The 72,089-nt window shown below is 36.6% G+C and overlaps 2 protein-coding genes across 2 annotated transcripts in view; one reads left to right on the forward strand and one right to left on the reverse strand.

Moving 5' to 3' along the window:
- The first annotated feature begins 14,465 nt into the window (after positions 1 to 14,465).
- On the forward strand, positions 14,466 to 42,717 carry LOC149181870 (polyamine oxidase 1-like). Its single transcript, XM_089414354.1, has 7 exons — positions 14,466 to 14,550; positions 14,674 to 14,923; positions 15,107 to 15,247; positions 15,337 to 15,398; positions 15,493 to 15,650; positions 15,762 to 15,980; positions 42,697 to 42,717. The coding sequence occupies exons 1-7, from the start codon at positions 14,496 to 14,498 to the stop codon at positions 42,715 to 42,717; spliced, it is 906 nt and encodes a 301-aa protein (XP_089270480.1). The 5' UTR covers positions 14,466 to 14,495.
- Positions 42,718 to 70,281: 27,564 nt separating this feature from the next.
- LOC149181871 (uncharacterized) overlaps positions 70,282 to 72,089 on the reverse strand; it is a 5,477-nt gene continuing 3,669 nt past the window's right edge. Inside the window, exon 2 of the mRNA XM_089414355.1 lies at positions 70,282 to 72,089. This exon is cut by the window's right edge and continues 2,329 nt beyond it. Coding sequence (XP_089270481.1) covers positions 70,282 to 72,089 — 1,808 coding nt within the window.

Here is a 72,089-nt window from a genome sequence, read left to right on the forward strand (position 1 = left end):
TCTCTTATTTTTGAACAACCAACAATCAACAATCAAACAATAACACATGATTTCTGGAAGGATAATGTCAAGTGCTTCCAATTGCATATGACGATGCGACAAACAAATAAGAGATTCATATCAGTGTTAAATAGAATGCGAACAAATTGTCAAACCTCTGACGATATAACATACATGAATACAAGTTGCATGCGCCCTGTACCAAATGATCCAACATTTCCCTATTTATTTTACAAAAACAAAGATGTTGCAATGCATAACAAGAAAATGTTGATGTTGATGCCTGGCAAAGAAATTTTAATTAATGCAATTGACGGAAATGAGAAGAATAACGACAATTTCCCAACTCATCAACATACGGCTGTTTTTCTATCGCAGCTTTTGATAAAGTTGAACATGTTAGTTGAAATGTATGCTTGCAATTATGATGCACCAGATGGGCTAGTGAATGGTGCAGATGGAATAGTTAAAGCATATATCCATACAGATAACGTCGATGTTCTATGGATTAAGTTCCATGACCCTAATATTGGTCATCGACAATCTAGAAAACTAGCTCATTTGTATACTTCAGAGATAGCATATGATTGGACACCAATATTGCGAATATCAAAAGCAATGCCTATGACATCAAAGATGGTGCCATTGAAAATACGAAAACAATTTCCAATTCAACTTGCATGTGCACGCACAATACATAGATCACAAGGCTTAACCTTGGATAGGGTTGCATTCGACCCTACTGGAGTACAAGTGCATGGCCTAGTATACACAGCACTATCACGTGTCAAAAACATAGAATCATTGTATTTTCTTAATCCTCTTAAACATAATAATTTCAAGGTCAAGCAAAAAGTAAATTGTGAGATGCAACGTTTGGAAACCACTGCAAAATGGAAATTAGAATATGACTCTTCATCAATACAATCATTACGATCCATCTTTATTCTTTCATTGAACACTCGCAATCTTCATGCGCATCTTGCTGATATATGCAATGACTATGAAACAATGCAATCTGATATCTTGTGCTTACAAGAAACACATATGTTGCTGTGTATGGAAAATGAATGCTTCAAAAATTTCAATTGCATCTCAAGTTGCATTAAGCATGGAGTAATGATATTGATAAAGAAAAATATCATTATCCTTGAACATACCCATTTTGAAGACTGCTTTGTAGAAGCATTGCTCGCAAAAATAAAAGTTCACACATTACAAATTGCAATACTCAATATATATGCATCGCCACGTGCAAACCTGAACAATATCCTCAATGTCATTGCAAAAGCTTTGTACCACTTAGATCTAAACAATATCATAGTTATATTAGGGGACTTCAATATTGATATGGTACATTGCAATCAAAAAACAAAGCAGCTAGAAACTTACATGCAAAACTACAATCTGCATTTCCTAGTTGACAAAACTAATAGCATGCACAAATCATTGATTGACCATGTTTGGGCAAATCTAGCTAATATAAAATATACAATTTTCGTATTGGATACATATTGGTCTGACCATGATAAAATATCTCTTGTCCTTCAGCTATGATAACCAATTTCGTCATTTGCACATTTTCTCATGGTACTCGTACAGGCTGTGTTGTGCATGAATATGGTCTACACGAGAAGGAATTTGAACCCTTGGCTTCATTGTAGGTACGACGTTATTCTACTAATTGCTTTTTGTCAGTTTTTCTATTCATTGCTTCTTGTCAATTTGTTAGGCTTTTAATTTTTGCATTGTCTACATTTATGGTCCAGTTACTCTAGGTTTATACTAGAGTTACTCCGTGATTGTTTTAAAAAATATAGATATTTAAGCTTTATTGGCTCATTTATATTTTTTCTCTCGTTCAATTATATTGCAATTCAAATGTGGAATCGTCATTGTTTATTTTGTGTTTACATTAATATTAATATTAATATTATTAATTATTCCCTGCAACATTTTCCAACATTTGCCAAGAATTCCTCTACTGTCCCTCTATTACATACTATGCATTCTATTGTACATTTACATATATGGCGTTCTGTGTCGATCAATGCAAGTTATGCCAAAGACAGCCTTGTCAATTAACCAACACAAGTATCCTATCATATATTTGCAGATATGACCTCATCTATTTATGGATGCAGATTCTGCTAGTAAAACCCTTTTCAATTGAACAGAACGACCAAGAAAAAATAACAACAACATGCAACATAAACAAATAGATTATATTCTTTTTGCCTTTCCCTTCCTATGGATCTTCTGTTCTTGTTCAAGTTTTACTTTTATATGTTCTTTTGACTTGCACTAAATATGTCTTACTATTCTATAACATAGCATAAATATTGAAAAAGGAAATGAAACAATTGAAGAAATAGAATGCATAAGCCAATTAGAAAGCGCAACCCAACCACTTGTTTTGCAAAGGTATGTCTATGAGAACTACAGAAATATGCTAATTTGTATTTAGAATATTAATGTTTACTATATATGCATTCTATTTTTATTTTTTACATATCTATCGTTCTATGATTTAATGTTCTTGTTCACTTTTTACTTCTAATTTGCACTAAATATACGTTACTATTCTATAACATAGCCTAAATCTTCAAAGACGAAAAGAAACAATTGAAGAAATAGAATGCATAAGCCAATTAGAAACGGCAAGCCAACCACTTGTTTTGCAAAGGTATGTCTATGACAAGTATACAAATATGCTAATTTGTATTTAGAATAATAATGTTCACTAGGGTATGTCCATGACAACTATACAAATATGCCAATTTGTATTTAGAATATTAATGTTTACTATATATGCATTCTATCTTTACATATGTATCGTTCTATGGTTTTAATGTTCCTTGTTAACTGTTTACTTCTATATGCTCTTTCAAATTGAACTAAATATATGTTGCTACTCTATAACATAGCATAAATCCTGAAAAAGGAAATCAAACAACTGAAGAAACAGAGCACATAACTCAATTAGAAAAGGCAAACCAACCACTTGCTTTGAAAAGGTATGTATGACAACTATACAAATATGCAATTTTCTAATTAAAATATTAATGTTTACTATATATATCTTCTCTTTTTACGTATCTATATTTAAATGTATATATAACAGATTAATCTTTACTATATATATCTTCTCTTTTTACATATCTATATTTAAATGTATATAAATTAGAAAATCTTGGACGAGTGAAGAAAGCACTAGTAGTAAGTCCCCCGAAACAATGCAGCAAGAAGACATGTACAGGTTACATATCACAATTTCTTTATTGATTGCTTATCACAAAATACACATGATAATATCCACATCATATTGAACCATGCGTTTGCCTGTGTTAGTCCAACTGAAACAATTGCAGCCAAACTTCATTCAACAAATGTACAAAATGATACATCAAAAAGGTATGCATATGAAACACAAAACTCTAATCTATTTCTACTTATTCGGTCTCTAGGAGAAACATACTATTCTACAAATGTTTATAGCAATTTCTAACTAAGCAATTTTAATAGGCAAAAACAGATACTGCCAATTAAAGTATCAATTGAAGATCTGAATAGTCGTAAAATTGGGCAGCTATTTGTTGGAGACATAATGGTTGTCTATACTGCATTCCTTGATAAAGCAAACAAATCACGTCAAGTATTGCGAGCTGATTTGACAGATGCTCAAGGAATGATGACTATAACGTTGAGTGTACCTGCACATTTGGTGGAGCGACATGAACACAAAATTTTGCAAGGCAACAGCATCTCAATTACAAATTTCAGAATATTGCCTAAAACTGTATATGATCGCGGTGACTGTGACAAAATAATATTGCTTAATGAATCAAGTATCATAGAAACTATACCTGAAGTTTGCAAAGAATATTGCTTCATTCCCAATACAACCATTAGGCAATTTGCAAACAAAAAAGAAATGTACCCAATTGGCACAATCGCTGCCGCCGTTACACTTGCCAAACGAGTTGGATTGCATTACATACTTCATATCAAAGATGGAGATTCTGAAAACGACAATGCAACTGTATGTATTCAGATGTTACTTATTCCTAATTTTCAGTAGATAACATGCATCACTTCAATACATAGTTGTTGTAATTTGTCTATAGTTTTTGTAATTTGTCTAGTGCAATTGCAATTTTTCAATGCATACGAACAATGTATTTGCATATTACTTTTTGTATTTTCAATACATAACAATTTCTGTTTTGCAGTTGCAACTCTTTGACACATATGAACAATTTTTCCTTTCAATGGAAAAACAATTGCAAAAAGGACAGTTTCCGCTCATCCTTTTCAAAAATTTAACAAAAAAGGTAAACACAAAAGAAACAATGTTCAGAGCATCGAAGTCAACATTCATGACTGAACTTAACACAGATGCACTCAAAAATCTAAGAAAACTAACTACATCTACCCATGCTGTAAGTATAGCAATAATAATGTTTTTGTTGCCTTTGCATTTGCCATGTAATAATGTAAATTAACACTTGAATGTTTTTTAAACAGGTCGAAGGTATTCTGATCGCAACAAATCCATATTCAACTCCTTTCGAACCTGTTTGTGCAATTTGTAACTCCCCAGTGAATTCATCCATAGCAATAGCCAATGCAACAATTTTCTGTTCACAATGCAATGATAATTGCCCTTTCCTCTACAAGCATTGTATAAATGCTGTAATAGAATCCATTACAAATAACTTTGTCCAGTGCATTATCAGGGAGTCGTTATTACATGACTTGCTTCCTGATTTAAAATCAATGTCATATGAAACATATTTGCAACAGAAAGCTACCACTGTTTACATCTTACGTGACTTCAAAATTCAGAGCAAGTTCACACTCAATGAAGATAGTGAACTATTACATGTCAACTAACAAATGGAAGGTACATGAACATATGCCTTAACATGTTTTCTCTCAAATATGTCCTCTCTTCAATTTACAATGTTATCATTTTGTTCTAACTAACCATTTGTTATACAGATTACAAAATGCAGGAACATGGCAGCCTTCACATCCACAACAAATGCAAAAGTAATATGAATATGTTTCTTCATATTATGTTGTTACTATAATACAAGTATTTGACTTGCAATTTTGACTCATTTACAAAGAATATGTAACGCAACGGTTGATGAAAAAAGGCTAGAAAGTCTTTATGCATCTGTATTTGTACTGTTTCTGTTTCTGTTCTGTATCTCGAATGGAACGCATTCTGCATCATGCTTTATATCATTGAATACAGCAAATGCAACATCAGATCAACAATAATTTTGTATCTGGCACTTATTATCTACTCAAGTTAAATGACAAATTGTATATTGAATCAGCTACTCATTTCTGTTCCTTCCTATGTTATAGTTGAATGCTATGTTAGTTTTTGTTTCTTGCATACTGTAGGTAACGACTCAGGAAACAAGGCTAGAAAGTCCTTATACATGTCTCTTCAAATGCATTCTGCAACATGCTTGAAGCTAGACTTTATAAATAGCACCAAACTATATGGACTTTAAAATGAATATATGTTGTTTGAAAATGGAATTATGGCATAATGCATTTGGTATTATTAGTCCTTTCCTGGGACTATATGCAATTGATCAATTGCTGACCGTTGGTTGACCGACATGATTTTTCATTATAATAGCATTATAAACTAAGTCAAATGAAAGTTCTGGGCTCGAAAGTTTTGTTTTATTTTACCTATGTTTCTCTTACCTGTACAAGCAATAAAAATCGCTCCAAAGAGCAAGGTCTGTTCACTATCTTTTGTATCAGTGGCAGCCCCAATATTTTCAGTTTTCTATCCTGGTTTTTGAGGGGAGGCATGGAATTGGATGTTCAGAATCCTCTTAAGATCATGGCTACTGCAGTTTTAAATTCTTTGGTCAATGACTTAAGACTTTGAACGTAACAAGTTCTCAGAAATGGACAATGGAATGAAGAACATGCCGCAATGCTTGTTCTTGGTGACATAATCAGCATCAAACTTAGAGATATTGTTCGTGTGGATGCACGTTTTCTTGAAGCAGATTCTTTAAAGATTGATCAGGTCTTAATCCAATCCTCTTCTTTACTTCTTATTTCTGATTACATTTCTTTAGAGATTTGATGATTTAGGGTTTCTTCTTCTGTAACGATAGAATTTACAAAGCTTTGCCATAATCCTTTTGAAACTCTGCGGTGTTTTGCAGGTATTTAGCTCACCTTATCTCAAAGGCATTCCCTTCCTCAAGCCAGAAGGTAATTCAAATCTTTTTCTCACTGAGGTTACAACGTTTTTCATGTTTAATAAATTCCGCTAATCAACAATGAAATGCTCTCTGCAAATTTTGAGAAAATGGACCTCTCGATATAATGAAAAATAACACACACGAGAGGTTGAATTTTATTTCAGTATGCATCCCCTCTTAAGTAGTGTCTGTAATCGCTATAGTGTTTTTCGCTCTTCTGTAACAAAATTTGAAGGGGACTTACAATCTTCTGTTGGAATCATTTTAAAAAAGGAGTCTGAAGAACAGAATCTTAAAGTCATTTTCTCCATGAAATTTTCCATTTAATTTACTTAAAGGATCTTATAATTTGTTCAGGACAGGTGAGGAGATTAGGCGAAATATGACGCTAGGAGAAGAGGATTATCCCTAGTTCCTGTCTCATGTACTCTCCATGTAGCCAACAACAATGGGGCAGTTTTCTGGACATCTGGTATCTGCTTTCTTCCTATTTTCTTGTCTTTATTTAATATCATCTTCGAACAATAATAATTTGCAGAAGAATGATGTAAGTCATCACCGTATTATCTGCTTTCTTACTATTTTTTTTGCATTTTTCATGTCTTTATTTATATCTGTTGATGCTTCCGCAGCTTGATGAAGGATTTATTGTGGCTCTGCTTGCAAACAGCGTGAACTTGAACATGTTGTCATTGCTACTTGGATACATACCTTTTTTGGTAAACCAGCACATATTGTCAACAGTACAAACCAAGTTGCCCACTTCCAAAAGGTTGGTATTTATTCTGGACCTCTGATTCTTCTTTTTGTCCTTTCTCTTATTTCATAAATACATAATTTTTGCCGATAGTGCAGTTGTACCAAATTGCCTAGTTAGGGTTCGTGGTAATATTCAATGATCCAATACTGTTAGCTTCCTTCCAACAACTATCAATTACTAATTGTTCTCATGAATAGGTTTTCACAAAAGGATATGACAAGGATGCTATTGTCTTGCTGGTTGCAAGAGCATCCAGAACAGAGAATCAAGATGCCATTGATGCAGCAATTGTTGGGATGCTTACAGATCCTAAGGAGGCAAGTATTTTTTTTATGTCATCATATTAAATTTTAGTCAATAAGTAGGGCTATGCTTATTTTACTGATTTGTATCTTTTGTTGTGCCTTTTAACATCCATGCATCTAAAAGACACACACAACCATTCCAAACCTCCATTTTCTTCCTTTCAATCCAACTGACAAGAGGACAGCTCTCACTTATATTGACAATGAAGGGAAAATGCATCGAGTTAGTAAACATGCTCCAGAGCAGGTATTGTTCTTTGGATCAATTATTTTTATCTTTCACACACAAGTAATGAATAATATAAATTTTCACAGCAATGCTGAATAATATTCTTCTTTTTATAAAAAAAATCAATGAATTAGGGAGATAGATTTAACCCGAAGGTCAGTGTTTGGCTCTGCAGTTGTCGCTGTCTCCCACTAGAAATTTGTAGATAACATTATACATAAAACTACTAAGATTCATAGTACGTAGCTCTCTATTTCAGGTGAACGGGCAATGTTTGCATTACTCAACCATTAGATATCAGTTCCATTCTTATTTTTATTTTTGGCCTAAACAACATAAATTCTCAACTGGGACGCATGGAAATCTATTGGAATGCATACTTGCTCACCAAGATATCCAAGTCCTATGCAATAAAAACAAGCACTGCTCTCTATTTGAGGTGAACGTGCAATGTTTGCATTACTCAACCATTAGATATCAGTTCCAGTCTTATTTGTATTTTTGGCATAAACAACATAAATTCTCAACTGGGACGCATGGAAATCTATTGGAATGCATACTTGCTCACCAGGATATCCAAGTCCTATGCAATAAAAACGGGCACTACACAACCCTTTCCTCTATGCTGTCCTTCGCACATCCTAATGAACCGGTTCCATATCCCCACTCGTGGAAGCTGCATTGTCTCTTACAGATCGCCTGATCAATCTCTCTTTCGACATTCCCTAACTGTTGGTTGGTATTTCTTTCCACACCAACAAGTTTTTTTTGTCTTTTCCACCAAATTCATTAAACAGACCTTGTCTTCCGCATTTAGGGTCCTATCAAGAAACTACCTTTGGAGTTCTTCGGCAAGGGGACTTAAAGGTTTTTCTGAAACCCGTGCCTACAATTTCTACTTGGCTGTTTGCATTTTCTTGCACCATTTTGCCCATTTGTTCTATACTAAGACAATGGCAATGACATGGTGCTCGAAACCGACATTTACGGAAATTTCCATAAAACCCATGCAGGTAAGAGAAACCCTCAGTATTTAACCAGAATGCCATTAACTTATAATGCTCAAATAACCATGGACTCTTGAGGGAAACGAACAGACAATACTGTGACAAACATCAACGCCACTGGAAAACGCCAATCGACAGAGGAACAAACATCTAAACAATACAATAGTCGAACTTAACAAATCAACACCAGACAGTCGAGGCATACAAGCCAGACCTGGAACAACAGAACCGCAACCAAACATTTGCTATACAGTTAACCCAGCAACAACAGAACCGCAACCAAACGTTTGCTATACAGTTAACCGCATTCTGTTTTCACTGCAGACAATACAACAAATACAAAGGAAAAATCGCAGAGACTACAGAGCTAAACTACCAAGTAACAATAATAACCCAAAGGGCGCAAACAGGGTAAAACCCAAGCCGAGTAACTTTCCAGCATTTCGAGGAGGGACAGTTGTCCGCCAATAAGACCACCACAGTACATGCCGTCCTCAGCACTCTGAAATATTTTGAGCCAATGTTCGTATTAGATCTCGTTAAAAAGCATTACCTATTTAGCGTGAATCTGAAGTTTGATGACACATACAGATTTGCAACCAGTAATAGGATTGCATGTGATAAAGTACCTTTGAACAGCTTGATCTTATTTTGAAATTTTGTTATCTAATTAGCAGCGCTGCTGCAATGACTTCTGAAATCATGCACACAACAGCTGCCAATATTACAATATTACCAGGAGAAGACATTTATCGGTCTGCTTTCGAAACTGATCAATTGGTTCAGGTATATACAATACTCAGTTTCTAATAAATTGTTTTTGCAAATTAAAAGAGATCTCGTCAAGATTGGAAAACTGCAACAAGTCATGTTACAGATCTGTTTTACTCTTATACAGCTTTAGTCAATCAAATATTGTTTTTAATGTTAAACAAGCTTTTGACACATTGTACATGATATAAGCATAACAAGAAGCTTTAGTTCACATAACTCCTTAAGATGTTTTGTCTCAAATATGTCCTCTCTTCAATTTACAATGTTATCATTTTATTCTAACTAACTGTTTGTTATGCAAATTACAAAATGCAGGAACATGTTGGCCTTCACGTCTACAACAAATGCAAAAGTAATATGAATATGTTTCTTCATATTATGCTCTTACTGCAATACAAGTATTATGACTTTGTAACCTCACAGTTTTGATGTCTCCTTTTGCATTGTCATGTTCAGCTAGTTAGCATGACTTTGAAGATTGACCACAGGTACAGTTTTGTAACCAGTAATATAATTGCATATGATAAACTACCTTTCAGCAGCTTGATCTTATTTTGAAATTCTGTTGTCTAATTGGCAGGGCTGCTGCACTGATTTCTGATATCAACCACACAAAAACTGCCAATATTAGAATATTACAAAGAGAAGACCTTCCTCGGTCTGCTTTTGAATCTGATCAGTTGATTTAGGTATATACAATAATCACTTCCTAATAACTTGTTTTTGCAAATCAAAAGAGATCTCGTCAACATTGCAAAGCAATGCAAAACCCGCAATAAGACCCCAAAACTTTGGTTCGACTTAGCTTATAATCACTTGCTTATAACAATCTGTTAAATGGCTAGTGATTGAAGCTCAATTGTTGATAGCTTGCTATGAAGATCCTTTATTGATCAATCCCATTCATCATCAAGCTATCCGACTATGCAGTCTTCACCAGCCCCATGGCCATCAAAGGTCAGCTTTGTTTAAACATTTTTATTTATTTCAAGTGCATCCATTTTCTATGCAGTTCTTGATTTCTCTCCAACATTTTCCAACATTTGCCAACAATTCCTCTACTTTTCCTCTGTTACTACTTTTTCATTTTGATTTCTTAGAATAAAACCCCTGTAGTACTAACTATATGCTTTGTTTCAAAATTCAGTCAAATCGTGATATAAACAGTATTAGCAATTTCTCTGAGTTTGAGGAGCCAATTCTTCGTCAAGGGAGTTCTGCCAGATTTGGAAGGTACACAAGATTTGCAAAACTTTGTCAATTGCTGCTATCATGGGGGGTTTTGCTGATCTCCATTTCTGTACTAATTTCCCTGGCATTGTATATCACCTTTGGCAGTGTCACAGCACCTCGTCAGCTTATCGCAAAAACTACAGTTCAAGTTGTAATATCTGAACGCACAGTCGCAGCCATTCTAGGAAAGTCTCGAAATGTTGTTGTTCCATGGGATCCCCTTCAACTGAAACTTTTGAAACATGGAGACTTGGAATGAAGTATTGTCATTGCTGACAAAATGACATTGTACTGACAGAATGACAAAATGTTACAGCACAACATTTGAGTGCCATTTCTTTGACTTGACATAAATGTATTTTGATAAACATGAATTGCATTATATTTTGAATTTGGATTCTACTGTCACTGCTTACGCTCCAAATCCAATGTTCTCTATGTAAAAAATATATATTTTTCTATATATTCAATATATCATTACACAATGTATTAGCTTATCATTTTAAATTTTAAATTATATCTTTTAATTCGATTACTATGATATTGCAAAAAGCAAGAGTATAGAACACCAAAAGATAATGGATTTTTTCTTGGAGATCATGATCAATTTACATTTCAACTCGTAAAGTTTAAATGTTTTTTTAATTTTAATTTGTTTATTTTAATTTTAATTTTATAAAATAAACTTATCAAAATTATTTTATTATAGTACTTAGATACTATATTTACCAACCCAAAACTATAAAAAAGGCCAAAAGTCATGTCCTTTTGCATCACAACAAATCATTAATTAAATGCAACAAATTACTAATTACAAATTACATCAATTTACATTTCAACTCGTAAAGTTTAAATGTTTTTTTAATTTTAATTTGTTTATTTTAATTTTTAATTTATAAAATAAACTTATCAAAATTATTTTATTATTGTACTTAGATGCTATATTTACTAACCCAAAACTATAAAAGAGGCCAAAAGTCATGTCCTTTTGCATCACAACAAATCATTAATTAAATGCAACAAATTACTAATTACAAATTAGATGCATTTCAAGTCGTAAAGTTTAAATGTTTTTTTAATTTTAATTTGTTTATTTTAATTTTTAATTTATAAAATAAACTTATCAAAATTATTTTATTATTGTACTTAGATGCTATATTTACTAACCCAAAACTATAAAAAAGGCCAAAAGTCATGTCCTTTTGCATCACAACAAATTATTAATTAAATGCAACAAATTACTAATTACAAATTAGATGCATTTCAACTCATAAAGTTTAAATGTTTGTTTAATTTTAATTTGTTTATTTTAATTTTTAATTTATAAAATAAACTTATCAAAATTATTTTATTATTGTACTTAGATCCTATATTTACTAACACAAAACTATAAAAATGCCAAAAATCATGTCCTTTTGCATCACAACAAATTATTAATTAATTGCCACAAATTACATCCTTTTCTTTGCTAATTGGTAATTGGAAAAATTTAAAGTTCACAATAAAGTTATGATAAACAATATTTTTAAATAAATAAATCTTTTGTTCTTTTGACCATGGAATAATTCCTCAATCATTGAGATTAACCTGAATCATATCATTTATGTCCAAATATGTTACTAGGTATGTAATCTTTCAATCATGGCTTCAAGACTCCATAAGTATAACTTTTAAATGCTTAAGTCCTTCTTTGACCTTCGAGAATAATCTATGTAAATATTCAACACTCTCCACCACGAATTTAATTAACAAATTTATATTCATAATAATGTTTATTTGGTCATTATCATTTTATCAATATTTCCATAATATTCAAATGTAAAAAAATAAGAAAATTCTATCTTTTCTGCACCATGGTTATTAAAATACATAACTTGCTTTAACACCTTCCTATTATTTTATTATATTTTAATTTTATTATATTTTAAAATCATGGTTATAAAATTTTTATTATTATTTAATTTTATTATATTTTAATTATTAATCTAAGCATTTTTTAAATCATGAGACATTGCAAAATTATATCTAAAACTAATCTTATTTTAAGAAATACAAACTCAACATTATAACAAGATATATGGCAATTGTCTTTTGAAAATTAATTTTAATCATAATAAGAAAATATAGGACCAATGTCTTTTAAAAATTACTTTATAATTGAAAATAATAAAACAAGTGATTATTTTAAATATAAATGTTAATGTATTAACATACAAATTAAATTATTATTTTAAATAGATGGATAGATTTGTAATATGAAACAAAAAATTTGACATATAATAAAATTGTAGCAAGCATTTATCAATTCAATGACATTTCTGACAATTCTTACTTAACAAAGCCAAAGTTCATTATATTTCACTCTTCGCATAAAGTCAAAAAGCTCATTCAACAATTGGCCATCCAATTCATTAAATCTTAATACAAGTAAGCATGTGTACAACACACTACTAATGGAAACCAGCTCTCATGATAACGCAAATTAAATTTCATAATAATAACTCACCAAACTATTTTGTTAACGGGCAGGGGCTAGCGCCGCAACAGTGGCTCCTTGTTAAATGTGGCGATACCACTTTGTGTCTCCTTATTTCAAAATATTTATCAACTAATCTCAAGTGTGTGAAAAAACAAAGTCACGCAACAGTGGCTCCTTGTTAAATGTGGCGATACCACTTTGTGTCTCCTTATTTCAAAATATTTATCAACTAATCTCAAGTGTGTGAAAAAACAAAGTCACGTGACAAGGAATATTTGACTTATATGATGGATCATCAAAGAAAACAATCATTATCCTTCTTAATAAAAAAATTAGTATATTTCTTAAAAAAAAACTAAAAAATTACAATACCATTTAACAAACTACAATGTAAAATAAATTGAAAAATAAAAAAAATACAATTGAAAAATAGGATACATCCCATTTGTTTTTTTCTAATATTTCCCTCCACCAACAAGAATGGAAATGAGATAAATATTAGAGAAAACATAAAAACATAAAAGTGAAGCCCACATGTAAAAAATGATTATAAAAATGAAAGTGAAGATGAATATTTGATTTAATTATAATCTGTTTTATCCCATATTTCTTTTTATTTTATAAATTAAATAATTACTATTACAATAAATATACAAATATAAAAAAATTCAATCAAATAATTACATCACAATAAATACATATTAATATATATAATTTAATTATAATAATGAATTAATATGCCCAAAGCGAATATTAACATAACGTACCATATGGCCCAATAAAGAAAATGGATGCTGCACTTGAAAATCACGTTGTGGGTCTAAACTCCATTATTAGTCCCTGTAATAGCGATCGATCGATTGTTGACCTACCATTACTTGATACTTTGACCGGTTGATACTTTGACCGGTTTTTTTTCTGTGTTTTCGCATTTTAACCTAAGTTTGATGCTCCCAATTTTATTCAACAAAAATTTACCCAAAGTTTTTGGTTTGGCAAACAATTGAGGTCTTATTGCAGCCTTCACGTTGCCCGATGCAAAAATATTGAGGCAATCTTATCTTATCCAAAGTACGCTGTGGTAGGCTGTGGAGGCAAAATTTGCAATATCATCTTATCCTAAGTTCTTTCTGGGGCCTGTTCCACGTTAAGCCAACACCTAATTTAGACATTCTTTCATAGAGATATTTGCATGTTGACCACCTGTCAGAGCCCTTGTTTACCACCCAAGCTTACACAGCTTATGGAACCCTGTCAAAGCTTATATCACAAGCAGAAAACCCTGCGAGGAGCCTTTCACCTCTGTGTACTCGTTCCTAACTCTGGTGAGTTCTTTTGATCTACACTGAAGCCATTCTTCAAATTTTCTCATCATTCAGTAATTGAAATATTCAGCTCCTTCTTCAAATTTTCTCATCATTCAGTGATTGAAATATTCAGCTCCTTAAGCGCATAGCATGGATTCCTCGATTTCATCTTGCAGTGTCATAATAGTCGGCGCAGGCATTTCAGGTAACCAAACTCAACTGTGTGAACTGGAGGGAAGGATAGTGTGCTTGCTTGGTCTGTGCCTGAAATTGGGTCATCGCTTAATTTATAGTTGCTTATCCGTGTCATCTGTAACTTGGGTTGTAGGAATCATGTCTGCAAAGGTTCTCGCAGACAATGGAACCAAAGACTTCCTCATTCTGGAGGCCTCGGACCGAATCGGTGGGCGGTTAATGAAGCATGAGTTCGCTGGCCTTACAGTAGAGAGTGGTGCAGGGTGGGTAGCAGGCGTTGGGGGTAATAACATGAATCCCATATGGGAACTTGCCAAAAAACACAGCCTCCGCACCTGCTATTCTGATTATAGCAATGCCATATTCAACATATATGATCCCTGGTATTAATCCTAATTAATTTCCTCTATGGCTCGCTCTGATGATGTACTAGTCGTTAAGCAGTCCTTTAATTTAATTTAATTTAATTTAAGGCATTAATTTCCTCTATGGCTCGCTCTGATGATGTACTAGTCGTTAAGCAGTCCTTTAATTTAATTTAATTTAAGGCTGTTCGTGTATGACAGCGGTGCTCGAGTCCCCGGATCTGTTACAGCAGCTTCCTATGACTTGGCAGTGGATTCTGCTAATCGTGCGTTGGCCATTGAAGCTGCTTCAACAGTGGTTAATTCCGTTTCGCCATTGGAAGAATTGAAATCCGAGGAATTGTAAGTATTCAGGGCTTGATTTCATTATTAATAACTTTTTAATAAATTCGCAGCCTCTAATAAGGTTTTATGTTTATGAAATGCTTCAGCGTTCCATCAACGCCATTGGAATTGGCAATAGATTATATTTTGCATGATTTTGAGATGGCAGGTATGCAAGTTTCCATAATCTTCATTTTGGTATAATTACATACACATTGCAATCGTGACTGGTTACTGATTATTAATTACTAATGTTGATACAGAAGTAGAGCCCATCCCGACTTTCACCGAATTTGGGGACAAGGAATTCATGGTTGCTGATGATCGAGGCTACGAACATATCGTCCGTAAATTGTCAGAAGAATTTCTTCAATATTCTGGCAGCGGGCATGTGGTGGATGACCGACTAAAATTGAACAAGGTACAAGCTCAGTGGATTAATGCATAAAGGATAGACAGATCATCGAATTTTCATATTACAGACTGTCGAGCAAAGCAATATTCTGACAGATTTGTACCTTTGATGTTGCAGGTGGTGACAGAAATACAATATACGAACCATGGTGCTACGGTTAAGACAGAAGATGGGTCAATTTACATGGCCAAATATGTTATTTCGTCTGTTAGCCTCGGAGTCCTTCAAAGTGATCTCATCAAGTTTAACCCTCCTCTCCCTGTAAACACACATCGCCTACCCAATTCTGGTTACATAGCTTCAACCCCAGAAGATGTGCCAGGGAAGCCACGCACCGTGGGATCCCACCTGATAGATGCAAGCCAACCAACAATGATATGTTCATATATTATTATTAATTATAAGGAGCATATCCATAGATTTAAGGGACTTATAATTAATTTTCATTTCGTTGAATTGAAAAGTTTATTTTCGAATCCACTATTGATATGTAATTTTGTCAATTTATCATGAAAGTCAAAATTTTATTCATGTCCGGGTTGAAATATATATTTTTTAAAATTAAAAAAATTAAAATAAAGTAACTATCCAAAACATTTAAAAATATGACAATTAAATCTCTCATAAATCTATTCTAGTTTTATAACAATTGAATTAAAAAATAAAACGTGTTCCTCTGCTAAAACTCGACCTGCAATTTGCAGGGTGGAATGTATTTGTTCAAAATAGACCAGAAAGCTGATAAAATAGAGTCAATGTTTTAAATCAACTCCGACCATGTTGCTTCATAAACATTTATATTTGGACGATCTTCAGCCCCTGGGAAAGACGAATACCCGTTACTATATTACGAATTATTATCTTGGTGACGGACCCTTTTACGCTCAAATTCCACCATAAGAAAGAGCGGCATAGTTTCTTCACCATAGTGAGAGGCACAAGGTGCGAAATCAATTTGCATTGAAAACTCCTCTTTTCAATCTTTGTTCAGACCACATAACCTATTTTGCGGTTATTAGCGTCTTTTAACTCAGTATCAAATTTGAAAGGCTCTTATTTTTACAGTTTAATTTTAAAAAAAACATCTATATAAACATATATAAAATTTAGAACATAAGATAAGGTTAACTATTAAAATTTATTTTCATTTGTTATGGATATTTTTAATTTAATTTATAAGTAGATTTTGTTACAATACTATGAGTCAATACATCGCTTATCAATACCATATTTTCAAAAAAATATAACTCACTTCATGTAATATTTATTCATATAAATTATTTCTTAATAACCTTTATAATAATAAATAAACAAATTTGGTTTGTTAGATATCATTGAAATATTTCTTGACAACTCATTTTTTGTTTAGAAAACAAGCACCATTATGATAGTATGATCGTCCTGCGCAGCACCCACATGAATTGATGTCAGCTAGCTTCTTTGCCGAAAACACGAGAAATGGTGCACAAATCAAAAAAGGGCTTCATTTGTGCTTGAGGGAGGCCATTCGCTTACGGCAGGGACTACCGGCTGCATGCAGCACTTGTTCTATAGAGTAATCCAGCTCACATAAAAGTGCACCTCTGCGTATGAAATGAAAATTAATTTATGCCATGACCTTCGTTATAATGCATTAAAAGTTTTGCTAAGGTATTTACTAATAGTTCTTTCCAACTTGCCACGTGATTCTTTTGTTTTTCTAAACAATGGAAGCATCGACATCGCACGGCATCCACATCAAACCTTCACTTCAGATGCAAAGTTGAAACTTATATGGGGCCTGCAATGCAATTCGTCGAAGAAAAGAATTAAAAGCACAGCAATTTAAGTATCAGAACAATTAACCAATAACATCACATCAAAGGAACACAAAATATATATGAAAAATATATTTATATTGCAAAGGAAGCTACAATATTCGGTTTCCTGCTACAACTAGAAATTGGAAGGGCTACAACCCCAAGATATTTACTAGCCATTATTGGAAAGAGACAAAAACCTCTTGAAAGAAGCTACAAATTCTTTTCCTAGCACCACCTTGCATTCCATTGTCATCTTAGTCAAGTCCTTGATTTCTTCTATGGTAGATAGTTTGGAATCATATCTCAAGGGAGGTGATCTCAAGACATTTCGTATGATTAAAGCATCTTCAAATATTTCTCCTAATCCTATGATGGAGTTGACAAGTTCATGTACTATGAGTAAGTAAGTTGCAATGAGAAAAGATACAAAAGATGGACCATCAACTAGAGAAATAACTTTTAAAGCCACGAGGAAGACACGAAACAAAGAACTCCAGGTTGAAGGAGATTCAGGCAATGATTCAGATGTATAAGAAGCAAATTTCATCGAGAAGCTAGAAAGGGGAACTGAGAAACACAAAAGTAAGTTACCTTTTAAATGTTTCAAATGTGGAAGAATAAGTCATTATGCTAAGAGATGTCCATTTAAAAAAAAAAAAAAAACCTCCCACAAGAAAAATCTTTATTCCAAAGAACACAATAGCTCTTTAGATGAAAGCAATACATAAGAACTAGATGCAAGAGAAGTTCTCTTCATAACCCAATAGAATGGAGATAATGATCATGATGACGAAGAGGTCAGTGATTCAAATGATGAATAACCAAATATGATAATACATTCTTTTTCAGGACAAGGAAAAGATTATGATTCTGAACAAGAAGATGGATACCTTAAGGAGGAATTGAAGAATAGTGAAATAGAAAATTCCAAGCTTGAAAATAAAAATAGAGAATTTGGAATCCTACTAGAAAAACGTGATGAGGAAAATATTATTTAAAGGTCCATCTTGAAGAAGCAAATAGAACTGAGGAAGTGATGAAGACCCAAATGAAGAAGAAAGAAGAATAATATAAGAAGATTGAAGACGAAGTTTTAACATTGAAGGCTGAAATTGATAAGATTAACAAGAGCTTAAACAAATCACCAATGTTGGATAACATTCTTAGTTGTCAAATACCATCAGGTGATAAAACCAGTCTTGGGTATACAGGTGCATCATCAAGCAAGGAAGACACAAGCTCCAAGCCTCCTATGGAAGAAAATCATAGGGAGTCTATAAATGATGTTGACTCTATTGATCAACATTGGATTAAAACTTCTCCAAGATAAAACAAATTTATAAGATCATCCCACTCTCTTAGGTTTGATAATATTTTTCTTGGTCATTGTTACTCTTGTGAAAAATTTAGAAAAGAGAAATCCATTGAAATTTCAATACAAGATATAAGTATGTAAGGATTTGTTGTCGCTGCTACAACACCCTCCAAATTTCACTACATTCAAATTTTGGAGCCTACTTCATTGTCCCATTTAGTGTCACTTTTTTCGTCAAGTGTTGTTTCTAGTCATGCAATATGTTTCAAGTGTTCTTAATCATCCTTATGTGTCTTCGAATTGATTAGAACACCTTTAGTGCATTTCATAGTCTTAACATATTCGCTTATTATATAACAACAGGTTTGGTCTAAGCCGCACACACTTTGTTTGTCGTAATTGGGAATGTATGTAAAGTGGTTTTTTGATGCCTATTTATCATTATTAAAGCTTGTCTAAGTTTTATTGATGAGTTGGTATGTGTTGCACATGACTTTGTGTTTAAACTGATTCTATTTGCCCCTTGTTCTATCTTCCAAACTTAGACAAATTTTGGTTGCAAAGTGAATCCATTAAGGCAAGGAGCGAATGAGCGCACCCTTAAGCCTTGATTGGGAATACTTCATTGTATGAAAATTTTCCATGCACCCTCCAATAATGCATAACGCACTCTTAAATCATCTTACCCTTCCTTGTTCCAAATTGCACCCTAAAGAACCAAGTCTTCCTTTGAGCGCACTTCTTCGAATCAAAGTATTGTGCCTCCATGAGCACATAAGCACACCTCAAAGACCTGAAGCTATCTCCTTCGGCCTTCAGTAATGTGCCTTGTTCCCTCCTTGGCCCTTTGAGTGCATGAGTACACTATTAAGCCTTGAAGCCTCGTCCTTCAACAATGCACCCTGCACCCTCATTTTCCTTCTTTAGCACATGAGTGCAACTTGAAACCTCGAAGCCTTTCACTTCATCCTTTAGCTCTGCACCCTGTGCTCTCCTTGTATCCCTTAAGCACACAACACACTTGGGAAGCCATCATCCTTCATCCTTCAGACATGCACCCTTTGCCCTCCCTTGATTTTCCTCTCTCCTCTTGAGCACATGAGCACATCCTAAAGCCTTAAATATTCTTATCTTCAACCCTTCAACCTTTTGAAGTGCGCCCTTACACCTAAAAGCTCTCTTTGCTCCTCCCAAGCACACTACTGAGATACAAACATAAAATCTGCATAAAACATGTTAGAATAGGATATTTTTCAATATCATGGTTGCTTTCCATGAGCAATTGTAGTTATAGGTGTTTTAGGAACAACATGGAAAGCACGCATGAAGAAGATCAAGAAAATAAGGCAAATAAAGGAAGCATTAAAGAATGAAGAAAAAATTCAAGCCTTGATGATCGAAGCATCCTAAAGTATCCATGATATCAAAGACCCTTTGGAGGGTGGATACATCAACGATCGAAAGTTGCATGCAATAGTAAGCACATAAGTGGTAGCCATGTCATCCATTGAAGAAAGTCCATGTCATCAATCACTATGAGTCCAAGTCATCAATGATAATGACTTATCACGACCACATCACATGATGATGTGGAAATTATTATGTAATGATGTAATCATTGTAAAGAAAAATAAGTGAAAGTCGAAGAGTCATGTATGGACAAAAGAACCATGTATAGAAGTCCAAAAGACATGTAATACCAAGATCCATATGTAATTCTAAAGGTCATTTGGAAGTTCAAAGGTTCTAGAAGTCCGAAGGTCATTAGAAATTGGAAGGTCAAGAGTCACGGGGATATGGAAAGTCATGCCTCAAGTTATAAAAGGATCCTCATGTCCCATGCAAAGGAATTTTAACCTTGGCTTCCCATAGGCATTAAAGAGATAGAGTTAGTACTTTTGGGGAGCAAGTAGTGACTCTAATGCTCCACTACTAGAGCTAGTGATGTTCATTGTACTTATGTATCTTGGAACTTTTTCTTAATACCTAAAGCCATTTTTGCCAGCACATTTTCGTGCATGGATTGTGGATAGTTTAAGACTATTCTTCTAATGTTTGTGATTCATGTTGGCTTTCACACGTGCTAGAGTAATTGAACTATTTTGGTGACTTTTGTGCTTAACTTATTGGAAATGAGTTGTAATGATTTAGCGATTGTGGCATCTATGTGAACTATTACGCTTGATTTCCAACAATTTCCTCTTATGTGTGTGTGTGCGTCTCCATTAGATTAGTACTATTACTTTTATTTAAGAGAACCACTTTCTCTCCCTCTCTGCAAAATAACCTTGATACATTGACAATTGAACATTCCACACAACACACTCTCTTACTCATTCAAAAGCACATGTGCACTTATCTCTCGTGCTAACTGCTTAAGGCAAGGCATATCTTTAAGTAAATGATAGTGGGGTTGTATTCCTGATAGAAATCCTACACCAAATGGTGTGAGTTCTAATTGGGACAGCATATCACGGAGATCCCCTATATGTTGGCAGTATGCAGCACTATCAACATTATGGCGCTAGGAGGGAAATCAATTTTTTATGGTTGACAACTCTACACATCCTAATCATTCATCCTCAGGAAAAGAAAGTAATATTCTAGGCACCATTCTAGCTCCTATTCCTGAAGTAGGAGGGTCTTCTAAGCCCCATCCGGAGTTGGCCTACGAGGTTATCTATGAACAAATCTACGAGATTTGACCTATAACCCATCAGACTGCAAAAGCTATCGGCTTACTCCCTGTTACTCATAATCTCCTACATCATCCTAAGAGGAAAGAAACAACTCGTAATGGTGTATTAGTGGCATTAGTGGAAGATTTGGCTATCGACACTCTTGAAGAATTAAAAGAGTCTTCAGAAGAGTTAGTTCAACAAGATACGCTTCCACTCATTAACGAAGAGTATGAGGAAGGTATTGTTCCTTTTTACGAAGAACAATCGAGAGTTGATTTTTAGTTTAATTGCGATTTAAGCAGTGAAGGAGAAGGTTCGTCAGACTATGAAAAGGAGGAGGAACCAAGAGAAGAAGACATGGCCAATTAGGACTTGGATTGGATGGACTAAGGGCCTCTTGCTCTTTTGGATAACCTTCATAAAATTCACAGGCATTCGGAGAAGCTATTATCAAATTTTGATCCAGACAAAAATACTAAGGCAAACGATCATATTGATGATTTCTACATCCACCTATGGATGTTAGAGGTACGACATGATGACATTGCTTGCATGATTTTTCCTTTCACATTAAAATATAGAGAAACAACATGGTACCATAGTCTGCCTGTTAATTTAGTCCATGGTTGGTGGGAGTTTAAGGAATTACTTTTGGAGAAATTCGATGATGAGAAGACTCCCGTCATGTTATTAAAAGAGCTCAGAAACATCAAAATGGGGGAAAATGAGAAAGTCAAAGATTTCAATCAAAAGTTCAACTACATATTGAACAATTTTCCCCCAAGCACACAACCTCACGATTCAATAACTATTAATTATTATAAAACTACCTTTCCCATGAACATCTCCTCCCTTTTTAAACAAGCTTCAAAAGAGACATTGGCTCTAAACTTTGTAGAAGCAATCATCATGGAGAAATACTTGTGTGCTATTGGACTTATTACTCATGATGATGAGTCTAAAGACTCCTAGGAGACTGGAAAGAAGTCTTAGCCTTCTTTGAGTAAGGCTAAATTTTGCTGATACTGAAAGCTTGGCCAGGACATTAAAATTAGTCACCAACGAAGTTTCAGAAATAAAGGGAATTTCAAGAAAAACTTCTACCAATAGCAAGCCCCCCAAGTATTTTCCATCCAAAAGGAATAATAACAACAACAACAATCATCCGACTAAATCTACTCATTGTTCGAATGTTGTGTTGAATATTGAAAGTATGGGAATGGATAACAATTGATCTTTCCATTAGGAATGATATTCAGAGAAATCATGCCCATAGTGGAACCACAACATGAATGCTCTAGCCGCACACATTGTCGACACGATACTAGCAGATGAGCAATTTGAGGAAATAGAAGTAATAGATGAACCTACAATGGCTAAAGAAAGTGCAAGTGTTGGTCATGTGATTAAAGATTTTTATTATATTCTCAATGCTGATAAGAAGAGTGTTGAAGAACCACCACAAAGTGAAGCGCCCCCACCCCAACCCCCCCCCCCCCCCCCCTTTAGAAACAAAATGGTTTATATAGTTTGAGGAGTAAAGGGCATGTTTATCAACAAGAGGTGACGAGGCAGACACTGAAGGAGAAACTATTAAGAAGGATCTCATAACCACTCAACCTTGCTCAAAATGCACAATGTAAGTATGAAAATGCTACTAATTTAAAGCACACTTCCCCTAGTAGAAAAAACAAGTATATTGTGCTAGAAGTGTTAAAAAAATCCACTCCTCTAGACACTTCAACACTTCGTGCTAAAAGTGAAATGATTGATTATAATATTTTTGAAGATTTGAAGATAGCTCATGATAATATTTCCATATTTGAGCTCGCGAAGATAGCAAACCAATGTGAGCTGCTTGTCCAAGACTTGTCATAGCCTTCATCAGGTGATAAAGCTTCATCTTCTCAAAAGGTGTATGGTAAGTCTTTTAGAGCCCTTGAATCTGTGGTTAATGTTGTCACGTTAGATGCTAACACTCTATGCCCTCCATTTTAGTTTATTTTGGTGCATCTATGAACGCGAAGCCATTATCCATTGCTAAGAAAATTAATGCTAAATGGGATAAAACCGATGCACAAATTATTCATCAGATAGATCCCTTATTTAGTTTATTGGTGAATTCAAGAATGTTCTTATTTGATTATCATCTGATCACTGAGTACACCAATGTAAAAATATTGTAATGGTGCACATCCCCAAAGCCTATGGCGTACTATTGAGTAGAGATTGGTCTAGTAAACTACAAAGGTATTTTGCTACAGATTGGTCACATTTATGGCTTCCATAAAAGGGCAGAAACAACCAAATTCTAGTGGTGAGTGAAGCATACATGAAATAAACTTTGACACCGCTTGAGGGTCATAATGAGCCTGTTTCTTTTGTAGATTTAAAGATCTTATTGGAAACTTATCACGAGCGTAATCAAGTACATCGATCACTCATCCCACTCGATACACAGTTGGAGCTCCTTCCTTTTACTCTGTATGGTGCTAATGTATCTTGTAATATAGATGTGCATATTAATAATAATAGTATAGGAAGTAATTTAGGAGCTAATAATATTTTTACTCTATACTTTGATGGTTTAAAGAGGTGGGATGGCTATAGAGCTAGTTGTGTACTCATAGACCCATGCAATAAGAAGCACGTCCTATCATGTCGTTTGGAGTTCAAGTGTACGAATAATACTGCTGAATATGAAGCACTTGTGCTTGGACTAAAGAAAGCCATCGATGTAAAGGTAGAGTTGCTCAAGGTAATTGGTGACTTAGAAGTGATCACTCATAAGGTAGGGGATACTATCCACTGTGTTTCACTAAATCTAAAAAACTACTAGCATGAGGCATTCCGTTTGATTAATTATTCCAAAGACTTTAATATTATTTTTATTCCTAGGCTTAGAAATGTTGCAGCAAATGCAACCACTAAAATTTCATCGTTAAGAAATGGTTTTTCTATTGATATTATATATAAACCATCGGTGCCTGATAATGTCACTAATTTTTGTGTTTTCAATGACAACCACTAGATATTGCATTTCATGTCTAATGCAAGTGTATTTAAAGATGATGCCATAGAAGAGGATGAGCATGACAAGACTTTGTAGGAGGCATCTAATGCAATAAAAGGTAACACTATGCCCAAATGTGTGGTGCTCGTGGAAAAGATATATGACCTGCAAAACCGATTTAGAGGACCAATCAACACTAAGACTCAAAGCACCAAGTTGTCATGTGAACAAGTCAATTTGGGAACTCAAGAAGATTCGAAGTATGTAAACTTCAATATATGTTTCTCTCCACAAGAACAACTAGTTTTCATTCACTTATTTAAACAATACCATGATGTGTTTTCATGGACATACGATGACTTAAAGACATATGATACTCGTATTATCCAAAATGTCATTCCCATCAAAGAAGGGGTAAAACATTTTCACAGAAGTTAAGGAAAGTCCATCCTATGATGGAACCACTAATCCAAAAGGAATTGATGAAGTTGTTGGATGCTCAGATCAGTTTTAAAGTTAAATATTCCACTTGGGTTTCAAATTTGGTCCCACTCAGAAAGAAGTTTGGTGAGATAAGTTTATTTGTTTATTTTCGCAATCTAAATCTGATAAAGATAGTTACCTAGTGCCATCCAAGGAACAAATCCCCCAAACAGTATCTGGGTCTGAGATGTTCTCTCTACTAGATGGTTTTTTTGGTTAAAATCAAGTGCTAGTAGCAGAACCATATCATCTCAAGTCTACCTTCAGGACCAAGTGGGGAATTCACCTTTAAGTGTATTCCATTTGGGCATATCAATGTTGTTGCTACATTTCAAAGAGAGATGGATATCACTTTCCATGGCTTGATTAGCAAAAGTGTAGTTTTTTATTTGGATGATGTTATTGTGTTTTCCTAGACAAGATCAGATCATGTACATCATCTGAAGCAAATATTTGAGTGGTGTCAAAATGGGGTATTTCTCTCAATCCCATGAAAACAATATTTGGTGTGTTAGAAGGGACTCTCTTGGGGTAAATAATTGCAAAGAGGGGAATTAATTTTGATCCCAAAATGGTCAAAGCTATTACCGAGATCCTATTCTTTATTGAAAAATGCAACAAGAAAATCCTAATTTAATTTTTTCTTTGAATTAAATTGTAATTCTAATTCTCATAGCAACTTGTAATAGTTAACTAAGTTAATTTGACTTAATTGACTTAGTTCATTCAATTTGGGAGTCTATCTAATTTCATGTAGAGTGGTTCCTAAATTTTAGGAGCCCAGGTTGAGTTCTTTTGACTTGTACTCATTTAATTCAGTTTAACTAAGTTAAATTCAGCTAAACTAGTTCCAAATGATGGAGGAATTAGTGGGACATCTAGTAGTGGGGTGCATCAAACACTTCTCAATCAGTAAACTAAAGATTCACTCAAAATTAACTCATGCATGTTAGATCAAAGAAAGACCCAATTGAGATTAAAGTTCATGGACAGTGTATTATCAGTGGTAAAATCATCCAAATTAAACCAATGATGCATGCAATCAGAGGAAGGCCTAATGATGGATTGTGTAGTTATGGATGAGTAGTTTCCCAATTAAATATGGGTTAATTCCCTAGGAAACTGCGCAAGGGAATAAGAGCTTGGAATGCAGCAGATTTGGATAAGTATTGGCTAGAGCTTGCTTGTGAAGCAGTGAGATAGATTGTCATAGTGTAGAGTTTGCTTGGGCTTGAGAAAAACATTGTAATATTTTCAAATTTTTTGATTAATGAAATATATAGATAAAAGGGGTTTTTAGTTGTTGCTTTCCCTAGAAAAATATTGTGTTATGCATGATTAAATTCTTCCTTTTTCTGCTTCTTAATTTTATCGATCAATTATTGTTTCCGCTGATGGGTAGAGTAGATTCAAGTAAATTGTTTTAGCATATTACAATCTGAAATTTGAATCTATAAGGAATTAATACATGGTATCAAATATGAAATCACTATAGAAGAGGAGAATATGCTTTTGTCTTTTGCAGGAGAAATCAAATTTTCATTGTCATACTAAAGAGTTAGCAAGATTTTGTTCTATGGATTGAGGCTCAAATATGCCCTTGAGGGAAATTTGAACTATATTTCTTGGTAGGACAAGATGGTGGTAATGTTTGAAGACAACGGGCTTAAGAAATTCAGAGACAATGATATTCCTAAGCCTCCAACAACTGATGCTCAAGATCTGGCAGAGTGGAGAAAGTTTGTGGCAAAGGCGAGAAGGATTATCCTAGAAGGAGTTCAAGATCATATTGTCTAGAACCTCCACGGTAAGGAAACTCCATTTGTAATGTGGAAGGCCTCGACTGACCTATTTCAAAACAATAGTGACCATAGGAAGTTGGAACTAAAGGAAAAGCTCAGAAATATCAAGATGGAGAAGGACGATACAATACCAAAGTACTTGACCAAGTTCACCCAATGTCGGGATGAGCTTGGAAGTGTCGGTGTTACACTTGCTGAAGAAAATTTGGAGAGCCTAGCATTTCTAGGACTTCCTAATAACTGGTAAAACTACTAAGACTTAGTTAATGGGGGGGGATAAGCTACCAGAGTGGGAACGATTGTGGTCCAACTTGGTACAAGAAGAGATCCAATGGAACACTAGAGATGGATCCTCATTCAAGAATGATGATGAGGAGAACTATGCCTTAGCTGGGAAGATGAAGAAAGGGAAGGGGAATTCATCCCATTTAAATTCATATTCTAGTCAAAGTAGAAAGAATAAGGACATGTCAAATATTAAATGTTTTCACTGTCATGAGATGGGACAATGCCACAAAGTGTCCACAAAATAAGTCTAGTAAGAAGCCCTCAAGAGGACACGAGGGCTTCACTGAATGAACCTATGACATAGCGCGTGCGTTCGTGGTATACTAAAAAATACCCTTAATTTGACTACATATTGGAAAATACCTCTAAAAATCACATTATCTAACCCCCTACCAATATGAACCCAATACACCTTCCCAATTTAAAAAACCCCTACTATCACTAGATGTTGTAGGTATCCATTTTTTTGTTAACATTTTTTATACCCCTTTATATTTTTTCATTAACTTTGAGCTCCATTTTTTGTAACTCCTAATATAAAAACCCTTTACCCCCTATTATATGCTTAATATATTATTTCATTTTTTCCTCAATATATATCCCCCAATATGAATGCACGGGGTATGATATTTCTCTGTTAGTGAAGCCCCCGCGTAGGAGGAGCAGCAGGTGAAGCTATTTCTTCACAATTCGAGCTAGATTTCACCCTCATCACTTGCATGGTGACATCGGTGATGGATAGTGTGTGGTACCTGAATAGTGGAGCCTCATTCCATATGATTGACAACAAAGAGTTCTTCAATGACTTAGAGGAGAAGGACCTCCAGAAGCACATAGAGATGGGTGATGATAGGAGGTATAGCACGACCGACATCAATATAGTTACCTTTCAGAGGGAGTCTGGTTCTCCCCTCAAATTAAAGGATGTCATGTATTTTCTAGGTTTAGAGGAGAATTTGCTTTTAGTTGCCATGTTGGAGGACCGTGGCTACGATTTGACATTTAGTAAGGGAAAGGATTTCCTTCGATACATAGCCTTAGGACAGGTGAAGTGAATCGTGGTTTTAGTGAATAACCTCTACAAATTGGATGTAGAAGATTCCATTGCTTTGAGCAAAAAAGTAGAGAAGGCACAGCGCTGATACATTGGTGATTTGTGGTATAGAATATTAGGTCACTTGTACCACAAAGTTTTGAAGATCATGCAACAAATTTCTACAAGACTTCCCAAGGGTACACTAGAGCAGAGAGACACATGCAAAGGGTGTAAATTGGGGAAGTACACCAAAGGTTCCTTTCATGATAAAGACAGTTGAGCGGAAGTGATCCTTTATCGAGTTCACTCAGATGTGTGTGGACTATTCTTGATATCATCCACAACCAAGCACAAATATTATGTAATATTTGTTGATTATTTTTCCCATAAGTTTTGGATTTTCTTCATGCAAAAGAAATATTAGGCAATTTCTAAATTTTGTGAATTTAAAACACTTGTCGAGAAAGATACTGGCATGAAAGTTAAAGCTCCCAGAATAAATAACGATGAATAATATGTGTCAAATGAATTCAAGAACTTATGTGCATCAAAAGGCATTCAATAGGAGTTAATAGCACCTTGTAACCCACAACAGAATGGGGTGGATGAAAGGAAGAAAATAAGTATTTTGTGAGCGGAACGAGAAATCTTACATGTTCAGGATATAACATTGCACTTGTGGGCTAAAGCATGCAACACATTTGTTTATTTGTAGAACAAAATCCCTCATCGAATACTCAGGATGAGTACACCAGAAGAAGATTTTTTAGGTAAGAAACCAGATGTGGAACACTTCAAGATCTTTGGTTCATCATTCTACTTTCGTGTTACCAAGCATGCATAGAAAAATGTAGATACAACAACTGATTTGGGAATTTTTGTGGGGTATACTGATACACCTCACAACTATTGGGTGTACCTGCCATCCAACATGATGACAATGGTTTGTAGAGATGTGAATTTCGATTAAGAGAAGGCCATGAGATGTTCCCTTGAGAGGGAGCTTCAGTTACATGTAGAATAGGAACTTTTAGCTCCAAAGGAGGAACCTCAGGATGATGTGGAGAAGCCACATGCAGAGGAGCAGAGAGTGGAAGCACCCACTCATGCAAAGACTTCCAAATATGGAATGAAGCACACCAAAGAGGCTGATAAATTGATGCATGATTCTAGAGAGAATGTGGGATCACCCACATCACAGTGAAGGAAGAGGAGGTCACCATATCGATACACTAGTTGCATGGATCTGATGAGCGAGAGTGTAGAGATTGAGCCATCCTCATTTGAGGAAGCAATGCAACAAACAATATGGGTTGATTCCATGGTTGAGGGGTATGACTTCATTATCAGAAACAGTGTTTGGGAAGTGGTCCCAAGACCAGCAGACAAGTCAGTGGTGAGTTTTAGATGACTTTACAAGGTAAAATGATGCCAGCCTAAGCTGGTTCAACCCACAGTATGCATCTAAATTGCATAATATATTATGTCCTAGGAATTACAATTTCCCTACCTAGTCAAACCTTCACAAATTAAGGCTTTAGGCTTCTTAATTAAACCTCATGCAGAAACATTATATTTGACTATTTAATAGTCTAAATCTTCATTAACCTTTGAGCGGAACTTTACTCAACCTTCATAAACTTCGGTTAATCCTTAAACCTTATTACATAACCTTCTGGTTGATTTCCACCTATCCGCTCGCTCTTAATCATACCATGGTCAAAGACTTTGGTTAAACTCAACTCAACCCAAATTCATTAATCCACTTTATTTCTAGTATAACCCTCGCATAATATAAATACTCCACTTTTCCACGACCTTTGCACATTCGATGCATACCTTTATCGCGTTCAACCTCCACCTTTGATTTCACTCCACCAGATCAACAGTTGTCGCGCCATCTCTATTCATATTCCGGAACTCAAACAAATTTAACTCACGTCCATAACCATATCAGTTCCGCTCAACATATTAACCTGCGCACACCTTCTCCATGCGATATCCATCCGATCAGACCACCAATGGACGGTCCTGATCACTGGATCTCAACAAGATTTAACCCCACTGCATAAACTCTCATCACGTCCATTTTTCAAAGATTCCTTTGTGCTTTCTTAGCATGCAATATCCGTTCAATCACGGATTCAACAGACGGTCCAATCACCTCTAGACTTCAACTGAATTAAGATATGGTTCATAAAATTTATCGGGTCCATTTTTCACTTACCACTTACGGTTTTGATGCTGCACTAATACCACTTCCGCCTAAGGAAACCGCTCCTGTATTCTGCTAGCACTTTGGTTTACTCTCCACCATTCATCTCTTTTACTTTATGTTGTGCGACTTAGTCTTGGTCACCCATCTCCTTCAACCTCGTTCATTGATCTTATAGATCAAACGGCTCCTGCGCATCGTCGCTTCATTTCTTTGTCCTTCTCTTTACTCTCTTTTAATGTGGTTTCTCAAGGTTCTTCTCTGGTTTCGGGCTTCTCCAAGCTTTCTTGTCTTTGTTTGTTTTGCAACACAACTCCCTCTACGACTTACTCTACATACTTTAATCACTGTCACTCCTGAACCTCAACTGTGATCCTTCAAATTGATTCAAGTGATCCAACACGATCCTTCATCCTCACACTACTCTGTGTTCTGCTCGAACTCCACCTGCATACATATACTATGTCGAAACTCTAATTCACACACAATTTACCCTTTGATTTATCAATACACACCGTCAAACAATTCAAGAATTGAATCTCTGTATATATATATATATATATATCTATATCTATATATATATATATATATATATATAAACAAATGATTACATAATGAGACTCTCTATCTCTCTGGCTTGTTTTTCTAATCAGTGGCCTCTTTTTTCTACCTGCTCATAGGCTTACAATCAAACCTCTGTTTCCTAACTAGCTAACCCCTAACTAGCTAACCATCTAATCCCTTTCTATGCCTTTTAGGCTTACATTTATACAAAAGGATTCTATAACCACTTCCTGGTTTAGATCCATAACCTTCTCACCAAAATCCTAAAATCTCTTCTTTATCCCTAAGGATCCTCCCTAGTTCCTCAAATCATGAAACCAACTCCTATTCTAGGATTTACAACTGATTCCCAAATCTTTCAACTATCTTAAATCTCTCCTATTCTCCAACATTCGAGAACATTTACAAATATGCCTCACAATACTTAATTAATTCCTATTTTCATTAAAATCACTCAAAAGCCTAAATAATTACATTAATTTAACACTTAGGAAACCAACTTCCTTAAAACACAAGACCCCCTATGTCTAATAAAATATAATGATTTTTCTTGAGCTAAATGCTCTTGCATCAGACTCCCAAGGTAGAAAAGATTCATGATCTCCTGATCATGTGTCTTCACATGTTGATAGAAAACCTCTAGGGTCCCAAACTTTAGTTTGTAGTTGTCTGATAGCTCTTCACCTTTGCTACTGTTGTATGTCTGTTGTATTCTGGTTCATCTTCTGCTCTTTGTCAATTAGGTTCAAATTCTGATTGATCACACTTCCTGCTGCTATCAATCTCCTCCATTTAGTCTTCTTCATCATGAACTAGCATAATTCTTCAATCTTTGTTTCCAACATATCTTTGGGCTGGTCCATACTCTGCCACTTATTGCTATCTCTACTACTTCTTTCTCTTTGTTTCAGGTTGTTGCTGATGTCCACTAAATCTTCAATTTGTCAGATTCTTATTGCCACCCTTTCATCCTTACCCTCTTTCATGTTTGTCTCTTTCTGCATTGAATCTTGTCTTTCCAGTGTTCTTTCCAGCAATTGAACATCTTTGTTCCATGGATTAAACTTTTCCACGAAATCCTCCTCTTCCAATTTTATTTGGCTTCTCACCTGTGCCAAATTTTCTCCAGCATCTGCAACTAAACCTGCAATCATAAAACAATTATTAAAATAAAAGTCACAAGGCCTCAGTGCCTCTTCTTCCTTTGGCAACACATCAGTATGCTGCTATGATTTCTCCTCCTCTATCAGCACATCAGTATGTTGATTTAAATTCTCAAAAGAATTTATGAGACTGTCAGCTAGTCTCTCCTCCACACCATCTACTCTAATGATGTCTTCTTGCTCTTGTCCACTGTAGTGAACTCCTTCCTCTGCAATCATACTATCATACTTTGAATTTTCCAACAAATACTCCAACAATTCAATTTCTTTGTTACACTTCATAAGTACTTGATCATTGCTTATGATTCCTGCATTTATACTTAAATTATCAATTTGAAAATTACAGAGTTCAACAGTCTCAACTGTTGCTTCACATATCAAATCTTCAGACTAAATTTCATCTCCTTTTACAAGAAATTGTTCTTGTCTTGTAACAACTTCAAACATCAATGTTTTACTAAAGTATTTCTGCTGTTCCAAGTCCTTTATGTGACTCATAAATATTTCGATGGTCTTCTCTTCAACCTCTTCAAGCCCTCCATTTGGTTGCTTGATATCCTTCTCTACTTCTTCTTGCTTTTGGCCATCATCATGAGTCAAAATTCCTCTGCCTTCAGTCATTGCAACGTGCTGAAAAGTAAAACTTTTCCCCAATTGTTTACAGGAATTTACATGAGACCTGTCTATCTCATCTTCTTTTAGAACATAATTTAGATTATGTCTGTCTTCTTCCTCCTTTATGACAATATCAACAAATTGTCCTTCTTTACATGGTTCACCTGCAAACATACACAAATTATTAGATTTTAAACCATGTGACCTTTTGGTCTCACTTGAAGTTTCAATCTTCAAGTCTTCATCTTCACCTAGAACCTCACCCTGTTTTGGTTCAAAAATGGAAACTTCCATTTCTAACTCAGCTTCTCTAAGTTTTTCCATAAGCCACTTCACTTGCCTCTGTTGTAGCCTTCTCTGTAACTTAGACCACTTCACTGGCTTTTTCTTCAAGACCCAACCTAATCTTTGATTCTCCTCTAGTATCATCCTCAATATATTGAGTTGTTCTTTTAACTCAGAAATCTCCTTGTCAATTTCCTCTTGACTCATTCTCTTTCCAATTGCCTTGGCATTCTCTTTCTTCACTTTTTGTCTTTTCTCAGAACCTATGCTATGACTATCAATAGTCATCTTTGTGAGTTCTTCACTCACTATGAGTTGCACAAGTCTCTGCAACAACTAGTCCTCCCTGCTACATGATACCTCACTAAGCTTCTCTCCTTTAAGCTCAGTATTTTGGCATCTCTCTCGTTCTCTCCTCTGGAACCATATGAGCACTCCAGGCTCTAGACTTCAACTCATCTGCATTTTTGAGAACACAACTGTCCTCTTGTATTTCAAAGACAATTGAAATACTAGGTTCTGCCACTCTCTCTCAGAAACCTTTACTGGCTTACTTCATCACTGCTCTTCGGGCTGTGATCTTCTTGCTGAGATGATTCACTAATTACTATTACCTGCATATCAATGATATTCAAACCAAAGATCATTCCAAGATTTCAAAAGCTTGTTGTTCAACTTCCTTCTGAGAACACTCTTATCCTCTCTGTCCAACCTTCAGTCGGATTCTTCAGGTTCACTGCTACTTGTTTTCCCAATCTTTCATTCACTTTGTTGTTTAGAACATATATATATTTCTTTGTTTGTCTGCTTCTATCAATCTTTACTCTATCTTTAACCTGCAAAACTCAAACCAGAGTTAAATAAAACAATACCTGTATGGCTTCACAAGCAGTCTCCATCCATTCTTCACATTTGAGTGAATCTCCATTTCCTCAAGAAAACAAACATCAATGTGCTTTCTTTATGCTTCTGCAACCTCTTCTTAAGAGGATCACTTACTCTCATCTTATGTCATGCCTTCTACTTATCAGATTCAAATAACCTGATCTCCTCTTGCCTGCATACACATCTTTAAAACATAACACATAATTTCCTTATTCTGTTCTAATATCAATTGTTTCAACCACCATTCTACTCTGATACCAAATTTGATGCCAGCCTAAGTTGACTCAACCCACAGTATGCATATAAATTGCATAATATATTATGTCCCAGGAATTACAATTTCCCTGCCTACTCAAACCTTCACAAATTAAGGCTTTAGGCTTCTTAATTAAACCTCATGCGGAAATGTTATATTTGACTATTTAATAGTCTAAACCTTCATTAACCTTTGAGCGGAACTTTACTCAACCTTCATAAACTTTAGTTAATCCTTAAACCTTATTACTTAAAATTCTGGTTAATTTCCACCTATCCACTTACTCTTAATCATACCATGGTCTAAGACTTTGGTTAAACTCGACTTAACCCAAATTCATTAATCCACTTTATTTCTATTATAACCCTGGTAATAGAAATACTCCAAAAACACACGTAAGCCTTACCTTTAAGCTTTTCCATGACCTTTGCACATTTTCCGGTGCTTACTTTATAGTGTTCAACCTCCACCGTTGATTTCACTCCACCACATCAATGATTGTTGCACGATCTCCATTCATTTTCCCGAACTCAAACAAATTTAACTCATGTCCATAACCATATCGGGTCCACTCAGCGTATTAACCTGTTCACACCTTCTATACGCGATATCTGTCTGATCAGTCCACCAACAGATGGTCTTGATCACCGGATATCAACAAGATTTAACCCCACTGCATAAACTCTCCTTGGGTTAGTTTTTCAAAGATTCCTTCGCGCTTGCTTAGCACGCGATATTCGTCTGATCACGGATTCAACGAACGGTTGATCACCCCTGGACTTCAACTGAATTAAGATATGGTTCATAAAACTTATCGGGTCCGTTTTTCACTTACCACTTATGGTTTTGATGCCGCGCGAAAACCACTTTCGCCTAAGGAAACTGCTCCTCTATCCCGCTAGCACTTGGGTTTAATCTCCACCGTTCATCTCTTTTACTTTATGTTGCGCGACTTAATCTTGGTCATCGATCACCTTCTACCTCATTTGTTGATCTTATAAATCCAACGGCTCCTGTGCATCGTCGCTTCATTTCTTTGTCCTTCTCTTCACTCTGTTTTTACATGGTTTCTCAAGGTTCTTCTGTGGTTTCAGGTTTCTCCAGGCTTTCTGGTCTTTGGTTGTTCTGCAACACAACTCCCTCTAGGACTTACTCCAAATACTTTAATCACTGTCACTCCTGAAACTCAACTGTGATCCTTCAAATGAATTCAAGCGATCCAACATGATCCTTCATCCTCACACTACTCTGTGTTCTGCTCAAACTCCACCTACATACATATACTATGCACAAACTCTAATTTTGCATAGTCATCAGAAATGTTATCATCGTCATCAGAAATGTTTTTATAGTATACCTAAAGTCGAGCGAAGATGGTGGGACAATGAGGAGTTGTATCCTTAAAGATGAGATGTTTTCAAGCGATCCATATTTCCCAGTAGATAAGGAAGGAAGGTTCCTGGCCTTAGCCAGGGCTCCAGAGGACCACCATGTGGTCCAAGCATCTCTGGCAATCTGTTCCTGCCATATGCACTGAGTAGGGATGTCCGGGAGAACAGATACCCAGATATCAATGGTGATATGGTAGGAGAGGAAAAGGTGGTCCACTGATTTTGTGATGTCCTTACATAAGTTGCACCAAAAAGGTCCGTGCATTGCTCTCTTAATCAGATTGTCACCTGTGGGGGTCTTGCTTTTTAAAATTGACGACATAAATACTCTGCTTCTTGGGGGAGCTTTGAGTTTCAACAAGCCTTCCACCACATATATATAAGCTGTGGTCTATGTTTGCTAGCTAAATAGAGGTAACCCTCTTTAGGAGAGTACCACCCATTTTTTGCATGCAGCCATATGATTTCGTCCTCCCCCTCAATTATTTTGATGTGAGATTCTGATAAGGTTGCTGTGTAGTCTGTCCACTATTGATGCCACTGTTGTTGGATTCTCAGATCAATTTTAAAGTTAAATATTCCTCTTGGGTTTCAAATTTGGTCCCACTCAGAAAGAAGTTTGGTGAGATAAGTTTATTTGTTTATTTTCGCAACCTCAACTGGGCATCTGATAAAGATAGTTACCTAGTGCCATCCAAGGAACAAATTCCCCAAACAGTATATGGGTCTGAGATTTTCTCTCTACTAGATGGTTTTTTTCTGTTAAAATCAAGTGCTAGTAGCAGAACCATATCATCTCAAGACTACCTTCAGGACCAAGTGGGGAAAATTCACCTTTAAGTGTATGCCATTTGGGCATATCAATGTTGTTGATACATTTCAAAGAGAGATGGACATCACTTTCCATGGCTTGATTGGCAAAAGTGTAGTTTTTTATTTGGATGATGTTATTGTGTTTTCCAAGACAAGATCAGATCATGTACATCATCTGAAGCAAACATTTGAGTGGTGTCAAAATGGGGTATTTCTCTCAATCCCATGAAAACAATATTTGGTGTGTTAGAAGGAACTCTCTTGGGGTAAATAAGTGCAAAGAGTGGAATTAATTTTGATCCCAAAATGGTCAAAGCTATTACCCAGATCCTATTCTTTATTGAAAAATGCAACAAGAAAATCCTAATTTAATTTTTTCTTTGAATTAAATTGTAATTCTAATTCTCATAGCAACTTGTAATAGTTAACTAAGTTAATTTGTCTTAGTTGACTTAGTTAATTCAATTTGGGAGTCTATCTAATGTCATGTAGAGTGGTTCTTAAATTTTAGGAGCCTAGGTTGAGTTCTTTTGACTTGTACTCACTTAATTCAGTTTAACTAAGTTAAATTCAGTTAAACTAGTTCCAAATGATGGAGGAATTAGTGGGACATCCAGTAGTGGGGTGTAACAAACACTTCTCGATCAGTAAACTGAAGATTCACTCAAAATTAAATCATGCATGTCAGATCAAAGAAAGACCCAATTGAGATTAAAGTTCAGGGATAGTGTATTATCAGTGGTAAAATCATCCAAATTAAACCGATGATGCATGCAATCAGAGGAAGGCCTAATGATGGATTGTGCAGTTATGGATGAGTAGTTTCCCAATTAAATATGGGTTAATTCCCTAGGAAAATGCGCAAGGGAATAAGAGCTTGTAATGCAGCAGATTTGGATAAGTATTGGCTAGAGCTTGCTTGTGAAGCAGTGAGATAGATTGTCATAGTGCAGAGTTTTCCCAGGCTTGAGAAAAACATTGTAATATTTTCAAATTTTCTGATTAATGAAATATACAGATAAAAGGGGTTTTTAGTTGTTGCTTTCTCCATAAATTTATTGTGTTATGCATGATTAAATTCTTCCTTTTTCTGCTTCGTGATTTTATCGATCAATTATTGTTTCCACTGGTGGGTAGAGTAGATTCAAGTAAATTGTTTTAGCATATTACAATCTGAAATTTGAATCTATAAGGAATTAATACACGGTATCAAAGATGCAATCACTATAGAAGAGGAGAATATGCTTTTGTCTTTTGCAGGAGAAATCAAATTTCCATTGTCATACTAAAGAGTCAGCAAGATGTTGTTCTATGGATTGAGGCTCGAATATGCCCTTGAGGGAAATTTGAACTATATTTCTTGGCAGGACAAGATGGAGGTAGTGTTTGAAGACAACTGGCTTAAGAAATTCATAGACAATGATATTCCTAAGCCTCCAACAACTAATGCTCAAGATCTGGCAGAGTGGAGAAAGTGTGTGGCAAAGGCGAGAAGGATTATCCTAGAAGGAGTTCAAGATCATATTGTCTAGAACCTCCATGGTAAGGAAACTCCATTTGTAATGTGGAAGGCCTCGACCGACTTGTTTCAAAACAATAGTGACCATAGGAAGTTGGCACTGAAGGAAAAGTTCAGAAATATCAAGATGGAGAAGGACGATAAAATACCAAAGTACTTGACCAAGTTCACCCAATGTCGGGATGAGCTTGGAAGTGTCGGTGTTACAGTTGCTGAAGAAAATCTGGAGAGCCTAGCACTTCTAGGACTTCCCAATAGCTGGTACAACTACTAAGACTCAGTTAATGGGGGGAGAAGCTACAAGAGTGGGAATGACTGTGGTCCAACATGGTACAAGAAGAGATCTGATGGAACACTAGAAATGGATCCTCATTCAAGCATGATGATGAGGAGAACTGTGCCTTAACTGGGAAGATGAAGAAAGGGAAGGGGAATTCATCCCATTTAAATTCATATTCCAATGAAGGCAGAAAGAATAAGGACATGTCGAATATTAAATGTTTTCACTGTCACGAGATGGGACAATGCCACAAAGTGTCCACAAAATAAGTCTAGTAAGAACCCCTTAGGAGGACATGAGGGCTTCACTGAATGAACCTATGACATAGCACGTGCGTTCGTGGTATAATGAAAAATACCCTTAATTTGACCACATATTGGAAAATACCTCTAAAAATCACATTATCTAACCCCCTACCAATATGAACCCAATACACCTTTCCAATTTAAAAAACCCCTACTATGACTAGATATTGTAGGTATCCATTTTTTCGTTAACATTTTTTATACCCCTTTATATTTTTTCATTAACATTGAGCTCCATTTTTTGTACCTCCTAATATAAAAACCCTTTACCCACTATTATATGCTCAATATATTATGTCAATTTTTCCTCAATATATATCCCCCAATATGAATGCACATGGTATGATATTGCTCTGCTAGTGAAGCCCCCATGCAGAAGGAGCGGCAGGTGAAGCTCTTGCTTCAAAATTCGAGCCAGATTTCACCCTCATCACTTGCATGGTGACATCGGTGATGGATAGTGTGTGGTACCTGAATAGTGGAGCCTCATTCCATATGATTGACAACAAAGAGTTCTTCAATGGCTTAGAGGAGAAGGACCTCCAGAAGCACATCGAAATGGGAGATGATAGGAGGTATAGTACAATCGACATCAATATTGTTACCTTTAAGAGGGAGTCTGGTTCTCCCCTCAAATTAAAGGATGTCATGTATTTTCTAGGTTTAAAGAGAATTTGGTTTTAGTCTCCATGTTGGAGGACCATGGTTACGATTTGATATTTAGTAAGGTAAAGGATTTCCTTCGACACATAGCCTTAGGACAGGTGAAGCAGATCAGGGTTTGAGTGAAGAACCTCTACAAATTGGATGTAGAAGATTTTGTTGCTTTGAGCAAAAAAGTAGAGAAGGCGCAAAGCTGATACATTGGTGATTTGTGGTAAAGAATATTAGGTCACTTGTACCACAGAGTTTTGAAGATCATGCAACAAATTTCTACAAGACTTCACAAGGGAACACTAGAGCAGAGAGACACATGCAAAGGGTGTAAATTGGGGAAGTACACCAAAGGTTCCTTTCATGATAAAGAGAGTTGAGCAGAAGTGATCCTTTATCGAGTTCACTCAGATGTGTGTGGACTATTCTTGACATCGTCCACAACCAAGGACAAGTATTATGTAATATTTGTTGATGATTTTTCCCATAAGTTTTGGATTTTCCTCATGCAAAAGAAATATTAGATGTTTGCTAAATTTTGTGAATTTAAAGCACTTGTCGAGAAAGATACTTGCATGAAAGTTAAAGCTCCCAGAATAAATAACGATGAATAATATGTGTCATTGAAATGAATTCAGGAACTTATGTGCATCAAAAGGCATTCAATAGGAGCTAATAGCATCTTGTAACCCATAACAGAATGGGGTGGCTTAAAGGAAGAAAATAAGTATTTTGGGAGCGGAATGAGAAATCTTAGGTGTTCAAGATATACCTTTGCACTTGTGGGCTAAAGCATGCAACACATTTGTTTATTTTTAGAACAAAATCCCTCATCGAATACTCAGGATGAGTACACCAGAAGAAGCTTTTTCAGGTAAGAAACCAGATGTGGAACATTTCAGGATCTTTGGTTCATCATTCTACTTTCATGTTACCAAGCATGCATTGAAAAATCTAGATCCAATAGCTGATTTGGTAATTTTTGTGGGGTATACTGATACACCTCACAACTATTGGGTGTACCTGCCATCCAACATGATGACAATGGTTTGTAGAGATGTGAATTTCGATTAAGAGAAGGCCATGAGATGTTCCCTTGAGAGGGAGCTTCAGTTACATGTAGAAGAGGAACTTTTAGCTCCAAAGGAGGAACCTCAGGATGATGTGGAGAAGCCACATGCAGAGGAGCAGAGAGTGGAAGCACCCACTCATACAAAGACTTCCAAAGATGGAATGAAGCACACCAGAGAGGCTGATAAATTGATGCATGATTCTAGAGAGAATGTGGGAGCACCCACATCACAGTGAAGGAAGAGGAGGTCACGATATCGATACACTAGTTGCATGGCTCTGATGAGCGAGTGTGTAGAGATTGAGCCATCCTCATTTGAGGAAGAAATGCAACAAACAATATGGGTTGATTCCATGGTTGAGGGGTATGACTTCATTATCAGAAACAGTGTTTGGGAAGTGGTCCCAAGACCAGCAAACAAGTCAGTGGTGAGTTCTAGATGACTTTACAAGGTAAAATGATGCCAGCCTAAGCTGGTTCAACCCACAGTATGCATATAAATTGCATAATCTATTATGTCCTAGGAATTACAATTTCCCTACCTAGTCAAACCTTCACAAATTAAGGATTTAGGCTTCTTAATTAAACCTTATGCAGAAACATTATATTTGACTATTTAATAGTCTAAATCTTCATTAACCTTTGAGCGGAACTTTACTCAACCTTCATAAACTTTGGTTAATCCTTAAACCTTATTACATAACCTTCTGGTTGATTTCCACCTATCCGCTCGCTCTTAATCATACCATGGTCAAAGACTTTGGTTAAACTCAACTTAACCCAAATTCATTAATCCACTTTATTTCTAGTATAACCCTCGTATAATAGAAATACTCCGCTTTTCCACAACCTTTGCACATTCGATGCATACCTTTATCACGTTCAACCTCCACTGTTGATTTCACTCCACTAGATCAACGGTTGTCGCGCCATCTCCATTCATCTTCCGGAACTCAAACAAATTTAACTCACGTCCATAACCATATCAGGTCCGCTCAACGTATTAACCTGCGCACACCTTCTCCATGCGATATCCATCCGATCAGACCACCAACAGACGGTCCTGATCACCAGATCTCAACAAGTTTTAACCCCGCTGCATAAACTCTCATCACATCCATTTTTCAAAGATTCCTCCGTGCTTGCTTAACATGTAATATCCATTCAATCACGGATTCAATGAACGGTCCGATCACCTCTAGACTTCAACTAGATTAAGATATGGTTCATAAACTTTATTGGGTACATTTTTCACTTACCACTTACGGTTTTGATGCCGCACAAAAACCACTTTTGCCTAAGGAAACCGCTCCTCTATTCCGCTAGCACTTGGTTTAATCTCTACCATTCATCTCATTTACTTATGTTGTGCGACTTAATCTTGGTCACCCATTGCCTTCAACCTCGTTCATTGATCTTATAGATCCAACGGCTCCTGCGCATTGTCGCTTCATTTCTTTGTCCTTCTCTTTACTCTTTTTTAATGTGGTTTCTCAAGGTTCTTCTTTGGTTTCGGGCTTCTCTAGGCTTTCTCGCCTTCGGTTGTTTTGCAACACAACTCCCTCTAGGACTTACTCTACAAACTTTAATCACTGTCAGTCCTAAACCTCAACTATGATCCTTCAAATTGATTCAAGCAATCCAACACGATCCTTCATCCTCACACTACTCTGTTTTGTGCTCGAACTCCACCTGCATACATATACTATGTAGAAACTCTAATTCACACACAATTTACCCTTTGATTTATCAATACACACCCTCAAACAATTTAAGAATTGAATCTCTGGCTTGATTTTCTAATCAGTGGCCTTTGTTTTCCTACCTGCTCATAGGCTTATAATCAAACCTATGATTGCTAACTAACTAACCATCTAACCCCTTTCTATGGATTTTAGGCTTACATCTATACAAAAGGATTCTATAACCAATTCCTGGTTTAGATCCATAATCTTCTCAACAAAATCCTAAATCCTCTTCTTTATCCCTAAGGATCCTCCCTAGTTCCTCAAATCATGAAACCAACTCCTATTCTAGGATTTACAACTGATTCCCAAATCTTTCAACTATCTTAAATCTCTCATGTTCTCCAACATTTGAGAACATTTACAAATATGCCTCACAATACTTAATTAATTCCTATTTTCATTAAAATCACTCAAAAGCCTAAATAATTACATTAGTTTAACACTTAGGAAACCAACTTCCTTAAAACACAAGACCCCCTATGTCTAATAAAATACAATGATTTTTCTTGAGCTGAATGCTCTTGCATCAGACTCCCAAGGTAGAAAAGATTCATGATCTCCTGATCATGTGTATTCACATGTTGATAGAAAACCTCTAGGATCCCAAACTTTAGTTTGTAGTTGTCTGAGAGCTCTTCACCTTTGTTGTTGCTATATGTCTGTTGTATTATGGTTCATCTTCCACTCTTTGTCAATTAGGTTCAAATTCTGATTGATCACACTTCTTGCTACTTTCAATCTCCTCCATATAGTCTTCTTCATCATGAATTGGCATAATTCTTCAATCTTTGTTTCCAGCATATCCTTGGGCTGGTCCATACTTTGCCAGTTATTGCTATCTCTACTACTTCTTTCTCTTTGTTTCAGGTTGTTGCTACTGTCCACTAAATCTTCAAACTGTTGTTCTTCATCTTCTCTTTGAATTTGTCAGATTCTTACTGTCACCCTTTCATCCTTACCCTCTTTCATGTTTGTCTCTTTCTGCATTGAATCCTATCTTTCCAGCGTTCTTTCCAGCAATTGAGCATCTTTGTTCCATGGATTAAACTTTTCCACGAAATCCTCCTCTTCCATTTTTATTTGGTTGTTCATCTGTGCCAAAATTTCTCCAGCATCTGCAACTAAACCTGCACTCATAAAAAAATTATTAAAATAAAAGTCATAAGGCCTCAGTGCCTCTTCTTCCTTTGGCAACACATCAGTATGCTGCTATGATTTCTCCTCCTCTATCAGCACATCAGTATGCTGATTTAAATTCTCAAAAGAATTTATGAGACTGTCAGCTAGTCTCTCCTCCACACCATCTGCTCTAATGATGTCTTCTTGCTCTTGTCCACTGTAGTGAACTCCTTCCTTTGCAATCATACTATCATACTCTGAATTTTCCAGCAAATACTCCAGCAATTCAATTTCTCTGTTACACTTCATAATTACTTGATCATTGCTTATGATTCCTACATTTATACTTAAATTATCAATTTGAAAATTATAGAGTTCAACAATCTCAACTGTTGCTTCACATATTAGCTCTTTAGACTAATTTTCATCTCCTTTTAAAAGAAATTGTTCTTGTCTTGTAACAACTTCAAACATCAATGTTTTACTAAAGTCTTTCTGTTGTTCCAAAGCCTTTACGTGACTCAGAAATATTTCAATGGTCTTCTCTTCAGCCTCTTCACGCCCTCCACTTGGTTTCTTGATATCCTTCTCTATTTCTTCTTGCTTTTGGCCATCATCATGAGTCAAACTTCCTCTACCTTCAGTCCTTGCAACATGCTGAAAAGTAAAACTTTTCCCCAATTGTTTACAGGCATTTGCACCAGACATTTCTATCTCATCTTCTTTTAGAACATAATTTAGATTTTGTCTGTCTTCTTCCTCCTTTATGACAATATCAACAAATTGTCCTTCTTTACATGGTTCACCTGCAAACATACAAAAATTATCGGATTTTAAACCATGTGACCTTTTGTTCTCACTTGAAGTTTCAGTCTTCAAGTCTTCATCTTCACCTAGAACCTCACCCTGTTCTGGTTCATAAATGGAAACTTCCATTTCTAACTCAGCTTCTCTAAGTTTTTCCATCAACCACTTCACTTGCCTTTGTTGTAGCCTTCTCTATAACTTAGACCACTTCACTGGCTTTTTCTTCAAGACCCAACCTAATCTTTGATTCTCCTCTAGTATCATCCTCAATATATTGAGTTGTTCTTTTAACTCAGCAATCTCCTTGTCAATTTCCTCTTGACTCATTCTCTTCTCAATTGCCTTGGCATTCTCTTTCTTCACTTTGTGGCTTTTCTCAGAACCTATGCTATGACTATCAATAGTCATCTTCTTCTCCATCTTTATGAGTTCTTCACTCACTATGAGTTGCACAAGTCTCTACAACAACAAGTCCTCCCTGCTGCATGATACCTCACTAAGCTTCTCTCCTTTAAGCTCAGTATTTTGGCATCTCTCTCGTTCTCTCCTCTGGAACCATATGAGCACTCCAGGCTCTAGACTTCAAATTGTCTGCATTTTTGAGAACACAACTATCCTCTTGTATTTCAAAGACATTTAAAATACTAGGTTTTGCCACTCTCTCTTAGAAACCTTTACTGGCTTACTTCATCACTGCTCTTCAGGTTGTGATATTCTTGCTGAGATGATTCACTAATTACTATTACCTGCATATCAATGATATTCAAACCAAAGATCATTCCAAGATTTCAAAAGCTTGTTGTTCAGCTTCCTTCTAAGAACACTCTTATCCTCTCTGTCCAACCTTCAGTCAGATTCTTCACGTTCACTGCTACTTGTTTTCCCAGTATTTCATTCACTTTGTTCTTTAGAACATATATATATATATATATATATATATATATATATATATATATTTCTTTGTTTGTCTGCTTCTAACAATCTTTACTTTGTCTTTAACCTGCAAAACTCAAACCAGAGTTAAATAAAACAATACCTGTATGGCTTCACAAGTAGTCTCCATCCATTCTTCACATTTGAGTGAATCTCCATTTCCTCAAGAAAACAACATCAATGTGCTTTCTTTATGCTTCTGCAGCCTCTTCTTAAGAGGATCACTTACTCTCATCTTATGTCATGCCTTCTACTTATCAGATTCAAATAACCTGATCTCCTCTTGCCTGCATACACATCTTTAAAACATAACACATAATTTCCTTATTCTGTTCTGATATCAATTGTTTCAACCACCATTCTGCTCTAATACCAAATTTGATGCCATCCTAAGCTAACTCAACCCACAGTATGCATATAAATTGCATAATATATTATGTCCCAGGAATTACAATTTCCTTGCCTACTCAAACCTTTACAAATTAAGGCTTTAGGCTTCTTAATTAAACCTCATGCGGAAACATTATATTTGACTATTTAATAGTCTAAACCTTCATTAACCTTTGAGCGGAACTTTACTCAACTTTCATAAACTTTAGTTAATCCTTAAACCTTATTACTTAAAATTCTGGTTAATTTCCACCTATCCACTTGCTCTTAATCATACCATGGTCTAAGACTTTGGTTAAACTCGACTTAACCCAAATTCATTAATCCACTTTATTTCTATTATAACCCTTGTAATAGAAACACTCCAAAAACACATGTAAGCCTTACCTTTAAGCTTTTCCATGACCTTTTCACATTTTCCGGTGCTTAATTTATAGTGTTCAACCTCCACCATTGATTTCACTCCACCAGATCAACGAATGTCGTGCGATCTCCATTCATATTCCCGAACTCAAACAAATTTAACTCATGTCCATAACCATATCAGGTCCACTTAGCGTATTAACCTGTGCACAACTTCTATACGCGACATCTGTCCGATCAGTGCACCAACGGATGGTCTTGATCACTGAATATCAACAAGATTTAACCGCATTGCATAAACTCTCCTTGGGTCAGTTTTTCAAAGATTCCTCCGCACTTTCTTAGCACATGATATCCATTTGATCACGGATTCAATGGACGGTCTGATCACCTACGGAATTCAGATGAATTAAGATATGGTTCATAAACCTTGTCGGGTCTGTTTTTCACTTACCACTTATGGTTTTGATGCCGCGTGACAACCACTTTTGCCTAACGAAACCATTCCTCTATCCCGCTAGCACTTGGGTTTAATCTCCACTGTTCATCTCTTTTAATTTATGTTGCGCGACTTAATCTTGGTCATCCATCACCTTCAACCTCGTTCGTTGATCTTATAGATCCAACGGCTCCTGTGCATCGTCGCTTCATTTCTTTGTCCTTCTCTTTACTCCGTTTTTACATGGTTTCTCAAGGTTCTTCTGTGGTTTCGGGTTTCTCCAAGCTTTCTGGTCTTTGGTTGTTCTGCAACACAACTCCCTCTAGGACTTACTCCACATAGTTTAATCACTGTCACTCCTGAACCTCAACTATGATCCTTCAAATGAATTCAAGCGATCCAACACGATCCTTCATCCTCACACTACTCTGTGTTCTGCTCAAACTCCACCTACATACATATACTATGCAGAAACTCTAATTCTGCGTAGTCATCAGAAATGTTATCATCGTCATCAAAAACGTTTTTATAGTCTGCCTGAAGTCAAGCGGAGATGGTGGGCCAATGAGGAGCTGTATCCTTAAAGATGAGACGTTTTCAAGAGATCAATATTTCCCAGCAGATGAGGAGGGGAAGATTCCTGGACTTAGCCAGGGCTGCAGATGACCACCATGTGGTCCAAGCATCTCTGGCAATCTATCCCCGCCATGTCCACTGAGTAGGGATGTCTGGGAGAATAGATACCCAGAGATCAATGGTGATAGGGTAGGAGAGGAAAAGGTGGTCCATTGATTTTGTGATGTCCTTACATAAGCTGCACCAAAAAGGTCCGTGCATTGCTCTCTTGAAGAGATTGTCTCTTGTGGGGGTCTTGTTTTTTAAAATTGACAACATAAATACTCTGCTTCTTGGGGGAGCTTTGAGTTTCTACAAGCCTTTCCACCACATATATATAGGTTGTGGTCTATGGTTGCTAGCTAAATAGAGGTAACCCTCTTTGGGAGAGTACCGCCCATTTTTTGCATGTGGCCATATGATTTCGTTCTCCCCCTCAATTATTCTGATTTGAGATTCTGATAAGGTTGTTGTGTAGTCTATTCACTATTGATGCCACTGTTGTGGGATATGCAATCTACCAACTGATTTCTTGTCCTGATGAAGAAAAGTGGATCGCTCCATATCAGCAATGTGGTGGATTTGAGTGATGCCTGAGTTGGAAAGGTGGAGCTTAAGTTCATCAAGGAGGACGCGGGCATTACCACACCCAATCCATGGGTCCAATATGATGTGACAAATGCACCATCTTGAATTCTCCAAGTGAGTCCATCTCGGATGAGGGGTAGTGAATTTAGCACTGCTTTCCAGATGTTTGAGATTTCAGTTTTATTCCAGCTTGTTTGTCTAATCTAGTTCATCAGGTTAAGGGGTGCAATGTACTTGGAAGTAGCCACCTTAGTCCAAAGGCTATTGGTTGAGATCAGTTGCCATCCTAGCTTGGCCGCCAGAGAAGATGAGAAGTCATCCAATTTTTTTTATTCCCCAGCCTCCCCATTTCTTAGGGAGAGTAAGAAGATCCCATTTTTCCCATGAAAATATCCTCCCAGATTGATTACCTTTCCAAAGGAACCTACAATAGATATTTTGAAATCTAGTGAGGATTCCTCTAGGTATCCAGGCTAGGTACGTCCAATACACCGGGGTGGCTTCAAGAACTGCTTTGATAAGGACTAGTCTTCCAGCCCTAGATAGATAATTATGGTACCAAATATTGAGTCTTCTTTCTAGCTTAGATATTATCCATGTCCAACCAGCTATTTTGTAGCCATAGGGCTTTATCCTGTAGCCTAGATACCTTAGTCCATCCTCCAACTGAAGTAGGGCAAAAGGGAAATGGTGGAGAGAAAAATGGACCTCATGAGGGGTGTAATCAGAAGCAGTGATGGTGGATTTAGAGTTTTTTATAACCATACTAGTTGCGGATTGGAAGAGGGAGATGGTGTTTTGAAGGGTAGTCAGGTCCCTAATGCCACCATTTAGAAATATCAACACATCGTCCACAAAGCGTAAATGAGTAATAATGCAGCTATCAGTAATCCTGATACCCATGAGTCTACCTCTGAGATGTATATCATTAATAAGTCTACTGAGTCCCTCCATGACCAGCAGAAAAAACAAAGGGGACAGGGGGCACCCTTGCCTGAGGCCTCTTTCAGAGTGAAAGAAAGGTGAAGCTACTCCATTTACCAAAACACTAAAGGATATGTTTGTGATGCAGCACATGATCCATTTTATAAACTCATATGGGAAACCAAGATGAGTTGGGAGCATTCAGAGGTATAGCCAGCTTACCCAATCAAAAGCCTTTGAGAGGTCAGCCTTGATGATCATACCTTTGATCATCTTTGTCTAGATAGAGTGCATCACTTCATATGCAGTACCAACTACTTCATGAATCTAATGGTCTTGAAGGAAAGCAAATTGTTATGAGGAGATGTGGGTGGAGAGGATGGGGCGGAGTCGGTTTGCTATGATTTTTGCAATGATTTTATAAATGCAGTTGCAAAGGGAGATGGGGTGAAAGTGATCGAAAGAGGTCGTATTTTCTGATTTGGGAATGAGGGCGATGAAGGTGGTATTGATGGCCCCATGCATACGACCCGATGTCCTACAATCTTCAATGACCTTGAGTATGTCTTCTCCAAGAATTTCAAAAAAGGTTGTGTAAAACTCCACCGACTAGCCATCAGGTCCAGGACTCTTGCCTCACTTAAACCATTTAAGAGTGGCCTCATGTTCCCCTAAGGTGACTTCCCTATTCAGATCCATAACATTCTCCTAATCTACAAACCTAGGGAAGAGTTGTGCCACTCTGATGACCTCAACAAGGGTGTTGTTGGGGGGAGCTTGATAGATCTGCTTGAAGTGGGATGATGCCAGTGAGGCTAGTTGTTGGAAGGTATGCACTTCCTCCCATTGCTCATTTGTCAGTTTCCAAATGGTGTTGATTGCCTTGCGCCCATTGGAAAATTTGTGAAAAAATTTGGTGTTTTCATCTCCCTCCATCAACCAAATTTCTCAGCTTCTTAGTCTCCGAGTTTATTATCTATATTTAAGTATTTTTCCCCTTTTTGATATTAACTTAGTGAGTTCATCCTTTTGATCTCTGGATATGAAAACCCTCCTCGCTCGTCCTCCAGAGAAACAATTTCTGATTCGATTTCGCTAAGGGTTTGTGCTTCCTATTCTCTCTTATTGTGTGCCCAAATTTTAGATAGTCTTTTTAGCTCTTTCAAGTCGCTGACAAAACCTTCTGTTATGTTCCCTCCTGCACCAGGGGGGTGGGCCTTTTCAAATATAGGAGGCATCCTTCAACCAGGTGGTTTTGAATTTAAAAGGGGCTCTGGGTTTACTTGTTCCTCCCTTAATGTCAAGAAAAATCGGCAAGTGCTCAAATATTCCACTTGATCCAACCCACTGTTTGAAGATGAGGCCTAACTCCTGTAATCGTTCCTTGATGAGGAAACGATCAAGCCTTCTTGCAAGACTATCCTCTCCAATCCTTCTATTTCTCCATGTGGGAAGAATCTTAGTAGAGGGGATATCAATAAAGTTATGGTTCTCTGGGATATGTTTAAATAAGGCAGTGAGGGGATCGACCTAGGCATGATGACTCCAAGAATCTGAGAACCCCATAGAAAAGTTAAGGTCTCCACCTAGGATAATGTTGTCATGATGTAGGATGTTGGAGGTCAAAAACGTTCCCAAAATATTTCTCGGTGATGACAAATCCCATATACATTTAATAGCCTAAAGTTTGTGTCCAAGTCGGATGAGAAGATGTTAACCCCTAAGTATCCAATGCCGCCCCAAATGTTACACAACTTGATAGAGCGAGGGTTGTAGCCCAAGGCTATGCCTCCAGAACGACCATTAACATCAATGGCTTGAAAGGACCACCCAGGAAGCATGGATTCAAGGATGTGAGATATGGCATCAGCAAGTCCAAGGGTTTCTTGTAGGAAAACAACATCGATGAGTTCAAACTTAAGTAGTCTTCGCAGGGCTAGTTTTTTCTCAGGGCTATCCATCCCTCGGCAATTGAAAGAGAGAATCTTCATGGGGGGGGGGGGGGGTGAGTCTAGGGTATTCTATGCTCTAAGTACTCGATCTATACTGAGTTGACGCCCCGTTACAATCTCTTTCCCTGCCTGCTACTTGGCTTTGGAGAGGGAGGATGGTCGACCTCTGGGAGGCTTCGGAGGGATGGGGGTAGATACCAGGCCAATGCCTACGGAGTTTGGGGCCCGTGATCTAGAAAGGGAATGAAGTTGGTATTTTTGGGGAAGAGTTCCATGATCAGAGTTTGAGGATGCAGATGTAATAGCCTCCGGGAAGGATGGGGGGGTATAGGAGAATGTAGGAGGAGGGGGTTGCAGAGGGCAAGCAAGGGTAATGGGGGGGGGGGATGATAAAAAACCAGAGCTCTGTTGAGACCCCATAGAGACATCCATGAAATATGATAAATGAGAGAACTGTACAGAGCAGGGTTTAGAGGAGAACATACTCGAAGATAGCGCAGCTTCATCATCTGCCCTTGACCTATTCAGAGGAGGAGAGGGTGGCCGATATGATGCTTTTCTGCCTTCTTCAGGGTATCCAAGGCCAGGGAATGCTCTGCTGCTTTAGGGGCAGTGTATTCTGCTGCTTCATGCGAAGGGTTGTGCCTTGCTGTTACCTGTGGATTTATGTAGGAATTGTCTCTCCCTTGTTCCCATTCCTCGCTTTCCCAATTAGAGTTCAGTCCTTAAAGAGATGACCCACTTTGTGGCAATGCCTACACCTAAATGGTACCCCCTAATAATCCAAGATCTGAGTTCGTGTGAAATTCCTCCAATGCAGAGTAACTTGCTCCTGTAGACCTTCACAGATGTCTATATGAACTAAGATCCTTGCGTAAGCCATGATTCCTGTGGAGAGGTATGACTTGTCAAATTCCAAGTAGGTGCCGAGTGAGTTCTCAATGCGTCTAAATATGTCCTCAGACCATAATTGTAGCGGCAGGCAGGGAGTTGAACCCATAGAGGCCCAACCCCAAACTGTTCCTTCTCTGGATCGAAAAGGGGACTCCATCTCCTTAGCAGCACAGCGGCCTACTCTAAATGCCAAAATGATGACAAGACCCAGTTCGTATTGTCGGCCCGAGAAAATCGCTGAGAAAACTAGTCACTGACGAAGATTTGTACAAATGGTAACTCGGCTAGGTGCTGCCCCCAAATTTCTGCCACCCATTGTTTTAACTGTGCCACCGTGTAGTTCCTGCCTCGGACTCTGCCCACTAGGACTCATTCGGCATTGTCCATGGCTTCTCCCCACTGAATGTCTTCCTCCAAGCTAATGACGACATCTTGTGATCTTGATTTCACACACTTCTGTCATTTCCCGGGCCTATGTTTCGCATCAGTGGTGCCCTACTGAGGTCCATTATGGGTAGGGTAAGTAGGGTTAGGGTTAGAGGGATTTAGATCAGGTCCAGAGGGGAAGGAGTCCGATAGGGGGGGGACATTTTTGAAACTGCCCGATAGGGGAAATGATACCGGAGCAGAGGGGGGTAGACCATGAGAGGAAAGCAAAGGGTCGCCGAGGGATGCAGTGGAAGGGTAGTGGGAAAATTCCCCTAATGTTGTTCCATCTACCTCGTCATTTCATTATGAATGATTTCTTAGGCAAGAGGGAAAAAATATCAGTTTTGAATTTGAATTTCATGGCAAGGCTTTACCAAGATAAATTTCCTACAACCCCCTCATTATTTCCCACTCGTGGTATCATGGTCCATGTTAATGCTATCATTCTTAGTTAGTTACTTGCATTTTTAATTAACCAAAAAATACATACATTTTGTTCATGATTTTAGACAGTTCAAAGTTTACATGTGAACTAATGCAATAATAAGATAATTAGATATGTTTTTAACTAGAGATGAACACTGTGACATTACAAAGAACCTTAGATTGTAGGCAAATCCAAAATGAGGTACTTAACATTGACCGCATCATCCCTTTTATTTTAATAGTAAAAACTACCTACTTATTAAATGCACTATTATCACTCTTTGTCTCCCTCTTTCAAAATTTGTACCAAGTAATCCCAAGTGTATAAAAAAAAAAGTCGTGTAACACATAATATTGACTTATGTAATGGATAATAAAAAAAACAATCATTATCCTTCTTAATAAAATAAATTAGTATATTTCTTAAACAACTAAAAAATTACAATACCATTTAGCAAACTGCAATATAAAAAACCTAATAAATTAAAAATAATACAATTTGAGAAAATAAAATAATTAATTATCATCCTATATGTTTTTTCTAATATTTCTCTTTACCAACTAAGGTGGGAAAGGAGGGAAATATTAAAAAAGCATAAAAGTGAGGCCTCAAGGTGAAGATGAGTATGAAGATAAAGGTGGAGGGGATGAATATTTGATAATGTATCTATCTATCTATCTATCTATCTATATATATATATATATATATATATATATATATATATATATATATATATATATATATATATATATATATATATATATATAAAATAAATTATAATATATTTTATCCAATATTTACTTTAGCCCACAAATTAAATAATTACATTACAATAAACATATAAATATAAAATGTATAAATTAAATAATTGCATTATAATATATATATATATATATATATATATATATATATATATATATATATATATATATATATATATATTGATTAATAATAATAAAGAATTAATATCCCAAGAGCATATTAACATAGAGAACCTTATGGTACAATAAAGAAAAACGATGCTGCACTTTAATCTTAATGTTATGGGTCTAAACTCTGTTACTTTATCCTTCTTCCTTGGAAAATAGTGATCTAGCCACATACTTTGTGATGAGGCATAGTGGGTATGTTATACTCGCATAAAGGGCATCCCTTCGGTGTATAACACATCCCATTTTTCTACCATAAAAATTATATTAGGAGCACCTGTGCTTATAAAAAATAGAGCACCTATGCATGTGAGTTAAAAATTAAATTTTATATATATATATACACACACACACACACACACACACGATGATCTTTATCTGTAATTTTAGCTTAGATATTTATTAAAAATAAGTTACATGTTTTTGCAATTTTTTCCTTTTCTACAGAAATAGTAGGGAAAAAGTTGCAAGGTATCAACATTAAACTGTACCTATAGAATCTCATATAGGGCCTACAATTTGAAGAAGAAACAAATTAAAAGGAGAGAAAGCAAATGAAATAAAAGAATAAAAGAAAATTGCAAGAGTATGAGGCAAAAGTAAGGGAAAAGAATGCATGCCTGTATTTTGTGGGCATGGATAACCTTCTTGAACTGTGGAAAGGGAATGCTATGGTTCAATCAATTAGGTGCAAGTGTGATTCGTTAATGAAATTTGTGGGTTGTTATGTACAAAATAATTTACCATGCATATATGAATTGAAATTAGTGAATCTAGTTGTCAATTAATGTGAATAAATATGATTTATTATGTTTACGATAATCTCCTTGTGATGTTTTTAGGTGAGAAGATTTATTCTTTTTTCTGTAGAAGACTTTACGATCTATTTTGTTGGCACTAGATTTTCTTCTAATGACAACATATTTTCATAATTTTTTTCTAGATCTAGATCTGATACCTGTGTTTTATCTTTCTCTTGCATGGAGGGGTTATTTTGTAGAATTTCCCCTTCTTCACTCACCATATTTAATGCCTCATAGTTGTTACTATTCTCTTTCTTCCCTTTGTTGGTTCCTTCTATGCTTCCAAGATTGGTTTTCTTGCGACAGGTTGGTCCTTTCCCTTTATTCCTAGTCTGATATGGTTGTCTTGGATGCTTGTGCAGTTGTTTAATTGAGCCTCTTTTTTTTATGTGGTTATTGTTCTCCTTCCTTCCCTTATTTTTGTTGCTCCTCTTTTCTCTTTTTGCAACTTCTTTATAGTGCCCTTATTCATGACATTTTTTGCATTCAAATGGAAGTTGATCATAGTCTACCTCTTGGTATGGGACCAACTATTTATATTGAGATTTATCGATGTTGGAAGTCCCATATCCAGATCCACTTCCAAATAGATCTTGGTGCAGGAGAAAAGCCCCTCTTGTGGCTCGACATCATCAATATACTTTCCAAGGGCATTGTCATTACTTCTAAAAGTGGTATCATTCTAACAATGCAAGGAAAAAAGGGAGTTTCACCCATAATGGAACTACAGTTGGAACATCAATTTCCGAGTTAAAGTATAGACTCCATCAATCCAGATATAACCCTTGACCCCCCATGAAATAAGACCCACTTTTGATGATTAGCTCTTGATTTTCCTTGTTTTTGAAGAAGAAAGTAAAAAACCATTTTTTCATAAAGAGTTGACGAGTTGAAATCCTTAATCATGGGTTCCCATTTTTTTTCCACCCACAACCTCACAAAATGAGGGGAGGGCTAGATCCCCATGAAATAGTTGATAAGGCCACACTCGACCAATTGCAGAGCTTGAGTTGCTGATTGCAGTGCAAATACCTCCACATTTGGGATTTCCTCCAATTTCTTAACAAAACAAGAAGACTTTGCCTTCTAAAACCTCAACGCATTTGCAACCAATGAGTTAAAAGAATCTCTATTGAGAGTAGGAGGAGCAGATAGGGGTGCAAACTCCCCGAACTAGTCATCGAGCCACTAAAAACTCTTATGCGTCAAAAGCCCTCAGAGCCGTAGAGCCTCACCCTCAAAACTGAGGATGCTATTTTTAATTTATTGTAAATTTTGGAATATTTTTATGGTATGTAATAAGTTTCATTGGAAACAAGTTCTAGTTTTTTTGGGCATGTAGTATTGATAATCCATAGTATCGTAACAAATCCTATTTACATATTAAATATCTCCACGATAAAGTGGGGGTGAATCTTCATGCTTAAGAATATTGTTAAATGTCTTTTTAAAATGTATATATGTTTTAACTCATATATTAATTCTTTTTGTCAATAATAATAATAATAATATTTTGTTTATTGGCTTGACCCACATGGATTTAATCCTTGAATCTCATTGGTTACATAACACTTTATATCATGGTGATGGCTAAATGGTTTGCCCCTATGGGAAATAATAATAATAATAATTTTAAATAAAGTTATAATTTAGTTAATTTTTATGAATTTTTTACTACTAGCAACTTGAGATGTATGATGAAATAAGTGTTTTGATGTTTATTATGGATTGATGTCTATAGAAATTTTACCAATCATTTATTTTATATGACTAGATTAATTATATATTATTTCATATAGTTTATCTATTTACAAATAAAAATCTAAATTTAGTTTGGTTTACCAATTTTATAAAAAAAATATCAAACAAATTTTACAAAATAATTATTATATTAAATAAAATGTATATATAATTTAGTAAAATATATTATTTAACAAATATATTTTGAATTTATGAAAATAAGATAATTCTAGTATATAGTTTAATTCGATTATAATTTTGAAATAATTTTTTTCAAAATTATTTAATAAAATGTATTGTTATTTAAAAAAAATTGTACTATAATGAAAAACATATAACGTTTTTCTTTTTAAAAACGTATCGTTGTAAAAACGAATGGTAAGGGTAAACTATCAAGTAAAATAGAAAAAAATAAAACTATTAATTTTTTATGCAATATGGAGTTTCATGGTTATTTCATCCCTTTTTAGCTAGCTTTATTAAGAAATTCTTATTAATCATGCAAGACAGAAGATTCAATCATTTGAAAACAATACAATTGTTTATTTTTAATTTCTAAAAATTAATAAAACAAACAAGGATAATTTTAGGGGCGAATGTTCGCCCTTTTGGCGAAATTAAGGGGTTTTAAATTTTTAGTGGGCGAATATTTTGTATCATAGTACATTTTTACAAATCACCTCAAATAGCCCACCTTATTTTAAGGGAGAGGGTAAAAAAGGTAAATTTAGCCCTTGAAATTAGGACTTACAACCTTCCATTGGCCCATTTTCAAGAATAGGTTTTATTTAATTGAATCCATTCACCCATTTTCAAGAATAGGTTTTATTTAAGTGAATCCTATGGGCCAAATACCATATTTATAAAAGAGGTATGGTAAATTAATAAAAATATAAATAAATGAGAGGTATGGTAAATAAATAAAACATTTTTTATATTTACTCCATAAGTCACCTTATATACATGTAAAGGTGTAAACAAATAAAAATATAAGTAAATTTGAGGTATGGTAAATAAATAAAACGTCTTTTTATACTTACTCAAAAGGTATGGTAAATAAATAAGAATATAAATAAACTAAACGTATCGTAAATAAATAAAACCTCTTTTTATATTTAGTCCATAACCCTCGTTCTATGAAGGCTCAAGAAAGAGGTTTTATTTAAGTGAATCCTATGGGCCAAATACCATATTTTTAAAAGAGGTATGGTAAATTAATAAAAATATAAATAAACGAGAGGTATGGTAAACAAATTTTATTTTTTTTTTATATTTACTCCATAAGTCACCTTATATTTACGAACACTCAAAAAATGGGTTATATCTAGGTGAAACCTATGGCCAAAATACTATGGGACAAATACCATGGACTAGATTGTTATTAATACCATGCAAAAAACCATTATTAACCCTAATATTAGAATTAATAAAAATAAAAATGGCACATGGTATTGACCCATGGTATTCACCAAAATGGCACATGGTATTGACCCATGGTATTCACCTGGAATGTAGCCTATTTAAATGGGGGAATTAAACCAGCATGTAGCCTATGCTAAGATTCACTAGGACTTTACAAAGTTTTATTATTTAGTGAAAGACTCGCCAAGATCTTACAAGATTTTATAATTGAGTAAAATATTGGCCATGCCTAGTGAGAGATTCGCCAAAAAATTATATATAATATTATATTATTGATAAAATCGCCTTCCATATTTCCTATATACCATGGAGATTCGCCCATTTATTATATTTATAAATTTACGGGGGAGCCACTAAAAACTCTTATGCATCAAAAGCCCTCAGAGCTGTAGAGCCTCACCCTCGAAACTAAGGATGCTATTTTTAATTTATTGTAAATTTTGGAATATTTTTATGGTAGGTAATAAGTTTCATTGGAAACAAGTTCTAGTTTTTTTGGGCATGTAGTATTGATAATCCATAGTATCGTAACAAATCCTATTTACATATTAAGAATCTCCACGATAAAGTGGGGGTGAATCTTCATGCTTAAGAATCTTGTTACATGTCTTTTTAAAATGTATATATGTTTTAACTCATATATTAATTCTTTTTGTCAATAATAATAATAATATTTTGTTTATTGGCTTGACCCATAGGGATTTAAACCTTGAATCTCATTGGTTACATAACACTTTATATCATGGCGATGGCTAAATGGGTTGCCTTATGGGAAATAATATGTAACATCCCTTGTGAAAAGTTAATGTTTAGTAAATAGTAAAAGTAATTATTGAACAAAGACTTTATTTGAAAAATATATATAACCCTGTTATTAATTTTATGTTAATGAAAAAAAATTGTGTTGGTACTATTTGAACTGAGTTTATGATTAATCATGGTTAATAACTGAGGAATCAGTTACAATGGAACCCTAACTACCTTGAGGTAGTTGAGACCCCAGAGGAAAAGGGGGGAATTGCCAAGTCTGGTTAGGATCAGATGGCAGAGGAAAAGGAAAACATTCATGCTATGTCTGGTTAGGATCAGATGGCATAAGAGGAAAAGAATTTTCCTGTGTACGCTATGTCTGGTTAGGATCAGATAGCGTTTACTGGCGTGACCAGTGTAATTGCAGTCGAGTAGGACCTGCAAGTGCTTGGGGGTGGAAGGTCAAAGAAGAACTCTTCCTGCGGACGGGTGGATTGACAAGCATTACAAATAGGTTTGGCAGTCAAGCAGGTATGGCTCACTACTTATATATCTGCCGAAATGTTTCCTGTATGATACTGTTCTGTGAATATGGAGTTAAGGGAAAAGTCATTTGACTGTTCTCTTTATTTAGTATTATGAAATAAATATTTAATTCTGTATGGAAGATAGAAAACAGAATCGAATTTAAAATAGAGTCGAATATATATATTTCACAGAAAAGAATATTAAAGACTGTATGGAGTTGTATGGTACCTTTGCATTAAAATAGAGATACGAAAAATGGGTTATTGTAATAACAGAAACAGCATGCATCGGGTATCAAGAGACGGGACGATAAAACCCTATTATTCATGTAAGAACGAAAGCACAGAACTGGTAAGCTTCGCTTTTAGAAGAAACGAAGAGAATGTGCTGGTGCTCTCTGTCAAAAGAGATGGTAAACCCTTGCATTTTGAAATATAATCATAAATGAGAAAAGAGAGCCCCGCGGCCAAGCAAACTAATAAAAGACAAGCTGTGTTATTGTTATAAACAATGGTGAAAAAACCTTAAACCCAGGTAATGAAGTACCCTAACTTTGGTCAACCGAAAACGCAGGAGTAGAGATTATTAACAAAATATGACTATGGTATAACCTTCATATACATGTAACTGCATCGCATGAACAGAAAAGCTATATACATTCGAAAAGCTATATACATTCACAGTTAAATAAAATGAGGTGATAAGTGCGAGCATCGAGGCTGTGGCATGGTGACTAAGGTCACATGCAATCCTCGGCCCGTGTTAACTAAGCAACGCTCCTCTTTGGTGAACACCCTCGACCGAGCCGTAGCTATGCTTAGCTGGCCGAGGCACCAAAGCCGGAATATCATGAGATGCAGATTCATCATTAACATCGAAAGGAAATCATAACACCATTCACTGTAAACAAAACGTATATATATATTCCCTCATTGAAAATTGACAACAAGCCAGTCCGGAGAGGCAATCAACCGGAGAGAAATAGTTTGAATAATACTGAGCCTATGAAATTAACTGTGCGCCTGTATCATGTTTCATACAATGTCAAAACAGAAATCAAAAGCCTTTACGGTGAAGTCACAGCTTAATAGCAAGTATCGGCCGTGTTCAAGCCAGCCTTAGTCAATTAACAGTACAATAGACTAATGAATCCTGTTTACAAACAACCCAGAACATTATGCCTCATAGCAGAGGAGTTCCGCATAGGCAGGAATCCTGAGCTTGAGCAGAGGAAATGTAAATCCGACATCCCTGCCAAGGGAATAATATTCAGCACAACTCTGATAAGATACATGTAAAAGAACTTAAGTGCTCGAACCCTTACACAATGATAGGTTAACCAGCGGTAAGGGCGATCCCGCGTCCTTGGGAAAAGGATGACAGTCAACCATCTGCGCGAAACAATAACCCCAATGTTAGATAAAACCCTGATGCAAATCATAAATCAGTTGGGGAAAACAATAATACAGTAATAGATAAGACCCTGGTGTAAATCACAGAAGTCTATAACTAAAGCAAATGGGAAAAGATAATACCGGTAACAACCTGGTATCGTATACATTGCAGAGGAGATACCTTCATAGATGGAGAAAGGCCGAGCCAAGTAACTAAAGCGGCATGCCTGAAATCCTTGGAGGAGCCTGCGTAATTGCGGAGTAGTGCTCAGGGTTGCAGTCCTGTTACCACTCAGAAGGATAATGAAATGAAACAAAACGAGAGTCGAAGGTAGAATTATCCATATATATAACTCAAAACATGTTACCGTTTCATGGCATCATAGGAACCCTCGATCCGCAGTGAGCTGGTATCTACCGTTCGATAGCCTGTAGTCTACAGATGCATTTGGCGCGAAGTTTGACAAGCCCAAGGTGCCAGGCTGTAAGCGTCTGGAGCACCGGGCATCACATGGCAGTGTGCCATCTAGTCGTCGAACCCTCCAGATGGACGACGATGCATAGACCATTTGGAACAACGCCAGAGCCGGACATAACATCGCAGACTTAAGATATCTCGGGATATGTTACCATAAATATACCATTAATTCGACAGTGCCACCGTGTAATGTATCACCAACTTCATATATGTAACTATTGTATGAATCGACCAAATGCATATACCGTGAATGTTTTGTGAGGTACAGGTCGAATGCTATGCATTATACCATTGTATAACTAGGCATCTGCTGTTAATAATGTTTATTAACGTTGATAATGTTTTATTTACGCACATAGAAAAGTATGGTAGAATGCATGCATAAAGGTAAATGCGTAATGGGAATATAGTAATAAATTTTTTTTTATGTACTGTTTGGAGTGTGACAAATTGGTATCAGAGCCCAAGGTTTACAACTCTGTGACCTTTGGAAAAAAAAAAAATTGCAAAATTACAGTAGCATAAATATAAATAGTATCATGATAAAAGTTCAGAATACGCTAAAGATAAATTATATCTGTTTAATGAGTTATTCTTAAGCAGGTAGTAGCAGAATGAGGAGAGAAAATAGTGCTCCTTATGGAAATCTGGAACCACCGGATAACATGGGACAACCTCAGGGAAATCCTGAGCTTTGGGTACAATTGGGAGCAGCAGGCCGCAATACTGACTCGACGCTATTGAGGACAGTGCAGGAGTTAAAGGACGAAATGGCCCGGCTGCGTGCGGATAATGCAAGATTAAATGTTGAACAGGAGAGGATTCTGAAAAGCTTATCTGATAAGCAACATCAACAGCAGTCACATCCGAGACCTGAACAGCCAAGAGTAACAGATGAACAGAGCTATCATACTGAACCAGAAGAAGCAGAGGACAGGGCAGAGACGCGAGGAGAGAAGTCTGTCAATGCTTCTGAATATCAAACCCCAAAAAAACCCCGGATGGAACTACAAGGGGAGTTTCGGAAAATTAAACCACCTCATTTCGACGGGGAATCAGAAGAAGCTGCAGAGGCATGGCTAATTAATATGAATAAGTATTTTCAAGTGTATGAATATGATCATCATCTTAAGGCAAGGCTGGCTATATTCCAGCTGCAGGCCAAAGCCACGCTATGGTGGGAGGAGGTCAAGATGGTGCGGGGAGTGAGTGAACAAGATGTGACTTGGGAAATGTTTCAAAGATATTTCAAGGAGAAGTATCTGACAGAACGCTTTTATGATGAAAAAGCGCGAGAATTTCATGATCTGCGGCTTGGACAGCAGACCATTGACGAGTTCGTAACTAAATTCACATCCCTGCTTCGTTACGTACCCTATATTCGTGAGGAGAAGGCTAAGGTACAAAGATTTGTTAGTAGCCTACCTCTGACAATGCGAGAAAGGATAGAGTTCGATAATCCGAAGACGATGGATGAAGCAATTCGGAAGGCAAGACTGTGTTATCAGCAAAACAAATCAAAAGGAGAAAATTCTGGGAAGCGTTGGACAGATAAGCGGGGCAGTAAAATGCCTATGGGAAGTAAGGGAGCACGCAGCAGTTTTCAAAAAGGATTCTCTAAAGGAGTCAATACTAAAAATCCAACTAAAAATCAGAACAGATTCAAGCCTCCTACAGAATCCAAATATAGTGAACAGCAAGTTAGATTGGACAATGAAGGCTCAGCTCGGCCACCTGTTCAGTGCTGGGGTTGTGGCGGACCCCATTATATTAGAAACTGCCCTCATCGGAAGGACAACGATCAGTTGTCCCAGATCTATGAAGCTTCAACAGTAGGAGATGTGGCTCGATCTATGCCTAGAATAAATGCAGCACCGGAGGATTGACAAGCTGATTACCAGCCAACAATGATAGAGTTTGAAGGTAAGATCTTTGATCTAACTATTTCTATTTTAGTAGATACAGGAGCTACTTTAAGCTATATAAGTCCCAAAGTTGTGGAAAGCTGTGGGTTGCAAACCACTAAATTTAAAAGCCCTTGGCTAGTACAGCTGGCCACTGGGGCCAAAAGACAAGTACTAACCAAAGTCAGCAATTGTCCATTAAGGTTAGCTAGCCAAACAATAACAACTGAATTAAATGTACTCCCTCTTGGTTCCTATGATGTGCTGATAGGAATGGATTGGTTGGAATGGCGGTGGTCTGTAATTAATTGTAAAACAAAAACAGTCTCTTACCGAGATGAACTGGGTGTGGGAAAAGAGATTCAAGGCATCCAGAAACCAGTGCAGATTCGGCCGATCACAGCCTCACAGCTGGTTAAGTGTATCCGGAATAAATGCCAGATTTATGCAGTACAAGTGGGGTTTGCAGATTCTGTGAATAAGGTTGCAACTGTTAAAGATATACCAGTAGTGCAAGATTTTGCAGATGTATTTCCTGAAGAAATTCCAGGGCTGCCGCCTAAAAGGGATTTAGACTTCACCATTGAGCTGATACCCGGAGCAGCCCCAGTGTCCCGAGCACCCTATCGGATGAGTGTGCCGGAGTTAACTGAGTTAAAAATGCAACTGCAAGAGCTGCTGGAAAAGAAGTATATCCGTCCCAGTGTCTCTCCTTGGGGAGCCCCTGTGCTATTTGTGAGGAAAAAAGATGGGACTCTGCGAATGTGCATAGACTATAGACAGCTGAATAAACTGACAGTTAAGAACAAATATCCACTACCCCGCATTGACGAGCTGTTTGATCAGGTAAAGGGGGCGACAATCTTCTCAAAGATCGATTTAAGATCGGGTTACCACCAAATCAGAATCAAAGATGAGGACATAGCCAAGACAGCTTTTCGTACTCGTTACGGACACTACGAGTTTGTGGTACTGCCTTTTGGATTAACTAATGCACCTGCGACATTCATGTGTTTGATGAATAGTGTATTTCATCAATACCTAGACAAATTTGTATTGATTTTCATTGATGATATACTTATATACTCCCGGAATATGAAGGAGCATGAGGAACATTTAAGGATAGTATTACAGACTTTAAGGGAGCATCAGTTATATGGAAAATTCAGCAAATGTGATTTTTATAAAGAACAGATCCAGTATTTGGGCCACATTATTACGAAGGAAGGTATAGTTGTAGACCTCAAAAAGATTAAAACTATAATGGAATGGCCTACACCCAAGGATGTGGCAGATATTCGATCTTTCATGGGGCTGGCTGGATATTACCGGCGGTTTGTAGAAGGTTTTTCTAGAGTTGCCTACCCTATTACCTCCTTGCAAAAGAAGGGAAAAGTGTTTAAATGGACAGCAGACTGTCAACGGAGTTTCGAACAGCTCAAACATTTACTTACCACAGCACCTGTGTTGTGTGTGGCAGATCCCGAAAAGGAGTATGTAGTTTGTACAGATGCCAGTAAGGAGGGCGTGGGTGGAGTGCTAATGCAGGAAGGTAAAGTGATTGCCTATGAATCCAGAAAGTTAAAAGAACATGAGCAGAAATACTCTGCCTATGATCTGGAATTAACCGCTGTGATCCATGCTTTGAAGATGTGGCGCCATTATTTAGTAGGGAGGAAATTTTTGTTAATGACGGATCACCACAGCTTGACTAGTTACTTTAGTCAACCTACTTTAAACGCAAGACAAGCAAGATGGGTGGACTTTTTGGGAAATTTCGATTTTGAAATTAAACACTTAAAGGGAAAGGAGAACAGAGTAGCTGATGCACTGAGCCGAAAAGTGCATTGCATTTATGAGATTGGTATCAGTCAAGGATGGTCCACTCTTGACAAAGAGATTGAGGAGGCTGCGGCGCAAGATCAGATTTATTTGCAAAAGAAGCATTTAGTGCAGAATTCAGATACCCATTCCATACAACAAGGTTATACCTTGAATACAGCCGGCATTTTGTGCTATCAGAAGAAGATTTATATACCCAATCAGAGCAGTATTAAAGAAAAGATTTTGGATGAAAATCATAGAAGTCCTTATGCAGGACATCCTGGTTACCAGAAATTAATCACCTCACTAAGGAAGGAGTATTACTGGCCAGGCATGAAGAAGGATGTTGTAGAATACCTGGCGCGCTGTTTGGAGTGTCAACAGGTGAAGGCTGAACATCAGCACCCTGCAGGACTACTACAGCCAATACCTATACCAGAATGGAAATGGGAGACCATAACCATGGACTTTATTACCGGTTTGCCGAAATCCAAAAAGAATAATGATTCTATAATGGTGGTAGTGGATAAACTCAACAAGTCAGCTCACTTTATACCGGTTCAATCCACTTATCGTGCAGCTCAAATCGCAAACATTTTTATGCAAAATATATTTAAACTTCATGGGCTGCCGAAAGTAATAATATCTGATCGTGATGTTAAGTTTACCTCAGCCTTTTGGAGGACCTTATTTGAAGGTCTAGGAACTCAATTGAGCTTCAGCACCGCATATCATCCGCAAACTGACGGACAGACTGAGCGAGTGAATCAAGTATTGGAGGACATGTTGAGGTCTTATGTGATGCAACAACCTACGCGATGGGAGGAGTATCTACACCTAGTGGAATTCGCCTATAACAATGGCTATCACTCATCCTTGAAGATGAGCCCATTCGAAGTACTCTACGGCCGGAAATGCCGCACACCCTCCAGTTGGGGTGGACCGGAGGACAAATTCTTGCTGGGTCCTGAGATGTTGGAAGAGATGGAGGTTATGGTGAAAAAAGTTCGAGCTAATCTAAAGATGGCACAGGACAGGCAAAAGAATTTTGCAGATCGGAAGAGAACATTTAAAGAGTACCAAGTAGGTGAACATGTGTACATCAGAATTCGAGCTAGGAAAAGTACCCTCCAATGGAATGCCTGTGCCAAATTGGCACCGCGTTTTTGTGGACCATTCCAAATTCTGGCACGAGTAGGGCCGGTAGCTTATCAGCTCGCCCTACCCAGCCATATTCGGGTTCATAATGTCTTCCATGTATCAGTTTTAAAGAAATATGTGTATGACCCTAGGCATATAATAAGTTGGCAGGACATTCAGGTAAGGGATGACTGTTATATAATGTAAACTGAAATAGAATACTAGTAAGCAGCTGATTTGATTGTTATGTGTTTCAGGTGGAACCGGAAGGAGAGTTCCTGGTCGAACCAGTGAACATATTAGATCGGAGAAGAGTCGAGCTGCGGAAAAAGGTCATCAGCCAGGTTAAAGTGCAGTGGCAGCACTTTGGGCCTGAAGAGGCCACCTGGGAAGATGAACAAATGATGAGGGATACTTATCCCAGACTGTTTTTGGACAAACAGCAACATCGGGACGATGTAGACTTTCAGGAGGGGGAGATGTAACATCCCTTGTGAAAAGTTAATGTTTAGTAAATAGTAAAAGTAATTATTGAACAAAGACTTTATTTGAAAAATATATATAACCCTGTTATTAATTTTATGTTAATGAAAAACAATTGTGTTGGTACTATTTGAACTGAGTTTATGATTAATCATGGTTAGTAACTGAGGAATCAGTTACAATGGAACCCTAACTACCTTGAGGTAGTTGAGACCCCAGAGGAAAAGGGGGAATTGCCAAGTCTGGTTAGGATCAGATGGCAGAGAAAAAAGAAAACATTCATGCTATGTCTGGTTAGGATCAGATGGCATAAGAGGAAAAGAATTTTCCTGTGTACGCTATGTCTGGTTAGGATCAGATAGCGTTTACTGGCGTGACCAGTGTAATTGCGGTCGAGTAGGACCTGCAAGTGCTTGGGGGTGGAAGGTCAAAGAAGAACTCTTCCTACGGACGGGTGGATTGACAAGCATTACAAATAGGTTTGGCAGTCAAGCAGGTATGGCTCACTACTTATATATCTGCCGAAATGTTTCCTGTATGATACTGTTCTGTGAATATGGAGTTAAGGGAAAAGTCATTTGACTGTTCTCTTTATTTAGTATTATGAAATAAATATTTAATTCTGTATGGAAGATAGAAAACAGAATCGAATTTAAAACAGAGTCGAATATATATATTTCACAGAAAAGAATATTAAAGACTGTATGGAGTTGTATGGTACCTTTGCATTAAAATAGAGATACGAAAAATGGGTTATTGTAATAACAGAAACAACATGCATCGGGTATCAAGAGACGGGATGATAAAACCCTATTATTCATGTAAGAACGAAAGCACAGAACTGGTAAGCTTCGCTTTTAGAAGAAACGAAGAGAATGTGCTGGTGCTCTCTGTCAAAAGAGATGGTAAACCCTTGCATTTTGAAATATAATCATAAATGAGAAAAGAGAGCCCCGCGGCCAAGCAAACTAATAAAAGACAAGCTGTGCTATTGTTATAAACAATAGTGAAAAAACCTTAAACCCAGGTAATGAAGTACCCTAACTTTGGTCAACCGAAAACGCAGGAATAGAGATTATTAACAAAATATGACTATGGTATAACCTTCATATACATGTAACTGCATCGCATGAACAGAAAAGCTATATACATTCACAGTTAAATAAAATGAGGTGATAAGTGCGAGCATCGAGGCTGTGGCATGGTGACTAAGGTCACATGCAATCCTCGGCCTGTGTTAACTAAGCAACGCTCCTCTTTGGTGAACACCCTCGACCGAGCCGTAGCTATGCTTAGCTGGCCGAGGCACCAAAGCCGGAATATCATGAGATGCAGATTCATCATTAACATCAGAAGGAAATCATACCACCATGCACTGTAAACAAAACATATATATATATTCCCTCATTGAAAATTGACAACAAGCCAGTCCGGAGAGGCAATCAACCGGAGAGAAATAGTTTGAATAATACTGAGCCTATGGAATTAATTGTGCGCCTGTATCATGTTTCATACAATGTCAAAACAGAAATCAAAAGCCTTTACGGCGAAGTCACAGCTTAATAGCAAGTATCGGCCGTGTTCAAGCCAGCCTTAGTCAATTAACAGTACAATAGACTAATGAATCCTGTTTACAAACAACCCAGAACATTATGCCTCATAGCAGAGGAGTTCCGCATAGGCAGGAATCCTGAGCTTGAGCAGAGGAAATGTAAATCCGACATCCCTGCCAAGGGAATAATATTCAGCACAACTCTGATAAGATACATGTAAAAGAACTTAAGTGCTCGAACCCTTACCCGATGATAGGTTAACCAGCGGTAAGGGCGATCCCGCGTCCTTGGGAAAAGGATGACAGTCAACCATCTGCGCGAAACAATAACCCCAATGTTAGATAAAACCCTGATGCAAATCATAAATCAGTTGGGGAAAACAATAATACAGTAATAGATAAGACCCTGGTGTAAATCACAGAAGTCTGTAACTAAAGAAAATGGGAAAAGATAATACCGGTAACAACCTGGTATCGTATACATTGCAGAGTAGATACCTTCATAGACGGAGAAAGGCCGAGCCAAGTAACTGAAGCGGCATGCCTGAAATCCTTGGAGGAGCCTGCGTAATTGCGGAGCAGTGCTCAGGGTTGCAGTCCTGTTACCACTCAGAAGGATAATGAAATGAAACAAAACGAGAGTCGAAGGTAGAATTATCCATATATATAACTCAAAACATGTTACCGTTTCGTGGCATCACAGGAACCCTCGATCCGCAGTGAGCTGGTATCTACCGTCCGATAGCCGGTAGTCTACGGATGCATTTGGCGCGAAGTTTGACAAGCCCAAGGTGCCAGGCTGTAAGCGTCTGGAGCACCGGGCATCACATGGCAGTGTGCCATCTAGTCGTCGAACCCTCCAGATGGACGACGATGCATAGACCATTTGGAACAATGCCAGAGCCGGACATAACATCACAGACTTAAGATATCTCGGGATATGTTACCATAAATATACCATTAATTCGACAGTGCCACCGTGTAATGTATCACCAACTTCATATATGTAACTATTGTATGAATCGACCAAATGCATATACCGTGAATGTTTTGTGAGGTACAGGTCGAATGCTATGCATTATACCATTGTATAACTAGGCATCTGCTGTTAATAATGTTTATTAACGTTGATAATGTTTTATTTACGCACATAGAAAAGTATGGTAGAATGCATGCATAAAGGTAAATGTGTAATGGGAATATAGTAATAAATTTTTTTTTATGTACTGTTTGGAGTGTGACATAATAATAATAATAATTTTAAATAAAGTTATAATTTAGTTAATTTTTATGAATTTTTTACTATTAGCAACTTGAGATGTATGATGAAATAAGTGTTTTGATGTTTATTATGGATTGATGTCTATAGAAATTTTACCAATCATTTATTTTATATGACTAGATTAATTATATATTATTTCATATAGTTTATCTATTTACAAATAAAAATCTAAATTTAGTTTGGTTTACCAATTTTATAAAAAAAATATCAAACAAATTTTACAAAATAATTATTATATTAAATAAAATGTATATATAATTTAGTAAAATTTATTATTTAACAAATATATTTTGAATTTATGAAAATAAGATAATTCTAGTATATAGTTTAATTCGATTACAATTTTGAAATAATTTTTTTCAAAATTATTTAATAAAATGTATTGTTATTTAAAAAAAATTGTACTATAATGAAAAACATATAACGTTTTTCTTTTTAAAAACGTATCGTTGTAAAAACGAATGGTAAGGGTAAACTATCAAGTAAAATAGAAAAAAATAAAACTATTAATTTTTTATGCAATATGGAGTTTCATGGTTATTTCATCCCTTTTTAGCTAGCTTTATTAAGAAATTCTTATTAATCATGCAAGATAGAAGATTCAATCATTTGAAAACAATACAATTGTTTATTTTTAATTTCTAAAAATTAATAAAACAAAACAAATGAGTTGCATGTAATTTAAATGATAAAATTAGATTAAGGAAAAAAAATTATATTATTAATTAAAATGTTATTCTTATTATGTATGCTTATTGTGAACATGGCTAATGTAATATAATAATTAAAAAATATATTAATTTGAGAATGTCAATATAATAATTAAAAAATATATTATTTTGTGAATGTCAATATAGGAATGATAGTTAACCAAGTACATTATTGTAAACAATAGTAAATGATAGTAAACCACACCCAAACAAATTCAATACAACTTATCCATAGAAGAATTATGTAATGTAACATAATCATTGAGGAATGTAGTAATTCATCAAAAGTCAACTACTCATAATCATATGTGGCATCCCTGGTTAACAATATTTTAGCTTGCATTCATTAACTCTAAATGAATATTAGCTTGTGACATTCATTTTTTTTTTAACGAAGTCGGTTACTTATATATTATAAAAGCCTGTAATACAAAATTCTAGTACATAAGAGAAATGGAGCTTAGAGCTGAGATTCAAAAGAGGGTGCGCAGACCCATATTCCTCGCCGCTCCTTTTGTTTAAACAGAAAGCAAAACAAAGACGACTATATTGCCTAACGAAAGAACCTCCTATCCACCTAAATTTACAATGCATCCTTTAAGGGTAATGTTGAGTGACTGAGTCATCTGGATTCCTGGCACTTGCCTTGGTTGAAGCTTCAGCTTGGTAGCTCTGGGTAAGGGAGCGAATATGTTCAATGGCCGCTTCCAGGTGGCTGCATCTTTCTTTTAATGATTCAATCTCTGACTTCCTCTTATCCAATTTTTTGCGCTTTGTATTCCTGTCTGCATGATAGTCTTCTTGCAGTTCTTTGAGTTGCTGGGTCAAGCGATTTATCATGAATGTGTGGGCCTTGCACATGGTGCAGTCCCTGTTGTTAAAAATGTTGTCCAGAGGGTTGCCTGGTTGAGCCTGGCCCGCTGGTTGTTGTTGCTGATCTGCCATCCTGACTGAAAGAAAATCAAGGCTTGTGGGAGGAAATGAGAGCAGTGATGAAAGGGAGGCGATGACACGGGATTGCAGGCTCAGAAAGGAGAGGAGCAGAGGACTGGGAGAGGGCTGAGGGGATGCAAAACAAAACAATCCAGAGACACTGTTGCAATTCAGAAACAAAACAGTCAGCTTATGAATAACAGAGGATAAAACCACAGTTACCAGGGTCTCGAAGCGGAGCTCGGATTCCCGGTGAGAGCTGTAGCCTTTAGCCCGATGCCTTCGCTTGGAGAGAACGTGATTACAAAGAACACAACTGCGATTACATATAACAGTGCTATAATCCTCCAGAGCTGTGCTATTACATGAGACTCGTCTGCAATTTATAAGACCATGGAGGATCCTCATATGCTTGAGTCTGATCTGGACTGTTCTGTTCTTGGGAGCGGAGAGGTCAGCTGAGATGATTTTTCTGCTGTCGAGGAACGTGCGGAGGGGATGGACACGATCCCATATCCTGAAAATGTCTGCGCTATTCAGATAAGAAATCCCGATGAGATATGGCTTAGTGATGAGAGGACACTTGGATTTCCGATGATGCCAGGTTGAGCAGAGGGGAGGTTTGGGGAAGGGCCGGGTACGGAGAAGATTATTCCTGAGGTGATTGGGCTTCTTGAGAGAGGCGCTGAGGTGGATCTGCTTAGGGGATGGCTTTCTCATACACATAATCATTTTCTTTTACTTGACCTGTTTGCCTTTCAGTGGCCTTATTCGCTTGTTCATCTGCTTCCCCATTGTTTGCTCTGAGGATGTGCTTGAAGGTGACTTCACCGAGAGTCCTGATGTTTTCCTTAATCCTTTCTTTAATTCTGTTTAGAGCTATTTGTTTGAAGTCTTTCCCTGATGTCATGGCTGCTATAATAATAGCAGAGTCGCCAATTATCAAGAGGCTTTTTAGACCAAGTTTCCTGGCGATGAAGGTCCCCAGAAGGAGGCTGTATGCCTCTGCCTTATTGTTTGTCATGATGCCCAGGCCCCATTCATATGTAACTATGTGTCTTCCTTGACAGTCTTTGATAACTCCACCTGCTCCCGCTTTGCCCGAGTTGTTCTTTGATGCCCCATCAAAGTGCAAGGTAGGTCTGTTTTGGTTTTTGATCCAATTTTCCACTTCTTCTTTCGTCCCTCTCACTTTCCAGTCTAATTTCCTAGTTCCTGTGTTTGCTTGCTCCTTTGTTCCCCTTTTGTAATTGAACTTGCTAATCCATTCTTTCACTCTTTCATCTGCCGAGTCCAGGTCTGCCTGAGTTCTGCCATTTGCCTCGATGGTCTCAGAGATGAGAGCCATTGTTTTGGCAAGAACGCTGGAGATGCTTGGCTTTTTGTCTTTGAAAATGCATTTATTCCTAGCTAGCCATATCTGCCAGCAGAGATTAGCTGGGATACTGTTCCATGTTCTTTTGACTAGGCCCATACCCTTACCAGATTGGGGGAAGCTGTTTCCCCATTGTTTTTGTAGGAGAACGATTTGGTTGGGGAGGTCATTGATGCTTAGGGGGCTGATAATGTGATTCCAGCAAGCTCTTGCAAAGGGGCAGTCCCTAAAGAGATGGGTACTGCTTTCCTCAGCTTCCCTACACATGCAGCAAATTGAAGGCCCTTGAATGCCCTTCTTCCTGAGATTTTCTGCAGTGAGGATTTTACCATGCAGAAGGGTCCAATTAAAAAACTTTACCTTTGGCAAACACTCAATTCTCCACGTTGCTTTATGAAGTGGCCAATTATTGATTGCTGAGGCGTTTTGCAAGACTTTGTATCCCTCTTTGACCGTGTAGCTTCCCCCATTAGGGTCCCAGACATATTTGTCTTCTGCCATTCTGTTTGTGGGGGCCGAGCCTATTAGAGAAGTCTTGAGCTCAATCCAGAGGTTCTTGAGGTCATCCGGGAGGGAGAGAGGTCTCCAGCCTATCCAGCAGTCCTGATCCCAGAGAGAGAGGTCATAAAGAGATTTGATCTTAGCCTCTGCCATCCACCTTTGCAGGGCCCTGTAGTTGGGGAGCATAGCCCTTGCTTCCATGCCCATTATCCTGTCCTCCCAAATATTGATAGTTTTGCCATTCCCCGGAGCTCTGGAGATGCAAGATTTGAATTGAGGAAGAGTCTTTTTGATCAGCTTCCATACAGGAGTGCACTGTCTTTCAGTGATGTTTTCTGAGAGGATGCTGCTGTTGGTCCCGTTTAAATACTTTCTCTTGAGCACCTCTGTCCACCAGGTCCCTTTCTCATTTAGAATTCTCCATACTAGTTTATAGCCCATTGCCATGTTAGCTAGTCTTGGAATTCTGATTCCGAGCCCTCCTTTTTCTAAGGGAAGAATGACCTTGTCCCATTTAACCAAGCTGAATTTCTTTGTGTCTTGCTTTCCTCCTTTCCACAAGAAACCTCTGATAATCAGCTCCATGTGCTTATGGATGCCTGCTGGGGCGAGAGTAGTAGCAAATTGGTAGA

The sequence above is a fragment of the Pinus tabuliformis genome, chromosome 3_2 (genome assembly GCF_031772625.1).
Source record: "Pinus tabuliformis cultivar Carrire ecotype Pingquan chromosome 3_2, CPIR1, whole genome shotgun sequence".
NCBI lineage: Eukaryota > Viridiplantae > Streptophyta > Pinopsida > Pinales > Pinaceae > Pinus > Pinus tabuliformis.

Bases quoted from the DNA above. Each gene is read 5' to 3' on its own strand.
- LOC149181870 (XM_089414354.1), top strand. From the start codon at position 14,496: ATGGATTCCTCGATTTCATCTTGCAGTGTCATAATAGTCGGCGCAGGC. The intron at 15,651-15,761 runs GTACAAGCTCAG...TTGATGTTGCAG, and splicing joins ACCGACTAAAATTGAACAAG to GTGGTGACAGAAATACAATA. The intron at 15,981-42,696 runs GTGGGATCCCAC...TCTTTGTTTCAG, and splicing joins TGCCAGGGAAGCCACGCACC to GTTGTTGCTACTGTCCACTA.